The 72089-nt window shown below is 39.2% G+C and overlaps 1 protein-coding gene across 5 annotated transcripts; it reads left to right on the forward strand.

Moving 5' to 3' along the window:
* Positions 1–6921: 6921 nt before the first annotated feature.
* Positions 6922–20131, forward strand: NAT1 (N-acetyltransferase 1). 5 transcript variants are annotated; one of them, XM_054499651.2, is made up of 4 exons: positions 6922–7015; positions 9223–9605; positions 16233–16311; positions 18866–20131. In XM_054499651.2, exon 4 carries the CDS (start codon positions 18872–18874, stop codon positions 19742–19744), a length of 873 nt encoding a protein of 290 aa, XP_054355626.2. In that variant the 5' UTR covers positions 6922–7015; positions 9223–9605; positions 16233–16311; positions 18866–18871; the 3' UTR covers positions 19745–20131. The 5 variants fall into 5 exon arrangements, with proteins under 5 accessions (XP_054355626.2, XP_054355624.2, XP_063524600.1 ...); XM_063668530.1 differs by having other exon boundaries at positions 6928–7015; positions 9223–9358; positions 16231–16311; XM_054499648.2 differs by having other exon boundaries at positions 6944–7015; positions 9273–9605.
* The last annotated feature ends 51958 nt before the right edge of the window (positions 20132–72089 follow it).

The following is a 72089-nucleotide window of genomic DNA, read 5'->3' on the forward strand; positions in this document are numbered from 1 at the left end:
CCAAGTCCTCACTCTACCCAGGATGTCCAGCTGGCTCCAGCTCTCACTATAAGATCTGCTTCTGTTGTATGTCTGTATGTTTATATGCTTGTATGTATGTACATTTCACTACCCAAATATATGAAAGAGCTGTAATTAATTGGCTTAAAGAAAAAGTAAATGCTGAAATAAAATACGTCAGGAAAATAGAAAGGACCTCAGATGCCTTTTATGTCATGTGACTTTAGTAATTTTGGGCAAATAAAACTAGTTTTTACGTTGTTGGTAAAATAAAATAGAAATGTCTTCAGAATCATCAGAGTTAAATATAACTAAGGCATTTTCACCTAGATCTACTGGTAAGATGAGTTTAGGCTATCTCTCCTAGATTTTTAAGGCCACAAAATGTTGCTTCTGTGACATTTTTGATACTTCTTTGACTTTTCTGTGAGCTTATGTCTTGGAGCCATTAGATTTCAGGCTCTAAACAAATGGCCACAGTGAGGCCTGGGGACATATGTGGAGTTCTCGCTGGCCCAGTTGTGCCTCCTGGCTATGCTGGGAAGGGTCAGACATTATCCTCACATCTCTGTCCTCCATTGTGAGCTCTACAATTGGTGTGTACATTCAAGACCCAAATGGGCCCTACCCTTTATGGCCATCCTTGTGATATAGGAGTTAAGAAGAAATTACTTAGGCAGATAGTAAGGGTATGGGAGTCCTAGGTAAGGCTTTCCTTTTTAATGAAAAGCAGCCCCAAATCATATTCTAACAAAGAACAGCCTGCAGGCTGGGAGCTTGCACGGGTGAATGCTGGCAGGAAATATGGGCTAGACACATTCAAGATGGTGGCTCTATCTTCCCTTCTCTGCCAGCCACATGTACTGTAAAGGAGCAGACAAGACGGTGCCAATCAACTGGAAAGTCCATTTGCATAAGAAAATTAGGATGGGGCAACAAGCTTTCCCCATGTGCTATGTAGACGTCATACCTGATCTAACCAATTTGTGAGTCCTGTGTAAATCAGACACCACTTTCTCCTGCCTGCCTAAAAAATCGGCTGCAGTCCGCTGCCTCCCCGACTTTTTGGATGTCTTTCTCTCTCTCTCTCTCTCGCAAAGAGCTGCTCTCCATATCCATTCTTCTGTTTATTAAACTTTCCACTCCTTAACTCACCCACATGTATCTGTGTCCTGAATTCTTTCTCCACACATAACAACAAATGCCAGGGTATATACCCCAGAGAGTGTAGCCGCTTCACTTGGGTGCACATGGGTACCTGGGACCCAGGATGAGTAGGGAAGTCAGTAGGGAGTGTGTCATAGTTTCAAAATTCTTTTCAGTAACTTAAAATAATATTTTAAAATAATAAAAAATAACATAAAGTCATGTTATGTTAAACTAAGTAATAGGTAATCATCAAATATCTGAGCCATTTAAGTAACTTTAAAAACTGAAACATTACTTATTAAACATAAGTTTATATACTTTGGCATTTTATTTTTAATATGATATAGAAAACTAAATATATTTCAATCTGTTAATATACAAAAAATTGAGGAAACATCTTTCTAAAAATTTTGATTTTTATATACGAATACAGATATAAACAGTTCAAAATTACTTCCCATGTTTTTCACTGGAAATTAGTATTTCTAAGAGTTAAAATGGTAGTCAATATATGTAATTAAAACTATTAGGTATAAGAGAATCGATTCTACATACAAAGTGTATAAAAAAAGAAAGATGTATTTTTGGTGAAGAAGGTTATAAGAAAGACATGAGGATGTTGTTTTAACTCTTAGAAATCCTTTTATCCTATTTGATGACCATAAAGTTTTGATTGTGGTATAAAGTGCAATGAGGTGACTTACCTCATTTCTAGAAGATTTTAGTGGGCCAGTGCTCAGCTCCCAACTTCTGGACTGTATGCTGTAACTCTGGGTGACTTGTCTTGAGCCCTAACTTTGTCCTCTGGCTCCTTGAGGTTAGGTATCCACTGTGTTGGGGGCGGGTCCGAGGTACTCTGGACCAATGGTCACTACACTCCAATGGGTGGTGTGAGCCAAAGCATTTCATAGTGCGGTTACAGCAAGATCCATTCTTGCTCACACGTGCCAGCAGCAGTGGTAGTGGCAGCATGGTAGGTTGCGTGCTTGTCAGTTGAGGCAGAGTGCTAGCAAGTGCCAGAGTGCCTGCCTCCCTTCATCATAGTGGTGGAGGCAATGCAGATGTGGGGGTGGGAGCTTGGTGGAGAAGCCTGATTGCAATTGTGTGCATGGTTATACTGGTGGTGGTATTGGCTTGGGGTTAGGGTGCTGGCAGACAACACAGGTCTGTGTGCCTTCTCTGTGCCCTGTAAGCAGGAGTGGTTGTTCGGGGCAGGTGAGGATCCACTGTTCTCTGTGCCTAGTTTCACTCCCTCAGCAGTGTTAGCACAAGAGTGCGGCACTGGCAGGGGCAGGGCTGGCTGGCTCTGTGCCTGCCAAGGCTCCATCTGCAATGATGGTTGGTGGAGGGAGAAGTGGGGCAGACTGTACTCCCGCCACAGCAGTGACAGGGCAGGGTACACACATACTTGCCCACTGGCGGATCAAGGAAAGCAAAACCTTCTCACACATGCCAGCAAAGCAATGTGAGGAGTTGTACTGGGCCCTGGGGAAGCTGCAGTGTGGAGAGGGTGCATGCAGGCTGGTGCGTAGGCATGGGGGCCGCCATGCTGGAGCTCCTTGCAGGTTAGGTATAGTGTGCCAGTGCAGAAGCTACGATGCAGCCCCCAGGGCATCTGAGGCTGCCCTGCAAGCAGGTGTGGCCAGGCTGGGGCCCTGGGAGAGGCCAGCAGACCGAGGGGTGCTCAGGTTGGACTGGCCCTATTTGATGGGCAAGCCCACCCTGCAGAGTTCAGGACTGACACTTCTCCAAGGGCTAAAGGCTCCTATGGGAGCAAGTGGAGCCTAGGGTGATGGCCATCCCTGGCCATGCTCTGCTACAGATGCTCCTGGATGAAACCCTCTGGGCTCCACATCAGCTGGTTTGCTGCCCCCTACTTCTTCTCGAAGCAGCTCTCCCTGCCAACTTGTGTCTAAGGTGGCTGAAGGGTCTCCTTCTGCTGGAGTTCCAGAGACTGTGGTGAAAGTGAGTTGCTCCACACCAGTTCAACTCACCTGTTCGCCTGGAGCTGCTGGGGCACAGGGACAAGATCAGGTATGCGGTAGCCCCATGTAGGGTTCCCAGGTTTCCCCCTCTCAGTCCAGCTTCTGTGTGTTCCCTCTGTTCACTTTCAGTGCCTTCCCTCTGAAGATCTGCTAGGAGTATACCAGTCATCTTGGTCCCTTGGTGGCAGCTGTTTTACCTGGCTGCATCTAGCAGCCATCTTGCCCCCCCACCTCAAAAACTTATTAATGTTAATGTGGGAAAAACTAAATGCTATTCCTCTAAGATCTTTGCAAGGCAAAGATGCCCACTCGTGCCATTTCTATTGAATATAGGACTGGATATATGAGCAAGAGCAATTAGTCGAGAAAAAAAATAAAAAGTGCATAAGCCCTTTTCTCATATGTGTGTTGGCCACATAAATGTCTTCTTTTGAGAAGTGTCTGTTCATGTCCTTTGCCCACTTTTTAATGGGGTTGCTTGTTTTTTTCTGGTAAACTTGTTTAAGGTCCTTATAGATGCTGGATATTAGACTGATGGATAGATTGCAAAAATTTTGTCACATTCTGTAGGTTGTTTGTTCACTCTGATGATAGTTTCTTTTGCTTTAATTAGAAATTATAGAAATTATAAATTACTTTGGGCAGTATGGCCATTTTCACGATATTAGATAACTCTTTTGTTTAATTAGACCCCATTTGTCAATTTTCGCTTTTGTTGCAATTGCTTTTGATGTTTTCATCATGAAATCTTTGCCCATGTCTATTTCCTGAATACTGTTGCCTAGATTTTCTTCTAGGGTTTTTATAGTTTTGGGTTTTATATTTAAGTCTTTAATCCATCTTGACTTAATTTTTGTATAAGGCTTAAGGAAGGGGTCTAGTTTCAATTTTATGTGTATGGCTAGCCAGCTCTTCCAGCACCATTTATTAAATAGGGAATTATTATGCCTTTGCTTGTTTTTGTCAGGTTTGTTGAAGATTAGATGATTGTAGATGTGTGGTCTTAGTTTTGAGTTCTCTATTCTGTTCCATTGGTCTATGTGTCTGTTTTTGTATCAGGACCACGCTGTTTTGGTTATTGTAACTTTGTAGTATGATTTGAAGCTGGGTAGTGTGATGCCTCCAGCTTTGTTCTTTTTGCTTAGGATTGTCTTAGCTATCCAGGCTCTTGTTTTGGTTCCATATGAATTTTAAAATAGTTTTTTTCTAATTCTTTGAAGAATGTCAGCGGTAGCTTGATGAGAATAGCATAGAAATTATAAATTACTTTGGGCAGTATGGCCATTTTCACAATATTGATTCTTCCTATCCATGAGCTCACCATCACTGATCGTTAGAGAAATGCAAGTCAAAACCACAGTGAGATACCATCTCTTGCCAGTCAGAATGGTGACTATTAAAACATCAAGAAAAACAGACGCCAGTGAGGCTGCAGAGAGACAGGAATGCTTTTCCACTGTTGGTGGGAGCGTAAGTTAGTTCAATCATTGTGGAAGATGGTGTGGCAATTCCTCAAAGTCCTAGAATCAGAAATACCATTCGACCCAGCAATCCCATTCCTGCGTATATACCCAAAAGAATATAAATCATTCTATTATAAAGATACATACACGTATATGTTCACTGCAACACTATTCACATAGCAAAGACATGGAATCAACCCAAATGCCTGTCATTGACAGACTAAACAAAGAAACTGTGGTACATAGAGGCCATGGAATACTATGCAGCCATACTATGCAGCATGTTCTGACTCATAAGTGGCAGCTGAACAATGAGAACACGTGGACATAGGGCGGGGAGCAACACACACTGGGGCCTGTTGGGGTGAGGAGGGTGGAGGCGTGGGGAGGGAGAACATCAGGAAAAATAGCTAATGCATAATGGGCTTAATACTTAGATGATGGGTTGATAGGTGCAGCAAACCACCATGGCACACGTTTACCTATGTAACAAACCTGCACATCCTACACATGTACCCCAGGACTTAAAAAAACAAAAACAAACAAAAAAAAGGAAGTAAAAAATAAGCCTAAAAGGAAAAAGTAAAATTTTTTCTATTTACTGATGACATGATCCTACATACAGAAAACTCAAAACACTTCATAAAAATTGTTAGAATAAATCCAGTAAAGTAGCAGGATACAGAATCAACATACAAAAATCAGTTGCATTTCTTTACACCAATAATGATCTACCTGAAAAAGAAATCAGGAAAACACAATCCATCACAATAGCATGAAAAAGAATAAAATAGAGGGTGGAACAAGGTGGCCAAATAGAACCTTCCAGTACTCATTCCCCTGCAGGGACATCAAGTTCAACAAATATCCTCAGGAGCCCAGGCAGCACAGTGCGAAGACAGGATCTACCTCCTTAGGAAGTAAAAGGAATGTTAGTGTGGGATTTTGCATTGGAGCCTAGTGCTGACCCCACTGCAGTGGAACACAGCACTGGGCAGAGCCTCAAGGCCCTTGATTCTAGGCTGGAGGCCACAGAGGGAGCATTTAGACCCCCGCCCTGGGTCAGAGGGAAATCTGCTACCTCAGCAGGAGGAATCCAAGTTCCAGTCCACTTCACAACCACCTAACTAAAGTGGCCTTCGGCCAGACCCTAAAACAAGGATTTGCATTCAGGTAGATTATTTGGGAGATGATTTAAGGACGTACCAGTGCAGGAGTGGGACAGTGAGACCAGGGCAGTTTGAGAATCAATAAAGGGTGCATCATTGGCAAGTTACCTGTGAACAAAGGGAGCATAATTCCACTGGACAACACCAGGAGGCAGTGTTATATAAGCCTGAGAGTAATTCCACCTGACCAGGTACAGCACAAAGATATGTAGCCTCCAACTCCCATCATCCTGGGCTGAGTAGTGGTCCCAGACCCATAGTTTTCAAGTCTATCTAGCCTGCCTGAGGAAATGCCAAGAGAAAGCCTTCCCATAGAGTCCCGAGTTCATGTGGCAGGATGCCAGAGGCATGTTCTAGAACAGTAGGTGCCGAAGCACAAGGCAACACTCACTCGTGGAATGTTCTCAAAACAAAGAAATGATAAATGTTTGAAGTGATAGATGTGCTAATTATCATGATTTGATTATTACGCAATGTATACATGTATCAGAACATCACATTGTACCCTGTAAACATGTATATCAGGTGTCAATAAAGAAACAAAAATTATGTTGTATAGAGAAAAATGCATAAGAAACAGCAAGAGTTGTAGATCAACAACATGAATGTAAATAAAAAACACCAGCATAAACAAAGCCATATGACATATATCACCCTCATACCACACACATGGAACTCTTTCAGACACATTGCCCAGTGCCTTCACGTAGAGAGGCCAGTGGGAATGAGGATGATGGATGAAAGGAAGAAAAAATTTTTAAAGAGGTCTAATGGGAATTGATGAAGAAAGTATGCCATAAACTTGGAGTGTGATTAAAGCCTTCCATCTTCCTCTTTTGCCTCCTCTAGGTTACCAGGTCTGCTTTTCCTGGACCTGTTCCAAGCTCTCACGTTCCACATCACACATGGGACATCTAGTGTCAGGCTCCCAGAGAGCAGGAACCAGGTGAAATACAAGAGCACAGTCCTCCCAGCTGGTGACATGGGGATAATTGGACAATACAACCCTCCACCCTTTTTTATGGTAAGATATGAATAAGGGGTCCACAGGAGCAACCTGAGGCCCTGCAACTACATTTCCCAGGGCCCCCTGGGGTAACCTAAATGTGACTCTGGGGGCGGGGCCACTTAGACATCCAATGAGAGCACTTCCCCTGCAGACTGTGGAAGTGAGAGCACTTCCTCATAGACCTCGGATGTGGGAGGATTGCATTCAGTCTAGTTCCTGGTTGCCGGCTGAAATAACCTGGTAAGTGGAACTCTGTAAGGGACTTGCAGCATACTTTGAAATTGGGGTTTAATCCTATCTCAAGTGTGAGTACAGGAAAGTAGATTCTACACGATGTCTACATTTCAAGTATAAGGTTGTTCAGAAAGTGTGGCTGGCACATACTTGGAAGCTAATGCTGTCACTACTCCATAGCTTAGTGGTGACAGTTACAGGTCCTTGATTCAAACTGTTGTGTTTAGAGTCACAGCCACTTTATACCTGTGAGAACTTGGCCTAGTCACTTAGTTTCCCTAAAACTCAGTTTCTTTTTCAGTAAAATGGAGCTATGAATACTACTTACTTAAAGGAGTTGTTGTGAGGATTAAATACGTGTATTAAAAGATAGCTAATGTGTTTAAGGCAACTTTCTCAACAGGATTTCCCTCTTGGTTACTTGTAACAGTGATGCTCACTGTCCTCTGTCCCCAGTGGCGTGTGTCCCAAAGGACCCAGTTAGTCCTACAGGCAGCAAGCTTGTAATAATTCCTGCTCCTCTTGCACTAGCTGGTAAAAAGCCCCTAATGATCCTGGATGTCCAGGAAGATTGAATTCTGTTGTTTGCAATGCCTATGGGAATTCCAGAGGGAAGTTTTTGTTTTTTTGAGACAGAGCCTCGCCCAGTAGCCCAGGCTGGAGTGCAGTGGCGTGATCTCGGCTCACTGCAACCTCCTCTTCCTGAGTTCAAGTGATTCTCCTGCCTCAGCCTCCTGAGTAGCCGGGATTACAGGCACCTGCCCCCGTGTCTGGCTAATTTTTCTATTTGTAGTAGAGATGGGATTAATTTTTGTATTTTTAGTAGAGATGGGGTTTCACCATCTTGGCTAGGCTCATCTCGAACTCCTGACCTCAAGTGATCCATCTGCCTCGGCCTTCCAAAGTGCTGGGATTACAGGCGTGAGCCACTACACCAGAGACGAAGTTTTATTATGGCCGAAGGACGCTTAGTGGAGAGGGTCTCCAGGAGGCATGAATGACAAAAAAATCAACTCCTTTACTGTCAGACTGAGAGCATCACCCCCTGAACATGGACTTGCAAAATTCCACAGAAGAGAGGAGATTGGCCTAGACAGACAGCCCCAGGAGCTGAGGGCCCAATGGGCTTTCTACTCTGGATGCTGCTCCCATGCTCTGACACGATGCCTACTACAATGGTATACTTGTTTGCTCTTTTCTAATTAGAAAACAAACAAACAAAAAATCAGACATACTGTTTGGTCTTGAATGATTGAAACACAAAACAGGTGACACCACCTTCCTCCTCAAAAGGAACTTTTTAACTGTCAACTTTCTACCTGCACGCTGCCCAGAGACTTATTTCGTCTGGCCTTTGCCATCTTCAGCAGTGGCAGCTGTTTTTCTTTAGATTTGCATTCTTGGCCTGCTGCAAGTACCCCCCACCACCTGCCTGGCCCCAGTCGGCATTAAATGGGAGCAGTGAGTGGCCTTCTGGACAGGAACAACTGTTGAATGATGGTCTTTGGGTGTGGCTAGTCCAGCAACCCCTTTTCATCCAGAGGCTCAATGAGCTGGCTTAGGAGGGGGCTAGGTTGTAGTGTCAATTTAGTGAGGATTCCATGCCCTTCTTTCATGCTGGCAGAGACAAAAGCAAAGAGAAGGAATAGGAAAAGAAAGGAAAAGAAAAAACACAGAAAGAAAAGCCACTCATTGGCTCTCCTTGTAATTCTTCTAATCATTAATGCCAGAAATCTATGCAGCAGGTGTAGATGATTTTATCTCAGTCCACAATTGTACTTGTGCTGATTGTAGCCTTAAGGCCTAACAGCCCTATCTCATAGGCAGACTACCTCTGGGTTAATCTGCTTTTAATTCTTCTATGTTGGGCTCTTGTTTATAACTTTTTTAAGAGAAAGAATAAAGGTTTCTTTAGCAATAAGGAAAAAGAAAACCACTGCTGTATATTTAACATATATAGATTCTAGAGACCTGGAATTGAACAATGAGTTCTGCTTATCAACCTGCTCTCCAGGGGTACCAATCCAAGAATGTGATTATTGAAGTGCCAAGTGACATAGTGATAAATCACAATAGTTGGTCAACTGTTGGATATTGATCCTTCAACTAAACAACATTCATGAACTCTGCAGAAAAACACCAGCATTTTGCTCAACATTCAGGACCCACTAGAAGTTGCCTCATTCTGTATATCTTACCTTTCTTTTACACAGTTCTCCAAAATGTCCACAAAGGTGACTTAAGTCAGGTTCTCCCAAACCAGATACCAAGACAAGAATCCATGTTCGTGTGACTGAAGGAAGTGCTGGGAGAGCCCCAGCTGCAGCCTGGATGTGAACTGCAACTCTAAGATGTGTCCAGACTCAAAGCAAGGGCACTAGGCTTTCCACACCTCCTCCAAGTCGTTGATCCAGCACTGCCCTGCCAGGACATAAATCCCTGGCACCTCTTACTCTCTGCAAAGGAAGGCAAAGCAGCTTCAGGAGCCCTTGGGAGTCCTCCAAAGAGAGTCTAGGGTACAGGTCCGAATGTAGAAGAACACAGAAGGCAGGCCAGGGGCACTGCCAGATGGTAAAAGAGATCTGAAGGGATCCAGGTAAGTTATTGAAAGTATTCTTTCTGCGCTAACACCAGTCCTGAATCCTTGCCAGCCAGCCCCGTCTTCCTTCTTAGGTACCCTGAGCAGGCTCTATTTTATGCCCTTCTGTACCTATGGTGGAAACGAATAGGTTTTTATTTTTTTTCAGACAGAGTCTCACTCTATTGCTCAGGCTGGAGTGCAGTGGCACAATCTCAGCTCACTGCAACCTCCACCTCCCGGGTTCAAGTGATTCTCCTGCCTCAGCCTCTCAAATAGCTGGGACTATAGGCATGTGCCACCATACCTGGCTTTTTTTTTTTTTAATTTTTTATTAGAGATGGGGTTTCACCGTGTTGGCCAGGCTGGTCTCGAACTCCTGACCTCAAGTGATCCACTCGCCTCGGCTTCCCAAAGTGTTGGGATTATAGGCGTGAGCCATTGCGCCAAGACCCAATAGGTCTAAGGGGTCTCATCTGAGTCACTGTATATAAATATTTTTTTCAATGTTTTTTGTCTAAAAAACTTTAGACAGGGAATGCACTCTCCAATTACCTTCAAGCGCTACCCCTCCTTATTTTATTATACCTAGATACATCTTGCCTTTACATTTCAATAATTTAACCAGAATATGTTCTGTTAAAAATCTTTTCATTGGTGGGCCTTCAGACTGGGTGACTCCTGTGGTTTCATTTTCATTCATTTTACTGTTTACCAGTAAACTGTAGAAAACTAGACACTTCACTAATTAGAAACTGTCAACTAACTAGGGACTTTTCACTCTAACCAACCAAATAGCTTTTCTTTGTCTCACTCCTGTGAACATTTCATAAAAGTTTCTCTCCTGCCCTCCCCTTTCCTCAGCAGAGCATTGAGCCACCTGTGCTCTGGTGCTGCCTGGCTCATGAATTGCTGTCTGTTCTAATAAACTTTAAAAAATGTCATGCCTAAAAAATTATCTTTTAACAATTCCAGTGTTGACAGTACTGGACTGGACTCTCCTAGACTCTGAAGATCTTTCTTGATCTTCAGATCAAATTTTTAATGTCGTTTTTTTTTTTTTTTTTTTTTTTTTTTGAGACGGAGTCTCACTCTGTCGCCCAGGCTGGAGTGCAGTGGCGCTATCTCGGCTCACTGCAAGCTCCGCCTCCCGGGTTCACGCCATTCTCCTGCCTCAGCCTCCCGAGTAGCTGGGACTACAAGCGCCCGCCACCGCGCCCGGCTAATTTTTTGTATTTTTAGTAGAGACGGGGTTTCACCATGTTAGCCAGGATGGTCTCTATCTCCTGACCTCATGATCCGCCAGCCTCGGCCTCCCAAAGTGCTGGGATTACAGGCGTGAGCCACCGCGCCTGGCCATAACGTCGTATTTCTATCTCCATATAAACCAAAATGGCTCGTTCAAAAGCCATAACTCTTACAACTTTTCTACTCTTTGTTCTGCATTGAAAGGAGTCAGTGTTCACCAACACTCCTTTAGTGTGACCTCTCTACTTTTTGGTTTTCATATTCATCTACTTGTTCACCAGCCATGAAACCGAAACTATCAGGATAGCTCAGTTATTGCATTTCTCAAGCTCTTTTATGTTTGATATTACCTTTATATTCATGTTGCCTTTATGATCAAGTGAAATACTAGCCAGAATATTTGGAGCAAACCCTTTCCCTTCAATACTTTGAAGATATGCTTCTGTTACTTCACCAGTGGATATTTTTGTGTAACATTCTCTTGCTGCCCTGATGTTTTCTCTTTCATGAAATATTTTCTTTCTCTGCCAGATGCTTGAGTAGTTGTCTTTAATTTTGACTTTTAATAATTTAACAAAAATATATTCCAGTGGCAAACATGTTGTATCGAACTTTCCCAGAATTTTCTCTTTTGTATTTAGCTTCAATTTTTTCACCATTTCAGGAAAATAGTTATCTTTACATACATTTTTCTTAACTTTTAAATCCAGGGGTACATGTACAGGTTTGTTATATAGGTAAACTTGTGTCATGGGGGCTGTACAGATTTTATCACCCAGGTATTAAGCCTAGTACCCATTAGGAATTTTTCGTGATCCTCTCCCTCCTCCCACCCTCCAACCTGTGAAAGGCCCCAGTGTGTGCTGTTTGCTTCTTTGTATGAATTAATTCTCATCATTTAGCTCCCACTTATAAGTAGGAACATGCATTATTTCATTTCCCGCTCCTATGTTAGTTTGCTAAGGATAATAGCTTCCAGCTCTGTCCATGTTTCCATGAAAGACATGATCTTGTTCTTTTTAGTGGCTGCATAGTATTCCATAGCGTATAAGTACCACATTTTCTTTATCCAATCTGTCATTGATGGGCATTTAGGTTGATTCTGTGTCTTTGCTATTGTGAAGACATGATCTTGTTCTTTTTATGGCTGCATAGTATTCCATGGTGTATAAGTGCCACATTTTCTTTATCCAATCTGTCATTGATGGGCATTTAGGTTGATTCTGTCTTTGCTATTGTGAATAGTGCCATACATTTTTTTATTGCACTTTTTGCGTTCTCCACTTCAGAAGCACCAGTTGTCTTTGCATTGGCTTGTCCTTGACTGCTTTCTATTTTATTCTATCTTAATTGCTTTATCATTTCATTAGCCTTTAGTAGGAATATCAAGCTTTTCTGCACATAAGCAATGTGATATGATATTGTATCTATATAGTTCCTTTCTGTTCGTCATTATGCATTCTGTTGATTAATTAGTCCCATTTCTGTCCTTAATTAGTATTCTAAGGTATGAAATCTTTCTTTTCATAAAACTATTATTTTATCACTTTATTTTTAGCTGTTTTTTATTGAGTTTATTTTACATGGTCCATAGCCCCAGATACCTGTACAATTTTTTTTTTCAGTTTATTTTTCTTCTTGAATTGGTTGTGGTTTTTTTGTATGTAACTTTTGCATGTTATGTCTTTTCTTCTAATCCCAATCTCATAATATTTTGGTTTTGTTTGTTCTCATCATTTTCATGTATGTATAGCTTTGTTTCCACCTTTTATTTGTTGCTTGAATCTGGTGTGGCTGGTGAGATGTCCAGCTGCGGTTGGTGTAGATTTCTCAAATGAGGAAAGTGATGAGATGAGTCTCAATCATTTTAGGAGATTTATTTGCCAAAGTTAAGGATGTGGGCCTGGGAGACAGGTCTATGCCTTTCTCCGAAGATGATTTTGAGGACTGCAAATTTAAAGGGGAAAGGATGGGATATCGAGAAGCACAGTTTTCATGTAAGAGCTGGGTAGGGAAAACAGTCATTCACGGCCTTTGGCTCAGTGAATGTGCATTTTTTGCATAAGATGACATAAACAAAAGGGGCAGAGGAAAAATGCAAGGACTCTGCATTTTACATAACATACCTGGTGGCTCAGATGCTACTCTTTTAGCTGTGGTTTCAGCCAGTTGGTTACCCTGACTTTCTGTGGTGTCTAATTTTGAGTGACCTGGGATTTTTATAATTGCCAAACGTTTTGGTTTTAGAGTAGCTTCTAACAGCTCTGATACTTGCTGCCCATTTTCTATGGGTTCCCCTGAGGAGGTTAAATATCCTCTCTCTTTCCATAGCATCCCAAAGTTATGAGCAACCCCAAAAGTATAGGCTGTCAATGTAAATGTTTGCAGCCTTGTCTTTTGCCACTTGACAAGCTGGAGTCAGGGCAATGAAATTGGCTACTTGAGCCGATCTGGCATGGGGAAGAGGACCGGCTTCAGTTACCTCTAGTAAGGAAACCACAGCATATCCTGCTCTAAAATTTCCATTTTCTCATCTTAAATAAGACCCATCTGTATACCATTTTATCTCAGCATTATCCAGTGGCATCTCTTATAGGTCTGTCCTGGGGATAATTGGTCAGTCATCAGAACACAGTCATGAGGGGTCTTGTCGGAAGGGCCTGGCAAGAGAGTGGCTGGATTAAGATGATAGAGCAGGAAATAGTAATATTTGGAGACGATAAAAGCAAAATTTCATAAGAGGCTAACCAGTTGACAGACAGATAGTGGGTATGATGAGAATTTAGAAGGGTCTCAGTAGAATGTGGCACAAAAATGGTAAGGGGGAACCCATAATTATTTCTTCAACAGACTTGTACAGAAGGGCCATGGCTGTTATTACTCTTACACAAGGAGGCAGCCCTCGAGCCACAGGGTCCAGCTGTTGGCTATAATAGCCTACAGGTCTCTGATGATAACCATGTTTCTGGGTCAGTACCCTGGATGCAGTACCTCCAGTTTCACATATAAAAAGGGAGAAAGGCAACTTGTAGATTTGGTGCTGTGAGGCTGGGGAATTAGTGAGAATTTCCTTTATTTGTTATATAGCTGGTTTTCCCTCTGGAGTCCCCATGATGAGATCAGGTTGTTCATTTTTTAGGTATGCATATGGAGGGTGAGCCATAAAGGAGAAATTTGGTATCCAGTTTCTACAACAGCCTGCCAGTCCCCAAAATCTTCTAAGTTGTTTCTTGGTGATGGGCATTGGGAAAGCTAAAATTTCTCTCACTTTATCAGGGTTAACACTCAGTCCTTTGACCAAGATAATATGCCCCAAATACTTAACTTCGGTAAGCACAGCTGAAGTTTGTCTTCAGACACTTTGCATCCCTTGCTGGCTGAGTAAATGTAGACTATCTTCCTGGGAGGAAGATGCTGTGCCTGGATAAAGGAGAAGGTCATCCACATACTGAATGAGTGTTGAGCCCTGGGGAAAAATTAAATCTTCGAAATCACCTTTTAGTATTTGGGAAAAGTAAGTGGGACTTTCTGTATACGCTTGGGGCATGACAGCCTACATATATTGCCATTCTTTCCAAGTAAAAGCAAACAAATATGGCTGTCTGGATCTACAGGAATACTGAAAAAGGCACTGCAGAGATTCACAACTGAGAAATACTGGCTGGTAGTGAGTATAGCTGATAGAACGGTATGTGGGTTGGGGACTACTGGGTGCCTGGATGTTACAATACTGTTTATTGCCCTCAAGTCCTGCACAAATCTCCATTTTCTCCTCCTTTGTTTCTTTACAGGGAATATGGGGCTGTTGCAGGGGCTGTTGCAGGGGCTTTTGCAGGGAATAATGAGCCCCTTTTCAGACAGTCTTTTATAATAGGGGCAATTCCATTTGTGGCTTCCTGTCATAGAGTGTATTGTTTAAGGCTAGGCAGGGGTTTCTTTGGATTTATCTATACCTCTATTGGAGTGGCTGAGAATATTTTCCCTATATCTGTATTGACTGAGACCATAAGTGGGAGGGGACATCCTTGAGCAAGCGTTCCTCTTCTCCTGTTAACAGGAAGATTGGGGAAGCTAAAAGGAGTTTTACTGTTTCCTGCTCTTTATTCAGGTGTTTTCTCTTCTCCTCTATTATTTCCTTCTGTGTCTGCATTTCATTTTCCCAGCCACAAGATGATGTTTCAACATCACTAGCACTAAATTGTGGTACGTTATCAGGACATTTTGTAATTCGGTATTTTTGGTCTCCTGGCCCCAATTCTAAAAAAGGCTCACGTTTTGATGAAAAAAAGATATGGGCATTATGGATGTTGAGGAGATCACAGTTCAAAAGATTGACAGGGGCCCCAGGGCATATAAGAAACATATGGTACCTACGGAGCATGTCACACACAATTAGAGCCTGCGGCCGGGGAGATGAACCCGATGGAACGGTAAGGTATAGGTTTGCACTTAAAACATGGGATCATTTTATTAGACACAGCCACCATGTTAATTCTTTCATTACTCTGAGGAATGGGCTTTCTAAATCAGGTGGGATTTATCAGAGATGTAGTTGTGTCTGTGACGATTAAGGCAGTTGTAAGCTCATGATTTATTATTATATTGATGTCTCCCAATTTGTTTGTCATGGTGAAGTTTTAACAGCTCACTAGGAGTTTCCTTGTGGGCAAAATATGGGAGAGGCGTGTGGCTTTTCATCTTGTAGCCATCTTATGTAGGAGCCAAAAGGGGGAGACAGGTTTGCATGACCCACTTACCAGCTTGACTTTTCCTTTTGGCTGAAATGAGTTTGGGGGTCCCACAGTTTAATTTTCTTTCACAGACTCCTCAGTTTTCTTTAGTGGAGGTGAGGGGAGGTGACTACGACAAGAGATCCTCTGACGGCGGATCTTCTGTATATAGATGGTCCTTCTTTCTTTTGAGTAGCATCATACATTAAGGGCCTTACCTTGTTTATCTGCCTCAACATGCCCAATTATAGTTGTACCTAGAGGAAGACCAGGTGCTAGCACTACATCCTGGTCTTTGATGTGTTTGGTATATGTCATGGTAGTGATTGGGGGCATGGAACTTGGTTCACCCTTCCTTGCTGATCTCATGACAGTTCATCAGCTGCTGGGTTGCCTCTGGAGGCTGTGGAAGCCCCGCTCCTGGTGGCTTCCACAGCTTCCAGGTTTTTAAGCCAGAAGGCTCTACACCATCAGCGTTGCTCCCATCTCCATAGTTATAGTTTCCACACACTTTCTTATACAACTCAAATGTTCACTTTACTGTGCAGTCCATTCCCTGTTTTGTGATTTTTAGGAAATCTTCATAATTTACGGTCTACAAAACTATTATTTTGTTTTCAAGGAAGTCATGTTATATATTTCTAACGGTCTTTTCTCTTATTTCTAGAATTCAAGCCAGGAAGAAGCAGCATTCTGTCTTCTGGATTAAAACTGAAGATCAACCTACTTTCAACTTACTAAGAAAGGTATTAAGTGCCTTTCTGAGAGCTCTCAGTGTGCTTCCTAAACACGTTCAGTCTGCCTCCTTTAAGTCTTATATTTATGATCAAGATGAAAGGGAGGGATGTGTCACTGCACAGAGATTCTACAAGTGGATATATAAAGCTAATAATGTTTTCAGTGAGCTCTTCTCCTGGCAACTACTTTCCAAGTGCTTTCAGCATTCCACCTTGAAGCACAACGTTAATAATGCACAATTTCTTATGTTCAGCCACAGAATGTTCAAGTGTGATTTGGTTACAACATATTGCTCTATCCAGGCCTCTAACAAAACTGACTTCTTTCAAATGGACTTGCAGTTGCTAAATTCCAAATCAACACTTTATCTTAAAAAAAGAAAAGGTGGGGAAGGATGGAGGGAGGCGAACAGAGAGGGTATAAGAGACAAAAAAGAAAAAGAGGAAAACAAATGCTTGTAAACAAGTTATACCAAATAAAAGAGATATAAAGTAATTTCTTAAAAGAAGAAATGATATTCTAAGCAAGAATCAAATGTCTAGGTATGTATAAACTGCCTTCTTCCTTTTAGATCAGCTTCTCTCTCTTCTTTACATACTCAGTACAAATTCTAGGTTAGGGGGCAGAGAGGGTTTGGCATTGTCTGACTAAATACAACTTGTTCTCTCTCTGAGTGGTAGAACTTTAGAGGTTGACCAAATGTTACGAAAGGGTGCTGGTGGAAGTTAGGATGAGAAGAAATGCAATCTAATAGATTTAGGAGAAATGATGTTGTAGACATCAAGAACAGAGAAAGTTGGAAACTGGCAATATGGGGAGGATAGCTGGGTCAGAAAGGAAAAGTAGGAGAATATAGAAGAAATGTTATGAGAAAGGAAAATAAGAGATGCTCCACTTATCACCATTCATCTCGGGGCAGGTCCCTTTGTACAAGGTCATCCTCAGGCCATGCCACATTACAAAAGAGTTATACCTGAGGTCTGTACAGCACTGTTACAATCAAAGTCTCAAAAGGTTAAGACTCTATGATGGCAGCTTTAAAAAACCTTTTCTAAAATATTTAACAAAATAAGGGGCATTTATTTTTTTTTGGTTCACATTACCTGAAAGTTAAAAGATAGCTTTCGGCTTCATTGAGGTCTTTCCTCATTCTACGTTCTCTTGTTTTTCATTTCTTGGTAAACTTGGTGAACTCTTTGTTAGTGTTGTTCTTCAGTAGGTTCTCACCGATAGCTTTGAATGAATACCCCACCAGCTTCTACTCACCAATAGCTTTGAATGAATACTCCACCAGCTTCTACCTTGTAGCAGAATGTACACGCTTAGGTTTCAGCAAAAGTTCCTCAATAAAGTCTCAGATCTACTTAGGTCATATGTTATCCATGAGCCAAGCACTGGTCCTAGAGCATATGTGTTCAAATTGGTCCCACCTAGTTCATGTGACTGTCCATAAGGGGCAATATGGGCAGCCTATTCTCTATACAGTATCCAGAAACATCACTTTGATTGTGGCAAACATTGCTCAATTACAACCCTTCTCTCAGGCCTCTCTCATTTACATTTCTCATTTCACTTACAGTAAAAGCCAAAATGTCAGTCTTAGCTCCAAGGCTGCAGTTGCCTGTCAGATCTCATCTCAATCCACTCTCTTTCTCACTCATGTGCTCCAATTACCCTGGCTTCCTGAATGTTTTTTGAACGCTCAAGGCAGTTTCCAGCTTAAGGCCTTGTTATTTTCTATTCTCCTATTTGGAACAATCCTCCTCACGCATATCCTTAGGCCTTATTCTCTGGCATCCTTCAAATCTTAGTGAGTGTTTTTTTTTGTTGTTTTTTGGGTTTTTTTTTTTTTTTTTAACCAACTAATTTGAAATTGGAGCTCTCCCTGTGCACTTACTGAGTCGTTTCTTTAGTTTTCCCAGGGCACTTACTACAATCTAACAGATTGCATGTTTTATCCATGTATTCAGTTTCCTATATATGTCACTCCAACTCCCACTAAAATATAAGATTTTTGAGAGTAAGCAAGCACTAGATCAGTAGGAAACACATTATAGCTATTCAGTGAACTGTTTCTTGAGTTAATCAATCAATGGATGAGTGAATCAATACAGTTCTTTGAGCGGGAAACTTTGTATAAGGCTCAGCTAAAAGGGAAATTGAGTGGGTCAGGTACCACGGATACTATACACTTTATTGCATGATTCTCCTGCCTACATCAGAAGATGTTTATAAGCCTATTTTAAAGGATACCAATTGGAATCTCTCTTTCATTAATCACCAAGAGAACCATGAACAAGCTGTTTATCATGACTCATCATTTAATCTTGATTTCCAGCTTCTCACACTTGAAAGAAGACATAATACATTTCTCACAGGATTCTTGGACTATTAACTGAACTTATCTGTGTAAAAGGAATTCATACAATGAAAGCACTAGAAATAATTATTATACTTATAACCATTGTATTTTTACATGTTTAAAATATAGCCATAATTAGCCTACTCAAATCCAAGTGTAAAAGTAATATGATTTGCTTTCGTTTTGTTTTCCTTGCTTAGGGGATCATGGACATTGAAGCATATCTTGAAAGAATTGGCTATAAGAAGTCTAGGAACAAATTGGACTTGGAAACATTAACTGACATTCTTCAGCACCAGATCCGAGCTGTTCCATTTGAGAACCTTAACATCCATTGTGGGGAAGCCATGGACTTAGGCTTAGAGGCCATTTTTGATCAAGTTGTGAGAAGAAATCGGGGTGGATGGTGTCTCCAGGTCAATCATCTTCTGTACTGGGCTCTGACCTCTATTGGTTTTGAGACCACGATGTTGGGAGGGTATGTTTACAGCACTCCAGCCAAAAAATACAGCACTGGCATGATTCACCTTCTTCTGCAGGTCACCATTGACGGCAGGAACTACATTGTCGATGCTGGGTTTGGACGCTCATACCAAATGTGGCAGCCTCTGGAGTTAATTTCTGGGAAGGATCAGCCTCAGGTGCCTTGCGTCTTCCGCTTGACGGAAGAGAATGGATTCTGGTATCTAGACCAAATCAGAAGGGAACAGTACATTCCAAATGAAGAATTTCTTAATTGTGATCTCCTAGAAGACAGCAAATACCGAAAAATCTACTCCTTTACTCTTGAGCCTCGAACAATTGAAGATTTTGAGTCTATGAATACATACCTGCAGACATCTCCAGCATCTGTGTTTACCAGTAAATCATTTTGTTCCTTGCAGACCCCAGATGGGGTTCACTGTTTGGTGGGCTTCACCCTCACCTATAGGAGATTCAATTATAAGGACAATACAGATCTGATAGAGTTCAAGACTCTGAATGAGGAAGAAATAGAAAAAGTGCTGAAAAATATATTTAATATTTCCTTGGAGAGAAAGCTTGTGCCCAAACATGGTGATAGATTTTTTACTATTTAGAACAAGGAGTAAAACAATCTTGTCTATTTGTCACCCAGCTCACCAGTTATCAGCTAATGACCTATCATGTATCTTCTGTACCCTTACCTTATTTTGAAGAAAATCTTTGACATCAAATCATTTCACCTATAAAAATGTCAGCATATATAATTAAACAGCTTTTTAAAGAAACATAACCACAAACCTTTTCAAATAATAAATGTATTTTAAAGATGGCCTGTGGTTACCTTGGAAATTGGTGATTTATGCTAGAAAGCTTTTAATGTTGGTTTATTGTTGAGTTCCTAGAAAAGTTTTATTGGTAGATGAGTAAATAAAATCTTGTAAAAAAACTTATTGTCTATAAAGTATATTAAAACATTGTTGGCTAATATAATTTGAAAAAAAGTGGTTTTTTGGAAGACTTAGGGTATTATGGGGCTACATAATTTTTCCTCAATGCTCTCTTCCTCTGATCTTTCTTGTCTCTTAAATTACTTTACTTCCTTGCGCACTTTGTCATAGGAGAACGAACATGAGCTTTTCTTGTGTGGATCTGAGTTGAAATCCTGTGGACACTGAGTGAATTACTTTTTAGATCTGTAGCTCTGACTCCTCAGGCATAAAATGGGAATAATGCTTTCACAGTTCAGTGGCAGAACTAAACTCCCAACAAATATTTGTTATATGGATCAATTAATAATGTCAGTAATGTTTCTGGTACAAAGTCATTATTTAATAAAAGTTATTGTTCTATCTTGCTTGCCCCCCCACCCCTGTCATCTGCCTGCTTCTTTCTTGATTAAATATTGATAGGATATTAGACGCCCAAGATCTAAGAGTGTGTTCTGGGCTTCAGAATCTGAATCTTTGCTTATCTATAATTCAGATTTTCTGTTTGTGGATTCCAGTATCAGGACTATAGTTTAACTTGCAGACTTGATCTTACACTATTCTCTCTCTTCAATGTGTGATCATTGTAATAAGGTTAAGAGAAAGGCAGGGACTAGAATGAAGAAATTTTAGTTGAGACAAGATACATTGTAACATGGGTATTTTATGCAGCAATTTAAAAGTTGGGAGATGCTGGTGGGGGTGGATATCTTAGGAAGAGGTAGAAATGAGACATGGCCTCAGTGGGAAGGAAGAATGAAAGATATATTTTAGTATTTGATGGCTTGCCATCTTCCTTACTGTACTGGCCTTTTTCAGCTCTGCTGCTACCTGGCAGCAATGCCAGGTCGCTTCTTGTACTCTTGGGAAGAAATAAGTTTTTCACTTTCTGACCAGGACCATGCCTATGGAGCAGATGTTGACAAGAAACGCTGACCAGATCAAAATGTGTCTCAAGGAGAATGGCACAATTTTGTGCAAATGAATCAAGGAAGTCTTACTGCACAAGAGTATCCTGGAACCCAATGCAATTGATCTTTTAGAAAAATATATCACATAGGGAAAAAACCTGGAATATGTTGAAGGAGATGTATATAATATTTAGCATCCAGATTGATGACTTCTGCCCTAACTATGCAATGTTAACTTTTCTCAGATGAAATCTAAATGAGTGAAGGAGAATAATCTCGCCAATTCATTTGGTCAGAGATCTTAAGATGCCTCCTACTTACTTGTGTTTGTCCAAACTATTGTCTCTGTTTTTGGTGGCCCCTTGGAGATCAGAATGTGCCATGTCCTGTCAAGACCCCAAGACAAGTAAGGTAGAATACAAACACTTTATATGTAGCTGGAAATGTGGGGGTGTTGGATGTGTATTTCAGTTTCTTCTATCATTACGGTGAAGCTGAGTGTGAACCTTTATCTCCCATTCTCTCTGCACTAAGCCAGGGAGAGAATCTGTGACAAATGCCTGTACTGGTGTTTAGGTTGTACTCTGGGGGGAGATAGCTACTAGAAGTTGGCTCAATTGCATATTTGCCTATTTGTTTCCAGTGTCTAGGGCCACTCAGAAATGCATAGCCCCATTGACTCTCAGAACTAAAGAGACAGTCCCTTCTGTGAGAGGTCATTAAAGAGACAGTCCCTTCTATAAGAACTATACAAGTTGAGGCAGTTGGTGTGTGGACCAACTACCTCCAAAAAATATGGGTAGACTTGGAATAATCACTGGAGTGAGCTAGAGGAAAGGCTCAGGAGGTGACATCCTTCAGCTCAGGCTTTTGGAGGGTTACTGTTTGTCTACCCCATTAGCTCACCAATGCAAGTTCAACGGAAGCTGCCAAGTAGTCACTTAAAAAAATGTGCAATAGGCTGGGTATGGTGACTCACGCCTGTAATCCCAGCATTTTGGGAGGCCGAGGCGGGTGGATCACCTGAGGTCAGGAGTTCAGGACCAGCCTGGTCAACATGGTGAAACCCCGTCTCTACTAAAAATACAAAAAGTAGCCAGGTGTGGTGGTGCGTGCCTGTAATCCCAGCTACTTTGGAGGCTGAGGCAAGAAAATTGCTTGAACCCAGGATGGGGAGGTTGCTATGAGCCAAGATCGTACCATTGCACTCCAGCCTAAGCAGCAAGAGTAAGACTCTGTCAAAAACAAACAAACAAACAAAAAGTGCAATAAACCCCTTCTGGAGAAAAAAATGGGGGTTGTGCATTCCAGCCTTTTCTTCTGCACTACACCCAGAGAGTGTACTCTCTGGAAACCACATCTTTGTTCTGTGACCTAGAGAAACACATATGCCTAGTCTCCTCTACTGTTAGAGCCAGGAGGCTTAGGATGCTGTCCTTCATGTGGAAGGTGTAAAAGTTGGGGCATAAGGAAAATAACTGCCAATTGAAAATACTATACTTAGCAAATCTATTCTTCAAACATGAAGAGGAGATAAAACCCCAAGACAAACAAAAGCTAAAGTCATCACCACCAGACTTGTCTTACAACAAACGCTGAAGGGATTTCTTCATCTGAAAGGAAAGGACGCTAACATGCAACAAGAAAATATGTGAAGGTATAAAACTCACTGGTGAGAGTAAGTACACAGACAAATTTATAATACTCTAAGACTGTAATTGTGGTGTGTAAACCACAATATCTTTAGTATGAAGACTAAAAGATAAAGCCACCAAAAATAATGACAACAATTTGTTAGGAGATGGGCAATATAAAATGATGTAAATTGTGGCAACAAAAAGTCAAAATATGGGAAGCATGGAGTAAAAGTGCAGAGTTTTAAACTTTTTTTTATTGGCTTCCTTTCTTTGTGCTGAATGTTGTTTCCATCAGTTTAAAGTAACTTGTTATAGCTCTAAGATTTTTTGTAAGCCTCATAGTAACCACAAAATGAAAGGTTGTCATGGATATACTAAAAATAAAAAGAGAGTAATTAAAACATACTCCCAGAGAAAATCACTTAACCACAAAGGAAGATGGGAAGGAAGAAGAACAGAATTAAAAACAATCAAACCTGGGCATGATGGCATGTACTGACAGTCCCAGATACTCAGGAGGCTGAGGCAGGAGGATCACTTGAGCCCAGGAGTTAAAGGATTCAGTTAGCTATGATCACACCAATGCATTCCAAACTTGTTGACAGACAGAGACCTTGTCCAAAAACAAACAAACAAACAAAAATCTAGGTGTGGTGGCTCATGCCTGTAATCACAGCACTTTGGGAGGCCAAGGTGGGCAGATCACTTGAGCCCAGGAGTTTAAGACCAGTCTGGGCACCATGGCGAAACCCTATCTCTACTAAAAATACAAAAATTAGCCAGGCATGGTAGCACATTCCTGTAATCCCAGCTACTTGGGAGGCTTAGGCAGGAGAATCACCTGGGAGGCAGAGGTTGCAGTGAGCCGAGATTGTACCACTGCACTCTAGCCTGGGCAACAGAGCGAGACTCTGTTTCAAAAAATAAGTAAATAATTAAAACAGCCAAAAAACAAGTAACAAAATGGCACTAGTGTGTCTTTATCTAGCAATAATAACATTGCATGTAAATGGAAAAAATTAAAAGATGTAGAATAGCTGAACAGATTTTTAAAAAATACTCAATTATATACTGTCTACAAGAAACTCATGTAACCGATAAAGCACATGTAAACTGAAAGTAAAGAGATGGAAAAAGACGCACCATGCAAATGGAAACCAAAAATGAGCAGGAATAGCTGTATTTATATCAGATAAAAGAGACTTCTAGTCAAAATTGTACAATGAGGCAAAAAAGGTTATTACGTAATGATAAAGGGATCAATTCAGCAAGATGGCAAGATGATATAACAATAATAAATATATATGCACCCAACACTGGAGTACCCAAGTATATAAACATAAATAAATCTAAAGGTAGAAGTACACAGCAATAAACAATATTAGGGAACTTTAACAACCCACTTTCTACAATGGACAAGTCATCCAGACAAAAAATCAACAAACAAACAATGGAGTTAAACTGCATTCTAGACCAAAAGGACATAACTGACATTTGTAAAACACTTTATCCAACTGCTACAAAATACACAATCTTCTCATTAGTATATGGAACACTGTCCAGGATATACTATATGTTAGGCCATATAATTATGTCAACAAATTTTTGAAGTCAAATTCATATCGAGTATCTTTTCTAACCACCATGAAATAAAACTGGGAATCAATAACAAGAGGTATTTCGGAAAGCGTACGAATACATAAAAATTAAACAGCATGCTCCTAAACAACCAATAGGTCAACGAGTAAATTAAGAATGAAAATTAAACATTTTGTGAATCAAATGAAAATGGAAGCACATCATATCAAAACCTGTGGGATACAGCAAAAGCAGTACTAAGACAAAGTTTATAGTAATACATGCCTATCAAAAAGGTAGAAAGGTTTCCTATAAACAGCCTAATAATGTACTTTAAGAAACTAGGAAAACAAGAATAAACTAAACCCAAAATAGTAGAGGGAAAGGAATAATAAATATCAGAGCAGAAAAATTAAATTGAGACTAAAAAAACAGTACAAAAGATCAACTAAATGAAAAGTCGGATTTTTGAAAAGATAAAATCAACAAAACTTCATATGGATAAAAAAACATTACAATTGATGCCACAGAAATACAATGCATTATTGTAAAGTATTATGAACAAGTATACGCCAACAAATTTCAAAACCTGGAAGAAATGGATACATTTCTGGACACTTACAACCTATCAAATTGGACCATGAAGAAATAGAAGACCTCAACAGATTAATAATGAGTTATGAGATCAAGCAGTAATAAAAAAATTCCCATCAAAGAAAAGCCCAGGACTTGATGGCTTCACACTAAATCTACCAAACATTTAAAGAAGAACTAATATCAGTTTTAATCTAACTCTTCAGAAAAAAATGAAGAGAAGGAAATCTAAATTAATTCTATGAGGCCAGTATTACCCTGAAACCAAAACCAGAAAAGGACACAGAGAAAAAAGAAAACTACAGGCCAATATTCCTGAAGAACACAGATGAAAAAAATTTTCTACAAGATACTAGCAAACTGAATTCAACAACACATGTAAAACATCATCACCATAATCAAGTGGGATTCCTCCTAGAGATGCAAAGATGGGTTAATACATGCAAATCAATAAATGTGATACATCACATTAACAGAATCAAGAGAAATCATGTGATTATTTCAATAGATGCTGGGAAGGCATTGCATTGCATAAAATTCAACATCCCTTAGTGATAAAAACTCTCAGCAAATTGGGTATGGAAGGAACAAAGCTTAAAACAATAAAAAATATATATATGACAAATACACAGCTCACATCATACTGAACAGGGAAAAATTGAAACCCTTTCCTCTATGATTAGAAAAAAAGACAAGAATGCCCATTTTCAGCACTTTTATTCAATGTAATACTGGAAGTTTTAGTCAGAGCAATTAGACAACAGAAAGAAATAAAGAGCATCCAAACTGGAAAGAATTCAAATTATCCTTCTTTGCAAATGACGTGATATTATATTTAGAAAAAGCCAAACACTCTACGAAAAAATGGTTTGAACTGATAAATGAATTCACTAAAGTTGCAGGATACAAAATAAACGTACAAAAATTATTAGCATTTCTAGATGCAAATAGTGAACAACCTGAAAAAGAAATCAAGGAAGCTATTCCATTTATAATAATAACACAAAAACAAAAACCTAGTGACAAATTTAACTTAAAATGAAATATATGTCATTGAAAACTATAAAATATTGATGAAATACATTGAAGAGGACACAGGAAATAAAAAGATATTCCATGCTCATTGATTAGAAAAATTAATGTTGTTAAAATGTATATATTATCAAAAGTGATCTGCAGGTTAAATGCAATCCCTATCAAAATTCTAATGACATTCTTCACAGAAATAGAAACAGATTCTAAAATTTGTAGGGACCTATTAAAGACCCTGAACAGCCAAAGCAATTTTGAGCAAAAAGAACAAAGTTGAGGCATCACACTATCTCACTTCAAAATGTATTATAAAGCTTTAATAACCATAATAGCATGGTACTGGCATTAAAACAGACACATAGACCAATGGAATAGAATACAGAATCCAGAAATAACCCTAGGCATTTACAGCCAATTTATTTTTGACAAAGGCATTAAGAACACACATTGGGGAAAGAACAGTCTCTTCAATAAATGGTGCTGGGAAAATCTCTACATTTTTATGCTGAGAAAAGAACCCAGAGTAATTTAATTTTTTGATTTAATTATAATTATAATTATAAAATTAAATCAAAATGGATTAAAGACTTAAGTGTAAGAACTGATGCTATGAAGCTACTAGAAGAAACTATAGGAGAAATGCTTTAGCACACTGGTCTGTGCAAAGATTTTTTTGGGTAAATTCAAAAATACAGGCAACCAAAGCAAAAATAACAAATGGGATTATATCACACTAACTGGCTTCTGCAAATCAAGGGAAACAATCAACAAACTGAAGAGACAACCCACAGGATAGGAGAAAATATTTGCAAACTACATTTGACAAGAGATTAATAGCCAAAGTATATAAGGAGCTCAAACAACTCAATAGCAAAAAAACCTACAAATGATCTTATTTTAAAAATGAGCAAATGATCTGAACAGACATTTCTCGAAAGAAGACATACGAATGGCCCACAGGTATATAAGAAAATGCTTGACCAAACATGGTGGCTCCCTCCTGTAATCCCAATGCTTTTGAAGGCCAAGGTGAGAGGATCACTTGAGGCCAGGAGTTCAAGACTGGCCTGGGCAACCTAGTGAGATCTGCATCTCTACTAAAAAAAAAAAAAAAAAAAAAAAAAAAAATTAAAGAATTAGCCAGGTGTCTTGGCACATGCCTATAGTCCCAACTACTCAGGATGCTGAGGAGCCTAGGAGTTTGAGGTTGCAATGAGCTATGATCATGTCACTGCACTCCAGCCTGGGTAACAGAGTGAAACTCTATTAAAAAAAAAAAAAAGAAAAAGAAAAAGAAAAAAAAACAAAAACAGAAAGGAATAAAAGAAGAATACTGAACATTGTTAATCATCAAGGAAAAGCAAATCAAAACCACAATGAGTTATCTCACACCAGTTAAAATGACTATTATTAAAAATAAAAAAACAAAAAATAACAAATGCTGATAAGGATGTGGAGAAAGGGAAATGTTAATACGCTGTGGTGGGAATGTAGATTAGTAGATCCACTATGGAAAATAGTATGGAGGTTCCTTCAAAAACTGAGAATAGGACTACCACATGCTCCAGTAATCCTACTTCTGGGTATATATCTAGAAGAAATGAAATCAGTTACTGAAGCGGTATGTGTACTCTCATGTTTACTGCAACACTGTTCACAATAGCCAAGATATTGCTTCAACATAAGCATCCATCCATAGATGAATGGATAAATAAAAGGTGATATATATGCACAATGGAGTATTATACAACCATGAGAAAAAAATGAAATCCTCTTGTTTGGAGCAGCATGGATGGAACGGGAGGACATCATGTTGAGTAAAATAAGCCAGGTACAGAAAGACAAATATTACATGTTCTCAAATATGGTTACTAAAAAAGTGGACTTCATGGAGGTAGAGAGTGGAATGGTGGTTTACCAGGGCTGGGAGGGGCATGGAGGAGGTGGGGATGTAGAGAAGGTGACTAATGGGTACAAAAATACAGTTAGATAGATGAAATAATTTTTAGTATTCTATAGCACAGTAGGGTGACTATAGTAAACACTAATTTATTGTGTATTTCAAAATAGCTAGACAAGATGTAGAATGTTCCCAACACAAAGAAGTGCTAAATGTTTGAAGGGATGGATGTGCAAATTATCCTGACTTGATTAGCACACATTCTATGCAAGTAACAAAATATCACATGTACCCTAAACATATGTACAGTTGTTGCCTATCAATAGAAAAGAATAAAATAATAAATTTAACTAAAAAAAGAAAGCACTATACACTGAAAAGTATAAAACATTGATATATGAAATTACAGAAGACACAAATAAATGGAAATAGGTCCCATGTTTATGGAGAGGAATATATTTTAAATAGCCATACTACCCCAAAGCATATATTAATTCAATCCTTATCAAAATTCCAATTCTATTTTTCACAGAAATTTTAAAAAATTCAAAAATTCACTTGAAACCACAAAATGCCCCAAATAGCCGAAATAATCTCGAGAAAGTAGAACAAAGTTGTAGGCATCACACTTCCTGATTTCAAATTATATTACAAAATTATACTAATCAAAACTGTATGGTACTGGAATAAAAACAGACTCACACAGTAATGGAACAGAATAGAGAGCTCAGAAATAAACTCAAACATATATGGTCAGCTAATTTTTGACTTGCCTCTAAGGAGATACAATGAGAAAAGTATAGCTACTTAAACAAATATTGTTAGATAAATTGGATATCCACAGGCAAAAGAATGAAAGTGGACCCTTATCTCACATAGATACACCAAAATCAGCTCTCAGTGGATAAAAGATCACGCATAAAACCAGAAATTGTAAAACTTTAGAAGAAAACATAAGAGAAAACCTCCCTGATGTTGGCCTAGTAATGACTTTTTGGATATCACTCCAAAAGCTCAGGAAACAAAAGCGAGAATAAATAAATGGCATTACATCAAACTAAAAAGCACCTGCACAGCAAAGAAAACAATCAACAAAATGGAAAGGCAATGTGTAGACTGGAAGAGAATATTTGCAAACCATTCATTTGATAAGGGGTTAATATCCAAAGTAAAAGAGCAATTCATACAATTCAATAGCAAGAAAAAAAAAATGACCCGAATGGACATTTTCCCAAAGAACACACGCAAATGCCTAATAACCCTATGAACAAATGCTCCACATCATTAGTCATCAGGAATATAAATTAAAACCACAGTGAACTAACCACTCACACCTGTTAGAATGACTATTTTCAAAAAGGCAAGAGAGAACAAGTGTTCTTCATGATGTGGAGAAAAGGGAACTTTTATACCATGTTGGCAGGAATGTAAATTACTGCAGCCATTATAGGAAACAGTATGGAGGTTCGTCAGAGAAATAAAAATAGAAGTATCATATGATTCAACAATCTGTCTGTTGGTTACATACCCACAGGAAATGAATTTAGCCCCTTGCACTAATATCTGTGCTCTTGTGTTTATTGTAGCATTATTCACAATAGCCCTATCAAATGACAGATTAATGGACAAAGGAATAAGGAATTGTAATATATATATATTATATATATTATATATATAGTGTATATATATAATATATATATGTGTATATATATATACACATATATATATGTATAATGGAATATTAGCCTTAAAAAAGAAGCAGATACTGCCATTTGCAAACACATAGATGAAACTTGAGGTCATTATGCTAAATTAAATAAACTAGACACAGAAAAATACCACATGATTTCATAAGCAGAATCTAAAAAATATTCAAATACACAGGAACAGGTAAAATTTTGTTTAACAAGGGAAGGGAAGGGAAGGGAGAAAAATAGCAACATGTAGGTCAAAGGGTACAATCCTGCAGTTATTATACAATGAGATCTAATGTATACTATGATAATTACAGCCAGGTACGATGGCTCACACATGTAATCCCAGTCCTTTGGGAGGCTGAGGCAAGAGAATCACTTGAGGTCAGGAGTTCAAGACCAGCCTGGACAACAGAGTAAGACTCCATCTCTAAAACAAAAACTTTAAAAAAATTAGTTGGGTGTAGTGGTGTTCACCTGTGGTCCTAGCTGCTCAAAAGGGTGAGCCCATGAATTTGAGGCTTCAGTGAGCCATGATGGTGTCACTGCACTCCCGCCTGGGTGACAGAGTGGACCTTGTCACGAAAAAATAAACAAAAATTTAAAACCACATAATTATAGTTAATGTTGTATTGTACACTGAAAATTTCCTAAGAGAGATTTAAAGGACTAGTAATCATAAACATAGGAATCATTCACTATGTTTATGTTTATCAAAATATGTTGTATACCTTAAGTATTTTCAATACATTTAAAAGTAAAATTTAAATAAAAGAATTAGTGGGAAAGGGGAGCCATGCAACCTTCATGCACTGCTGGTGAAAACTGCGTAATCACTTTGGAAAACATCTTGGTAGGATCTACTAAGCTGAATATCTGTCTCCCACTCTATGCCACAGCATTTCTGTTCTTGGATATATGGCACGTGTCAACCAATAGACACATACAAGAATATTCGGCCTGACGTGGTGGCTCACACCCGTAATCCCAGCACTTTGGGAGGCTGAGGCGGGTGGATCACCTGAGGTTGGGAGTTTGAGACCAACGTGACCAACATGGAGAAACCCTGTTTCTACTAAAAATACAAAATTATTGGGGCGTGGTGGTGCATGCCTGTAATCCCAGCCACTTGGGAGGCTGAGGCAGGAGAATTGCTTGAACTTGGGAGGCGGAGGTTGTGGTGAGTCGAGATCGTGCCATTGCACTCCAGCCTGGGCAGCAAGAGCGAAACTCCATCTCAAAAAAAAACCCAAAAGAATATTCATAGCAGCACTATTTATAATTGATCCAAACTGGAAACAATCCACATGCACATTAATAGCAAGGGGATAATTAAAATGTGGCATATTTGTTCAACAGAATATTATATAGCAAAGAGAATGAACAAATTACAATTGTGCACAACACAATGTTGTGAAAAAGAAGCTAGACACCAAACTATATGTATCACTCAATTCCATTTATAGATAGGTGAAAACCATACAAATCATGATTATACTGAGGATGGTGGCTACTGACTGGAAAGAGGCACAGAAAAAGTTTCTGGGGTATTGGTGATGTACTCTCTTGATATCAGAGTTCTGATGACATGCTCATTTTCTTAAAATGTATCAAACTTTATACCTGTGACTTGAGTACTTTTGTGTATGTTATGCTTGAACAAGAGGTTCACTTAAAAAAATTAAGTACCAGGTTCCACCATTCCATGAGATAATGGGGAATGGGGTTATTGGAAGAAATAGGAGGAAAGGTGCCTACTGTAGGAAAAGGGAAAGAGAACAATGTAAAAATCAAATAAATCAATTCTGAATGTATTTATTGGTCAATAGGGAAAATTCCATTTACAAACGTTTATTTTACAATCAGAACCCAAATGTCCAAGTTGAAAATGCGGTCACTTTAACAATAATCAACATTTCTCAGCTCTTATCTCCACCCTCGAATATTCCTATGCCTGGAAAGAACTCTAACAAGTATTTATGAGAATCCCTAGGGGTATCTAATAATGTTACCAGGAATTTTCCCTGCTCTTCAGCAGTGCTGCCACTGGTTACCACTTCATTCCTCAGCAATCCTACAGTCCCAGGTAATCATGCATTTATCTAAACCCCTTGTTGCCACTAACTCTTCTGATTTTGTTGATGCAATGGAAATTTTTGAGGCCAAAGCTTCGTGGTATTTTGTGAGAAGAGTATGTTTTCCATCTTTTCTGTCATACTGGGATAGACAGGAACCAAGGCTACACTACCTTGCACCTGTAGAACTAAACAAAGACCAACCAAATGATAAAAGCAGAGGCAATTTGTTCTTAATTTGTTACAGCTAGACAGGTAAACACATTTCCCAAGTGATAAAGGTAGCAAAGAGATATTGCTGTGGCTTTTACTGAGGTAGAAGCAAAAATGAACAAACAAGAAGAAACATAATTTGAAGCAAACAGACATGAGCTTGATAGAAGAAAACTAAGACATGGAGTAATGGCTTTTGCAAGAACCTGATTAATATATTCGGTTGGTGCCAAAGTAACTGGCAAAACTGCAATTAACTTCGGCACCAACCTAATACAAAATTAAGTAGACCTACAATGTAATGAAAAAAGAACAGCACACCTGTTATGTGTTCTAGGATCAGCCGTTCAAACAAAATTTATAGAGAATCTCTTTGTACTAAGAGTTTCACTGGTAGACAAATATAAACCAGGTACAAAGCAAAGAGATGAAAACACCTAGGCTTTCCCAGAAACGTGGGTGATTTTTACCATTTCTGGGCGTTTTTTCCTCTGTAAAATGGAAATAATATATGTGGAAGCAAAGAAAGATCGCCAAAACTAGAAAGGGCAGAAGCTCTTTATTCCGAGCTTGGAAGGGAGTCAGCCACCATCACTTGCATTTTGTCAGAGGCCAAAGGCAGGCAGAGGAGTGGGAAAGCTTTACAGTAGGAAGAGGGAAGGCACCAGTATGCCTTGTATGAAGCCCATTGGTGTGGGAAAGCTGCAGGTGGGCTAAGGAGAAATGGGGCATCCTGTGCAATTTATTATGTTTGGCTTTCTCTGATTGGTCCAAAGTTGGAAGTGGGGACAAAAATTAGGGAGGTTGTCAGTTACAAATCAAGTCCTGGCCATTCTGAGCCAAATGTTATAGAATGTATTATTAGTTATTAGTTTGGCATCCTGCATTGTCACTAGAGATAGCAATTTGGTCTTCTGTAAGCCTGACTTAGAGCAGCCTGGCTTCCGGTTTTGTTTTGTTTTTTTTTTCCAACTTGTAAAATTAGCTTGTTTTTCTTTTTTAAAATTTTTAAGTTCTGGGTTACATGTACAGAACGTGCAGGTTTGTTACATGGATATATGTGTGCCATGGTGGTTTGCCGCTCCTATCTACCTGTCATCTAGGTTTTAAGCCCAGCACTTGTTAGTCATTTGTCCTGATGCTCTCCCTCCCCTTGCCCCCTACCCCTTGAGAGGCTCTGGTGTGTGATGTTCCCCTCCCTGTGTCCATGTGTTCTCATTGTTCAACTCCCATGTGTGAATGAGAACATGCAATATTTGGTTTTCCGTTTCTGTGTTAGTTTGCTGAGGATGATGGCTTCCAGCTTCATCCATGTCCCTGCAAAGGACATGATCTCATTCCTTTTTATGGCTGCATAATATTCCATGGTGTATATGTACCACATTTTCTTTATTCAGTCTATTCTTGATGGGCATTTGGGTTGGTTCCTTATTTTAATTGTCAATAGTAGTTGGTTACTAGGGCAGCTTGGTGTAGGTTGTGAGTCAAAATTCTATTTTTATATATGATCTGGACATTTTCTGTTTGTATATTCAGTTTCTCTCATACTCTAATGTTCAACAGAAACTTTCATTAAAATATTTGATATAGTCTAATTATCAATTTATTTATGGCTTGTAGTTTTTGAATCTTATTTTATATCTATCCACATATTTATACATCTATCCAATTTATTCTATCGTTTTCTTCTAGAAGTTTATGGGTTGGCTCTTATATTTAGGTCTATGAAATGTTTTGACTTAATTTTTCTGTATAGTTTGAGGATAGAGTATAAGAAAAAAGGTTGTTTGGTTGATGGGCTACTTATTTATTTATATTTAATTTTTTTTTGAGATGGAGTCTCACTCTGTTGCCCAGGCTGGAGCGCAGTAGTGTGATCTTGGCTCACTACAACCTCTGCCTCCCAGGTTCAAGCTATTCTCCTGCCTCAGCCTCCCAAGTAGCTGGGATTATAGGTGTCTGCCACCATGCCCAGCTAATTTTTTTGTATTTTTAGTAGAGATGGTGTTTCACCATGTTGGCCAGGCTGGTTTCAAACTCCTGACCTCAAGTGATCTGCCTGCCTCAGCCTCCCAAAGCACTAGGATTACAGGCATGAGCCACTGCACCCGGCCAGATAATTTTTCCAGCACCCTTTGTTGAGAAGGATGTCTGTTCTCTGTTGAATTACACTGACATTTTACAAAGAAAATTGTGGGCATATTTGTGGACATGTTTGTTCCTATTTGTTTCATTGATCTATGTGTATATACATATGCCAATACTACACTGTATTGATTCCTGTAGGTTTACAGTAACACTTGAAACATGGTAATGTGAAACCTCTAAATTTGTTATTTTCCTAAATTATTTTGGCTATTCTAGATTCTTTGTATTTTTGCATAAGTTTTAGAACATATTTCCAATTTTCTACACAAATAGTCCACTAGGTTTTGAGACTGTATTGCATCTAGAGGTAAATTTGAAGAAAATGATATCTTAACAATGTTGAGTATTCCAATCTTTGAACACAGTGTATCTCCCCATATCTTTAAGCTCTTCTTTCCTCCTAGCAATGGTTTGTAGTTTTTACTGTATGCTTTAATATATTTTGTTAATCTTCTAATGCTTTAAGTTGTATTATCTGTAGTTTCAATGTCCAATTGTTTGTTGCTAACGTATAGAAATAAAATTAATTTTTTATGTTGAACTTGTATCTTGCGACCTTCATAAATGCACTTATTAGATTACATATTCTTCAGAATTTTTTATAAAGATGACTAATTTATCTGTGAAGAGTTATTATTTCCTTTCCAGTATGTATGTCTCTTATTTCTTTTTCTTACCCTATTGCACTGTCTAGACACTCCACTGCAATGCTGCATATAAGTGGTCAAAGTGGACACCCTTCCCTCTTTTCTGATCTTAGGGGAAAAGAATTCAGGCTTTCACCATCGGGTGTGATGTTGGCTACAGATATTTCATAGGTGCCTTTTATCATGTTGAAAACATTCCTTTATATTCCAGGTTTCCTGAGTTTTTTTAAAAATCATGAATGGGTGTTAATTTTATCAAATGCTTTTTCTGTATCTGTTGACATGATCATAACCTTGACTTGTTATGTTTGTCTTGTTATTGTATTAATTTGTTTCAAGGAAGTATTTTAAAGCAGCGGTCCCCAACCTTTTTTGCAGTAGGGACCAGTTTCATGGAAGACAATTTTTCCATGGATGGGGTTAGGGGAGGTGGGGCGGAGGTGGGGGGATGGTTTTGGGATGAAACTGTTCCACATCAGATCATCAGGCATTAGATTGTCATAAACTAGATCCCTTGCACGTGCAGTTCACAGTAAGGTTCGTGCTCCTATGAGAATTCCTGGTGCTGATCTGACAGGAGGCGGAGCTCAGGGGGTCATGCTCACTCCCCCGAAGTTCACCTCCTACTGTGCAGCCCGTACCTAATAGGTTCCTAACAGGCCACAACCAGTAGGGGTCCAGGGGTTGGACTGCGGACCCCTGTTTTAAGGCATATGGGAAGAATCCATGTAAGTCAGAGATATTGGATTTATAAAAAATAAGTGATAATTCAAAAATTGAGGTGCCTAAAGAAAAAAATAAAAAACGTCTTTAATGGCTTGCATAGAGATGTTTTCCTGAATTACAGCAGCATTCTCCTCTGCCCCCAAAGCCTCACAAGGCTGATCTTTCTGCCTGGAAATCATCCCTGAGCTGATTGCTACCCTCCTCCCACTGCATTAGAAGCCTTTCTCATTACTCTCTGTACTTTTTCATGGCACTTTGCCCTCCTTGAATCATTTCATTAATTACTTGTGAAAGTTTGTTTAATATCCATGAACACAGTGACCTTATCAGTTCTATTCTCTACCATATCTTAATGTTTGACAAAGTAGTTAGCCACACCTACTCACACTGGCACTAATTTGAGTATGAATTGCTGCCAGTAGGATTATTTAGAACTAAATATATATGATATAATTTAATGGCCATGTCAGTCCCAGCCTGTGGCTATTTATATGTGGATACTTACATGTGGAGCCTAAAAAGGTTTAACTCTCAGAAACAAAGAGTAAAATGGTGATAACCAGAGACTTTAGGGAATGGGGAGATGTTGGTCAAAGAACAAAGAATTTCAGTTACACAGGAGGAATAAATTCAAGAGATTTATTGTGTATCAGGGTGACCACAGTTAATAATAATATAGTCGACACTTGAAAATTGCTAAGAAAGTAGATTTTAAGTGCTCTCACCACAAAAGTCTGGAATGTAAGGTAATGTATATGTTAAATAGCTTGATTTAGCCATTCCACAATGTATACACATAACAAAACATGTTGTACACCATAAATGCCATATATGCATTTTTTACTTGTCAATTTAAAAACAAGAATGACTCACATTGTCACTAAATTACAATGTCTCAGGTGGTACAAGTCTTTCATTTTCATAGGAAAAATTGGCCAGAGTGACTGATTTTACTCAAGTGAATAGGTAAAAAATATCGAATAAAGTTGAAAGCATGTAGGGCTCTTCTAACATAAATACAATTTTCTTGATTTTTCCTGGTTTAATCTGTTATGCGAGGGAAGAGGTCTTAATTTTCAGAATGTAATTTCCAAAAGTGACAGTTTTAATACATTTTGAATAGATATAAGACATATCACATGATTGCATGTGTATAAAGTATAGCCATAAAATAAAAAGTTTAAAAAATTGAAAAATACCACTGTGGTATGTTTCAACTTTCCATTTAGGATTGGAACTGCTGGGTTAAAGGGGTACACCTCTCTGGCACTACTACGTATTGTCAAATTATTTTCCAAAGTAGTTGTACACATTCACACTCTCCACCAACTCTGTACAAGGGTCCCTCTACTCCAAATTCTCAGATTTTTTTTCACCTTTTCATTTGTAGTAGTCATATTACCTTGAGTAAGGTGTGATAAGACCCAACGCATATCAAGAGAGACATGGGGAATGTTTTAGGGTTTTATTACATTTGTATTTTCCTGGAGAGAACACAGCACATAGCTTTATTGTGATCTCTTTGGAAAGGGTAGGATGAGGCAGGGCAAGTAGATTTAAGATTGACTATGTTGGAAAGTGGTCTGCCTGTGAAGTTGATGTTCACTATGACATATACAGCTTAAAGCCATCTAAGGGCTCCAAATGTGTGTGGGTAAGTCATAATTTGCTTAGAGGTATATAATAGGCTTTTAGATGGATGTCAAAACATTAATTTACAGAAGTAAAAAGTATGGCTATTAGTCTGGTGTCATTAATATGGTGTGTATTTTACTTGAATTTGCATTTTAATGAGTACTGAACTGATGGAATATCTTTCCATATACTTATGAACACTGCTATTTCATTTGTGAGATGCTGACTCAATTTCTTTGACTGTTTTTATTGGGTTAGATTTTTTTTATTTGTTGATTTAGACACATTCATATATGTTCCTTTTTTTTTTTTTTGAGATGGAGTCTCACTCTGTCGCCCAGGCTGGAGTGCAGTGGTGTGATCTCGGCTCATTGCAACCTCTGCCTCCCAGGTTCAAGTGATTCTCCTGCCTCAGCCTCCAGAGTAGCTGAGATTATAGCCCATTTTTAAATTGGGTTATTTGTTTTCTTGCTATTGAGCTTTTTGAGTACCTCAGATATTTTGGATATTAATTCCTTATCAAGTGTATGGTTTACAAACATTTTCTCTCATTCTATAAGCTGTCTCTTCACTTTGTTTCCTTTGCCTTGCAGAAGATTTTTAGTTTGATGCCATCTCATTTGTGTATTTTTGCTTTTGTTGCCTGTGTTTTTGAGGTTTATTTTAAAAACTTGTTGCCCAGACCAATATTTTAGAGCTTTCCCCACTATTTTCTTCCACTAGTTTTACAGTTTCAGGTCTTTTTTTTTTTTGAGACAGAGTCTTGCTCTGTCGCCCAGGCAGGAGTGCAGTGGTGCGATCTCGGTTCACTGCAACCTCTGCCTCCCGGTTCAAGCAATTATCTTGCCTCAGCCTCCCGAGTAGCTGGGATTATAGGCACCCACTTTGTATTTTCTTTTTTAGTAGAGACAGGGTTTTACCATGTTGGCCAGCTGGTCTCAAACTCCTCACCTCAGAGGATCCGCCCACCTCGGCCTCCCAAAATGGTGGGATTACAGGCGTGAGTTACCTCAGCCAGTTTCAGGTTTTATATTTAAGTCTTTAATCCATTTTTGTATACGGTGTGAGATAAGGATCAAAAAAAATTTTTTTGCATGTTTATATAACCAGTTTTCGCAGCATAATTTATTGAAGAGACTGTTCTTTCTCTAGCGTGTGTTCTTTGAACCTTTGCCAAAAATCAATTGACCACATATGCGTGAGGTGATTTCTAGGCTTTCTATCCTGTTCTGTTGGTAGACGTGTCTTGTGTCTATGCTAGGACCATGCTGCTTTGATCTCAATTGCTTTATATTTTGAAATTGAGGAGTATGCTTCCTGAAGCTTTGTTCTTTCTGTTCAAGATTGTTTTGGCTATTTGTGGACTTTTGTGTTTCCATAAGAATGTCTGATGTTTTCCCTACTTCTGCTAAAAATAATATTGAAATTGTAATGGGATTGCACCGAATCTGTAGATTGCTTTGGGAAGTATGGATGTTTTTACAAGGAAATTTTATTTCAGGAAGTTATAGATATGGCTCAACTTCTAGATTCAAGTGTTTCTGTGAAGATATCAGCTCTCAATCTAATTGTCTCTTGTTTTAAATTATTGTAAGTATACTTTTCAGATTTTACACTTTTGCCTCTGAAGTTCATTATGTCATGCCTTCTGCCTTAGCCTCCCAAATAGCTGGGACCACAGGTTGGCACCACCATAGTCAGCTACATTTTTTAGTTTTTTGTAGAGATAGGGTTTCACTATATTGCTCAGTCTGGTCTCAAACTCTTGGGTTCATGCAATCCTCTCTCCTCGGCTTCTCCCTTCTTGGCTCACTAGGATTCCAGGTGTGAGGCAATGTGCCCAGCCTCTCTGCACAATTAATTTCTTTTTCTCTGCCAAAGTAGAGGAAGGTAAGTCTCATTGCTGTACTCTTCTCAGGAGTGTATTTCTAATTTCCTTCTACATCAGAGATGTAACATTTGGAAACCCAGCCTTATGAGAGGGTTTTCTATTACTATCTGCACCTTGGATGTGCTCTAAGCTTATCTTCTGCTCTCCTCATTCCTCAGCCAGGACAATAACAGGAGCCCAAGGTTCCCAGAGTTTGGCTCAGGCCATCAGTGCTTACTGACTGTTCTTGACTCTTGCTTTCACTTTGTTTTCCACTGGTGTACATTTCCTATTTTCTTTTCTGCTCAGAAATTGCTTTTAAATTTATTTTTAAAGAATGTTTTAATCCAGCCCTTAAAATTCGTTTTGGTGGAATGGTTGTTAAAAAAGTCTGGTCTAGTGTCCTGCTGGAAATGGGAATCTGACCATGGCTTTCTTTTTTTTAACCTGGTGTTGAGACGGGAGCTGGTCTTTGACTTTACCCAAATTATGAGCAACCGTTTCTTACTGGAGAAGTCAAGTATAAGCATTAAAATAGACAGGTACTTGTTGTGAAAAACAGCATCATTGTTCCTTAGGTATAATTAAAACTTCATTTATAACTACCCCCTCCAAAAATATCTACTGATTATATCATCCACTCTCTCCCACTTTGAAGTGATTAAGATGAATTGAGATTAATGCGAGGAACAAAACAGGAGTGTGACTGGCCACGGGAGAAGCATGTTCTCAGTACAGTCTGTTCACTGTCCTTGTAATTGCCAGATGTAATGAAGTACTTGAATATTATTCATTTTTTTCTCCTGGCAAAACCAAGAAGATTATTTTCTTGCCAGTGTAAGAAACGTCTACTTCTAATTTTTTAGATTTGTTCTTTGCCGTTTTGCTCTTTCAGGGCTGCATGAGAAAGTCCTGCCACTGGTGATATTAGACTGGCTCCATTTTTTTAATGATAAATTAGACCTATGGTCCTATTGTTTGATGGACAGTTTACCTCTTTATTATTATTTACTTCTTCATGATGCCAAGGCTGTGTCTAATTTGCAAACTGGAACATTGGCTGCTGTTCTTTTGGTTCTTTCTGTTTAACCTACTGATTCTGGATGCCTGAACTTCTGGTCCTCCAATATCATAAAAGGGTCACATGTGTATACCTGTAATATCTGTTTCTTCTGTTTTTGTTTGTTCATTTGTTTTTTAATTTCTCTGTGAGTAGTAAGTACAGTCATGGGGACTAAATTACTGTGTACAATGGGAGGGCTCTTCAACTGAAAAGCTTCCAAGGCTGTCAGCACACGATGCAAATGCCCAGGCAGGCCATGTGTGAGGCAACAGGGCTATGTGGAGTCATGGGCAACAGGGCCTCGTCGCCTTTAAGGGCATTGAAATAAAACTTTTAAGAAGCACTCTGAAGGTTTTGGAATATGCTCTTGATGCCAGTGTATGACCCCTCAGTAATGGGGCCTTTAAACCCTGTTTTTTTTTTTCTTTCAGAAAGACACATGTGATTGTCCAAGTGTTCTCCATGCACACAAATAAGTCTGGGTGGGAATGTAACTGAAAGACTTTTTCATGTAGAGAGAACAACTTTTCCCCATCCCTTCAACTATCTAGCCTTGCATCAAAAGTCTCTCTGTGCTTCAAGAAGCATCTTCTCTACATTCAGGAAGTTAATCTTGTTCTGCAGTTAATTGGCTTCAGGCTCAGAGCTGCCGTTACAGATGAAATATGACTTTTTACACTTATTCTCGAGAATAACATGATTTACACAACTTTTTCTTCTTTTACATAATGAGGTTACAGGATGAGTTGGACCAATTCTAACCCTAATCATAAGACTCAGAAAAGGAAACTTTCCCTGCATACCAGTCCAGTCTTTGCCTAAAGCTCTTGGTCCTCATGATTAGATACGTAACCTGGTCTAAAAAGCAAACATGGCTGCTTGCACAAAACATAAATCTAGATTTAATAGTTTCTTAGTACATAGTCTACTATCACTGCAAAATAAATTATCCCCAAACTCGGGAGCTTAAAACAACCAATATTTATTACCTCATGGTTCCCATAGGTCAAGTATAGTTTACCTGAAGAGCTCTGGCTCAATGCCTCTCTTGAGGTTGTAATCAAGATGTTGGGTGGGTGCTACAGTTCATCTGAAAGCTCAATCTGGGGAGAATTTGCTTCCAAACTTCCTCATATGGCTGTTGGCCGGCTTCAGTTGCTCTCTAGCTGTTGGCTGGAGACCAGTTCCTTATACCCCCAAAATCAATGAAACAAAGTAATAAATTGTTCCTGTTTTAAGCCACCTGTTACTCAGCAGTAGGTAATTAACAGTGCACCCCAATCTCCTGATGTGTTGTTTTCAAGCTGGTGCCTTAGCTATACAAGTATCCTACCAGACTGGCAGAGTATGGCAAACCTCCACCTGACAAGTCATCCTAACAACCTCATGCTCGGTCTCTGCTACTCTCACAGTCAGATCTCAGGCCTGATTTTTAGCATAGTTTAAGTTTAAGCTTCAGAAGATTCATTAAGTACTGTTATGAAGATCTTCTGTTTCATGCTGCACAATAAATTTATTCTTGGCAGAACTGAGACCATTGCTCTCTTTCTTCACACTTAACCACCAGGAATTAAGTCCTTGTTGCCCCCTGGCCAGAATGTGATCCATGTGAGAACTGCTCTCAGTACCAACTGTCTCAGCCATTAAAAAGCTATAGTCAAACACCTATAGTATATCAACTACAAATAAAAATCAAGGAATTAAAACATACTACCAAAGAAAGTTGCTTAACCACAAAGGAAAATAGTAAGAAAGAAAGAAAAAAAGAGAGGAACTATGAGAAAAATAGAAAAAGAAAAAAAATGGCAGGAGTAAGTCCTTACCTTCAATAATTGTGTTAGATGTAAAAGAGTTAAGTTTTCCAACTAAAAGACATAGAGTGGGCTGGGTGTGGTGGCTCAGGCTTGTAATCTCAGCACTTTAGGAGGCCAAGGTGGGTGGATCACCTGAGGTCAGGAGTTCAAGACCAGCCTGGTCAACATGGTGAAACCTTGTCTCTACTAAAAACACAAAAATTAGCCAGGTGTGGTGGCACACGACTGTAGTCCCAGGTCCTAAGGAAGCTGAGGAAGGAGAAGCACTTGAATCCACGAGGCAGAGGTTGCAGTGAGCTGAGATTGTGCCGCTGCACTCCAGCCTGGGTGACAGAGGGAGACTCCATCTCAAAAAACAAAACAAAACAAAAAACACAGAGTGGTTGGATGGGTTTTTCAAAAAAACAACTTTATGCTGCCTATAAGAAACTGAATTTACCTATAAGGACATAAATAGACTGACAGGGAAGAAATGGAAAGGATATTCCATGAAAGGAAAATTAAAAAAGAGTAGGAGTGGCTATACTCATATCAGATAATAGACTTTAATACAAAAGAAGTACAAAGAGACAGAAGGATCATTATGTAATGATAAAGGAATCAATTTAGCAAGAGGATATAACATAGTAAATATATATGCTCCCACCAAAAGAGCACCCTAATATATAAAGCAAATATTAATACATCTAATGGGACAGATACACTGCAGTACAGTAATAGTAGGGGACTTCCAACACCCCACTTTCAGCAATGGAAAGATCATCCTGTAAGAAAGACAACAAAGAAACATTACAGTCAAACTATACCCTGGACCAAATTGACCTAAGTGACATTTGCAGAACATTTCATCAAACATCTGCAGAATACACATTCTTCTCATCAGCACATGGAACACTGTCCAGGATACATCATATATTAGGTGGCAAAACAAGTTTTAACAAATTTTAGAAAGTCAAAGATCACATCAAGTATCTTTGCTGATCACAATGAAATAAAACTAGAAATCAATAAGTAGAGGAACTTTGAAAACTATACAAGTACATAAAAATTAAACTACATGCCCCTAAACAACCAATGGATCAAAGAACAAGTTGAGAAGCAATTTTTAAAATTTCTTAAAAGAAACAAAAATGGAAATACAATATACAAAACCCTATGAGATACAGCAAAAACAGTATTAAGATGAAAGTTTATAGCAATAAATGCCTACATGAAAAAAATAGACTTCAAATAAACAACCTGAAAATGCACCTCAGGAACTAGAAAAGCATGAACAAACCAAATTCAAAATTAGTAGAAGGAAAGAAATAATACCAGAGCAGAAGTAAATGAAATTGAGACTAAAATAATAATACAAAGGATCAACAAAATAAAAGTTGGTTTTTGGAAAAAAAATGAAATTGACAAACTTTTACCTAGACTAACTACACAAAAACAGAAGACCCAAATAAACAAAATCATATTTGAAAAAGACATAACAACTGATATCACAGAAACACAAAGAATCATTAGAGACTATTTGAAACAACTATATACCAACAAATTGAGAAACCTGGAAGAAATGAATAAATTCCTGGACACATAAGACCTATCAAGATTGAAGCATGAGGACATAGAAAACCTAAACAGAACAATAATGAGGAATCAGGTCGAAGCTGTAATTAGAAATCTCCCATAAAAAACAAACAAACAAATGAACAAACAAACAAAAAACCAGCTCAGGACTCGACGGCTTCACTGCTGAATCCTACCTTACATTTAAATAAGAACTAACACTAATTCTTCTGAAACTATTCAAAAAAATTGAAGTGAATTTAAGTGAAGGGAATACTTCTAAACTCATTCTACAAGGCCAACATTACCCTGATACCAAAACTAGACAAGGACACAGCAACAAAAAAGAAAACATCAGGCCAATATCTATGATGAATGTAGATGAGAAAATCCTCAACCAAATACTAACAAACTGAATTCAACAACACATTAAAAAGATCATTCACGATGATTATGTGGGATTCACCCCAGGGATGCAAACATAGTTTAATGTACACACAAAAAGTGATACATTCCATCAACAGAATCAAAGAAAAAAAAACCACAATCACTTCAACAGATGTTGAAAAGCATTTAATAAAATTCATATCCCTTCATGATAAAAATACAACTAACTGGGTATAGGAGGAACATACTTCAAAACAATAAGGGCTCTATATGACAAGCTTACAGCTAACAATATACTGGATAGGAAAAATGGAAAGCCTTTCTATTAAGATATGAAACAAGGCAAAGATGCTCACTTTCCCCCTTTTTATTCAACATGGTACTTGTATTCTAGCCAGATAAATTAAGCTGGAGAAGGAAATCAAGGGCATCCACACTGGACAGGAAGATGTCAAATTATCCTAGTTTTCAGACAACATGATCTTATATTAAAAAAATATAAATACTGTACCAAAAAACTATTAGAACTGACAACATGATCTTATATTAAAAAAAAAAAGACTACCAAAAAACTATTAAAACTGATAAACAAATTCACTGAAGTGGGAGGATACCAAGTCAACATATAAAAATTGTAATTCTATATGACAATGGTAAACAATTTGAAAAAGAAATCAAGGAAGAAATTTCATTTAAAATAGTTACAAGAAAATAAAATACATAATAATAAATTTAACCAAAAAAGTGAAAGATTTCTGCAATGAAAACCATAAAAAAAACCAAGGAAATAAATCAAAGAAGATACAAAAATGGAATATCACATGCTCATGGATTGAAAAAATTATTGTTAAAATGTCTGTACTACACAGAGTGATCTGTGAATTCAATGCAATCAAAATTTCAATGACATTCTTCACAGAAGTAGAACAAGCAATATTAAAATTTATAAGGAACCACAAAAAATAGCCAATGCAATCCTGAGCAAAAAAGAACAAAGCTAGAAGCATCGTACTACCTGACTTCAAATTATACTACAAAGCTATAATAACCAAAACAACATGGTACTGGCATAAAAACAGACACAAGGACCAATGGAACAGAATTGATGACCTAGAATTAAATCCACACATTTATAGCCAACTTGATTTTCAACAAGGCACCAAAAATATACTTTGGAGAAAGGAAAGTCTCTTCAGTAAATGGTGCTAAGAAAGCTTGATAACCATATGTGGAAGAATGAAACTAGAGGTTTATCTGTCACCATATACAAAAATCAACTGAAAATGGATTAAACACCTAAGTTTAAGTCCTGAAACTATGCAATTACTAGGAGGAAACACTGGGGAAATGCTTCAGGGCATTGGTTTGGGCAAAAACTTTTTAGGGGAAAGACCTCAAAAACATAGGCAACCAAAGCAAAAACAGACAAATGGGATTGCATCAAGCTAAGAAGCTTCTACATGGCAAAGGAAACAATAAAGAAAGTGAAGAAACAAACTACAGAATGGTGGAAAATATTTGCAAGCTATAATGCTAATAATGGCTATTTTGAAGGCTTTTTCTGGCAAACTTGACATCTGGTCACTCTCACAGTCCATTTCTGTTACCTGCTTTTTTCCAGTGTATGGTTTATACTCTCCTATTTTTCTATATGGTGTGCATTTTTTTTGTTGAAAACTGGATAGAAAAAATAAGTCTGGTGCAAGAAAGAAGGATGGGCATGGTGGAAATGAGTTCATGCTGAGATGATTTAGTACACTTTTGCAACAGTCCAGGAGATAAGAGATGGGAGCCTGAACCAAGGTTGAGTTGGTGGGACTAGAGAAAAAGAAGAGGATTAGAGCAATATCTAAGAGGCAGGATCAGAAGAATTTGGTATTTAACCATATGTGGAGAAGGCCAGAGAGGGAGGCATTGAGGGACACTCTTGGGATTCAGACTTGGTGACTGAGTGGGTAAATGGTTGTATTGTTAAGCAGGAGAGAGAAGGTGAGGAGTCAGGCTAAATAGTGGGTTCAAGTTTAGAAAATGTTGAAGTGAAGCATACAGAAAAATCCAAGTTTAATATCTATTTGGCATTTGAATATATGGATCTGGAATGCAGGATAGAAAGTCCAGCTCAAGATAATGACTTTGACATCAGTATCATACATGGTATGATGTTAAAGACATCAGATTGGCGAAACTGTTGAGGGAGCTCATGTAGAGCTAATGTAGTGTAGTGAAGCTGCACCTGGAGTCACGCAGGATGCTTTAAAAAATAACAATGCCAGGGTCTTAATCCCCTAGATATTATGTTGTAATTCATGTTGGATGTTGCCTGAACACTACCATTCACAATTGCCCATTTCTTACCTTCTGCTTGGCCTTAACCAAACGTTACGGAGGCTTCTCTCTTCCCCAAAGGACACTGAACTTTACCTTACTCTCAATTCAAGTATGCACCCTTATCAGCTTATCTCAAGAATTGTCTAACCACAGCAAGACACTTCCAGCCAAACCAGGTCATGCATTCTGCTTACTATGCCTCATCTACTCAACCTACCTTTGCTGCTGACCTTCCCCACCACCATATAGAAGAAAAGCCATTTTTTTCTGTTTAATTTTGAGTTGTTTGCAGATTTCCGAGATGAGAGCATTCTCCCTATTGCAATAGTCTTTTTAAGTAGAGTTTCTTCTTATCTAACTCTGGATTTGTTTTTATTTGACAACTGGTATAAGGCAAGAAGGTCAGGGCACTACAAATCAGTTTTTATAAAGCAGAAAGAAGGGAAGAATCAGAAAAAGAGGCTGAGAATTGATGAGCAGAGGGGTTGGAGGAAGAGTACAAGAATGAGAAATGTGGATGGAATAAACTGGTATGGGAGTCCAAACTTTACAGTAAAGTTGTTTGGAATGTACATGTTGAAATTCTTGTTTGCATCTCAAATGGCTACCTGAGTGTGCACTGTCCTGATGAGGACATGACAAGAATGCAAGGAAAAGGTCTACGTTCTCATGGGCAGGGTCTACAGAAGAGAGACCCCATTATATGTCATCTTTAGCAGAACAAAGAATGACCTTGGAGTTCCACTGGAGGAAAACCCTGAGTTCTACTGATTACCCTCAAGTACCTGGAAGGCCTTCCACACTTCTGCTGGGTTAGGTTACCCAGTTAGAGCTTGCTTGGGATACTCATCATTTTATGCTTCCACCACAGTGCAATTCTAGACTGTTCCTAAAATAAGATCTAAAAAACGTTCAAAATATGCAGAGAATGCATGACCCTCATGGTGAGCAGCCAGCAACCAAGCAGCACAAAGTGGGGAGACTGTTTGGTGGAAAAGGTGCACAGTGTTGGGAGCTGCTGAGCACTTCATCTCTTGCATTCCATCCACCCCACAGTATATCAACTACAACTTCTCCAACAGTTTTTTCACCATAGAAAATTTCTACTAAGGTGGTATCCCAATGTGTGGAGAGGCTCAACTTCAGATTTTCATTATTTCTAACATATTCTAACAAGTACGTTAAAATAATAAACTTTGTTCCTCAATGTTTGTTTTCAGAAAGTTTCCTTTTAAGGAATTTCTAAAAATTTTAAGAATATTCTTAGCTCAGATGCTTGAATAAAGGTATCTCAACTGATGGCAGCACAATGGTGGAATGAGAGTTATCTGACTTTGCAGCCCACTCCACCCCATAGAAATCCATCCAGCAACTATCCAAAGGCAGGAATACCATCCTGAATATCCCAGAATTCAGTAGTGAGGTTCAGAATACCCCTTGGAGCACAGAACCAAGAAATGCCATGATCAAACATTAAGAGAAATGGTTCTCTTTGAGTGTGCTGCCCTCCTCCTCTCGCAAGCTGGAAGAGAGTCACCTATAGAGAATTCCCCTGAGACCACAGTTTCTACAAAGGTAAACGTGAGTTGGAGGTACACATGTAGCTTCCCCATCATTGTGGGACCCTTTGCAGGAGGCTCACTACTGTTCATGACATAAGACACATTGGGAGTACTGGTAAAGCTAGACCACCCGGAGTTAGTTAGAAACAAGAAATGAGGATGGGGCTCATAGGGACCAGCACAGGAATCTCGCTGCTTGTTCCACATTTTAGCCAGTGGAGGCGCCATACCAGAGAAACTACCCAATAGCATCATGCTGTAGTAAACACAGTTTATGAGTCTTCCAGACTCAAATCTCTACCCAGCTTTCCTCATACAGCCTGTGTGATTTCATTGCCTTCCCCAGGTTAAGAGGCAACTTTAGGTGAGTGATTACCCACAGAGGGAGCATCTGGCTCTATCCAACCCTAGTCATGAAGAAGTGATCCAACAAAGTTCTGGTGCTTGCATTAAATCTTCCCTGGGCTGAGAAGTAACTGGAGATCAGTGATTTGCAGAGGCAGCATCTGGTTTTTCCCAAACCTAGCAGTAGAGAGGTGATCTAACTAAGCCCTAGTGCTCTCCTTAAGTCTTCCTCAAGCCAGGAGGCAATGGTAGGTCAGCAATTACCCACAGAGGAAAGAATCTGGTCTCGCCCAAGCCCAGCTGCAGAGTGATGATTCCACCAAGTCTCAGTGCTCTGTTTTAATAAACCCTAGACCAGGAGGCAAGCCCAAGTCCACATATATCCATGGAGTATAGGCTCTGGCCCTTACCACCCTATATGGCTAAGCAACAACATTAGAGACCTCATCTAGCCTCAGAGTCCATCACACAGCCATGCCCAGCTACAAATTCCAGACAACAGCACTGCTTACCCAGGAAAGACAATGTACAAATATCCCCCATCAGGGACAATTGCAAAACCAAGCGAGCAATCCCACCTTGCATCAGAGTCCAGCCAGTGGTCTCACTGGACCATGGAGCTCAGCCAACAATACCACTTCACCTCAGAAAATAGGATGTGACCCAGCCCAACTACAAAACCTTACACCAAAATATGCCTGCCCAGTGTTGCTACCAGCCAGCTCATTCAGAATCTCAAGCTACACTAAATAGTAAATATCTATCTCCACCAAAGAGCAACTGCAAAGGCCAGAAGAAATGGCGGTCTCCCCAAATGTGCAGCCATCAGTGTAAAAACATAAGGATTATAAAATATTAGGGAAATATGATACCAACAAAAGAAATTAATAAAGCTCCAGTAATGAACTCAGAAGAAACGGAGATTTATGAAATGACTGACAAAGAATTCAGATTAATCCTCTTAGAGAAGTTCTGGGAACTACAAGAACACACAGATAGAAAATTAAATAAAATTTGAAAAATAATTCATGAACAAAATGAGAGGGTTTTTTTTTTACAAGGAAATAGAAACAATAAAAAGCAAAATGGAAATCCTAGACATAAAGAATAAGTGAACTAACAAATTTAATAGAAAATATCAATAGCAAATTGACCAAGCAGAAAAAAGAATTGGTGAGCTCAAAAACAAGACGTTTGACATTATCCTATCAGAGGAGCAAAAAGAATAAAAAAGAGTAAAGAGGGTCTCAAGGAATTATGGAATGCCATCAAGTGAACTAAACTTCACATAGTAAAAGTTCTTGAAGATAGAGTAAAAGGCTTGGGAAGCATATTTAAGCAAATAATGGCTTAAAATTTGCCAAATCTTGGGAAAGACGACAACATCCAGAAAGCTCAGAGGTTGCCAATCTAATTTAACCCAGAAAAAAGTTAACCAAGACACATCATAATCAAATTAGTAAAAAACAAAGACAAAAAAGACTACTGAAAGCAGCAGAGATAAGAAACATGTCACACTCAAAAGAGCCCTAATATGGTTTTCAGTGTATTTCTCAGCAGAAACCCTGTAGGCCAGGAGAGAATGGGATAATATAGTCAAAGTGCCAAAGTAAAAAAAGAAAACTTGCCAAACAAAAATACTTTACTCAGCAAAGCAGCCTTTAAAAAATAAAGGAGAAATAAAAACTTTTTCAGACAAACAAAGGTTGAGAGAGTTCACTACTAGGCATGCTTTACAGGGATTGCTAAAGGCCATTCTTAAGCTGAGAAAAAAGGCCACTAATTGAAGAGATAGTGTGTCACTCCCAAGGTTTAGGTTTTAAAAAGACGGTGGTTTCTATTTCTAACAGGGTGAACATTCTTAAAAAAACTAAAAATAGAGCTACTATAGGACCCAGTAGTTCTGCTTCTGGGTATATATTCAAAGGAACTAAATGTAATATGTTGAAGGGATATCTGCACTCTCATTTTCATTGCAGCACTATTCACAATAGCCAAGATATGGTGCTATTCACTTCAATCTAAGTGCCCATCAATGGATGAATAAAGAATACGTGGTATATACACACAATGGAATACTATCAGTCTTAAAAGGGGGTGGAAATCCTATCACTGAAATAGGATACATGAATCTGGAGGAGATAATGCTAAGTTAAATAAGCCATACACAGAAAGACAAATATTACAAAATCTGACTTACATGCAGAATCAAATAGAGTTGAACTCATAGAAGCAGAGAGTAGAATGATGGTTACCAGCCAGGGGGATGGGGGTGGGGATGGAAGGAATGAAGACTTGTTGATCAATGGGTAAAAAGTTTCAGATAGATAGAAGGAATAGGTTTTGAGATCTGTTGTATAGCAGGGTGACTACAGTAAATAATAATGTATTATATATTTCAAAATAAACAATAGATTAATTTTAAAATGTTTTACCATAAAAAAAGATAGGTAACTGAGGTAATGGATATGTTAACTTGATTTATTCATGCCACATTGTATACATATATCAAAACAGCACACTGTACCTCCTAAATGTATACAATTATGATTTGTCAATCAAAAATATTATGCTATTTAAAAATAATATTTTTGCATTACCTCAACACAATAAAAGCCATACATGAAATGCCTATAGCTAACATTATGCTCAATCATAAAAAGTAGAAAGCTTTTTCTTTAAGACTGAATACAATACAGAATGATTACTTTCACCACTTCTGTTCAACATAGCACTGGAAGTCCTGGTCAGAGCAATTAGGCAAGAAAAAGAAATAAAAGGCATCCAAATCAGAAAGGAAGAAGTTAAACTGATCCTATTTGCAAACTTATGATCCTATATATAGAATGCCCTGAAGACTCCACCAAAAAGGCGTTGGAACTAATAAATTAGTTAAGCAAAGTTTTAGGATACAAAATAAATGTGCAAAAATCAGTAGCACTTCTATACAATAATGCTAAACTACCCCCCCAACAAATTACAGAAACAATCTTACTTACAATAGCTATAAGAAATGAAATAGTTAGGAATCAATTTAACAAAGGGGGTAAATGACCTGAACCCTGAAAACTGTATAACATTAATGAAAGGAAATGCAAGAGACATAAATAAATTAAAAAGTATCTTCTGCTCATGGATTGGAAAAAACACTATTATTAAAATGTTCATACTAACCAAAGTAATCTACAGATTCAAAGAAATTTCCATCAAAATTTCAATGACATTTCTCACAGAAATAAAAAAAGTAACCCTAAAGTTCATAGGGAACCATAAAATAAAATCCCAATAGCCAAAACAATCTTGAGTGAAAAAAGTACAAATATTGAGCAAAAAGAACAGTAATCACAAGCCCTGATTTTAAAACATGTTATAATGTAATTGTAATCAAAACAGCATGGTACTGGCATAAAAACATACACATAGACCAATGGAACAGGAGAGAGAACAAAAAATCTTTGGAAAAGGTGCTCTCTTCAATAAATGCTGTTGAGACAACTGGTATCCACTTGTATCCATTTGTATCTGAAACTGTATATAAAAATTATCTCAAAAGGATTAGAGATTTAAATGTAAAACCTGAAAATGTAAAACTACTAGAAGAAAAGATAGGGAAAAAGCTCTATGACCCTGGTTTGGGCAATGATGTTTTGGAAATGACCCTAAAAGCACAGACACAAAAGCAAAAACAGACAAATGGGATGGCATCAAACTAAAAAGCTTCTATTCAGCCAAGGAAACAATCAATGGAGCTAAGAGACAATCTACCTTCAGAGAAAATATTTGCAAGCCATACATCTGATAAGGGATTAATCTCCAAAATATATAAGGAGCCCAAACAATTTAATAGTAAGAAAATAAACAGTTGTAAAATGGGCAAAGCATCTGAATAGACATTTCTCAACAGAAGGCACACAAATGGCCAATAGGTATATAGAGAAATGCTCAACATCACTAATCATCAAGAAAACACAAATAAATGAGACATTTGCATGATGAGATATCACCTCATACCTGTTAGAATGGCTATTATCAAAAAGATGAAAGATATGAAGTGTTGACAAGGATATGGAGAAAAAGGAACCCGTGTACCTTGCTGGTGGGAAATTTAATTAGTGTAGCCATTATGAAAAATAGTATGGAGACGCCTCAAAAAAACAAAAGTAGAACTATGATATAATCTAGCAATTCCACAACTAGGTATATTACAGTATTATTCACAATAGCCAAAATGTAGAATCAACCTGTGTCCATCAAAAGATAAATAGATAAATAGAATGTGGTATATATACACAATGGAATATGATTTGTCTCTTTAAAAGAAGGAAATTCTGTGATTTGTGATGACGTAGATGAATTTGGAAGACATTATGTTAAATGAAATAAGCTGGACACAGAAAGACAAAAATACTACATGATCTCAGTTACATGGAGAAACTACAAAAGTTGAATTCATAGAAGTAGAGGATAGAATGGTGTTTACCAGAGGCTTGGGGAAGCGAGTGGATAGGGAAAAAGAAATGTTGATCAAAGTGTACAAAGTTACATTTAGATATTATACATTATGTACTTAAAAATTGCTAAGAAGTAGGTTTTAAATGTTTTGCCACAAAATGATAAATATTTGAGTTGATAAATGTGTTCATTAGCTTGATATAATCATTCCACTATGTAAATGTGCATCAAAATGCCATATTTTTCCCATAAATATATACGATTATTTGTCAATTAAAAATAAAATTAGAAAAACATTTCCTTATGTTTTTAAATGTCTAAAATCATTTTTTTTCAGAATAGCTTAATCAGAAAACAAGTTATATGAATCTAAGGCAGGCAACATAGAGTACAGTATTTAATATTCTGAGTGTTTAATATACCTGACAAAAAATTGAATCTTGTAACATAAATCTGATGAATAAATTGGACTTTATTGGACATCTTTAACTCTAACAACCTTCTGTCACATATATTATTTTATTATTTGTTTTCCTTCCATCTTCTTGCCTGAAGTCTCACTACTCTTTGATTCTTACCAGTATTAAAGCATACAGAATTAGTTAATATCTAAAAAAAATTTAGTACTTTTTCCAATAATTTTGGCAAAAACAAAGAATAGAAGAGAGTGCCTTAAGAAGCACTAGCTTTCCCGCCAATCAACATGTTTCTGGAGGTGTTAGTCATTTGTGGAGGAAGTCCTGTGTATCCAGCACGACATTTGTTAGAGAACGTTCCCCAGCTTCTTTTGTCTCTTCCAAATCCAATCCTGAGAAAGTCTGTGAGGCTCGTTTCTCTATTTTAATGTTACAGAATTAAGGGAGTGAGTCAAACGAGATAGGATAGAAGAGGTGGGGTAAATGGAGAGAAGTTGCCCATGAGTGTTGCATAGTAAACAGCCGTGGGATGTGGGAATGGGCACAGACTAGAACAAAGGTCATTTAGGCCCAGAATTTGAGAATGTGATTTGGGTTCATGTGATGTGTGGGGAGACTCTGAAACAGTCAGAGAATGAGAACAAATCAGAAAACGGAAGATGTCAATTTTTAATTGCAGCTCTGAGTTATGAATTGGATCCCTCTGAGAGATGAATGCAGAAAATGAATTTCTTTTTAACAGCTGCATAATTATTTGAGTAAAATTCCCATTAGTTATTTCAAATGGCTATATCAGGTAAGAATGAAAAGAGAGGACTAATATTCCCTTGACTCTGAGTTTCTAGGGTTTCATATCTGTTATCTAAATATTTGTTATACACTATGACTTAAGGTTTGGAAAATGAAGAACCTCTTGTGAAAGGATAAATTCGATATGCTCTCTCAATTTTTTTCAGCACAGCGGCCACATCGGTCAACTTTACTGTCATTTCTCCCACTTAATGCCACAGGATAGAAGTTTTTCTTCATGCTTGGACTGATAAAACTGGTCCACTTTGTAATAATGTCTTTCTGGGCTACAGCCAAACACATGAAAGTATCAGTGTCCTTTGATGGTGGTCAATCTCTCTCCTTGCTAAGGTGCACTAACAGTGTGTCATTTCTAGTCTCTCCAGGCTGCAGTGACCGAGCTTTAGCCCCATATTCTCATTGCTCTGGACACTAAGCAAGCCCAGGAGTAAACGTAGAACCCAGTTTGCTGCCCAGCTTTCCAAAGACCCTAAAGTCACTGTTCTTCCCTCCACCCACCCTGGCTATTTAGTTTATTCATGACTGTGGAAATTAACCAGCATTTCCTTCTCAAAATTCTAAATATGAAGTATTTTATTAAACTCTTTCTTTACAAAATGGGCTATTTGTCTTATTCTCTTCTAAACTAGAATTCTTCAGTATTTTTTGGGATTATCAAACTAACTTTTTCTGAAGCAGAACAAAAAAAATGTCACAAATCAAATCTTTAGCTGAGCAATCGGTTACATGATATTCGTATTCTTTCTGTACCATTTTACTCATTCACTAATTTTCTTAAATTAATCTTTGAATTTCTATTTCTGCCTGAAATGTAGAAAGCTGGGAAGAGTGTCACTTCCACACCAAAACTGAGAAAAAGTCAGATGAAATACAAAATCGTAACCTTTATTGAGCCAATAAGAGAGCCGAATTTGTTGGTAAACCAAATAGATAAATGACCAGGAGGAAAAGGAATCTTAAGCAGAGATTATACCTGCAGACTGGTTCACCTGTGGCAGAACGTGGAAGGCAAGTGGGTAAGAGGAAATTAGTTACACATTTAACTAATTGTTGGAAGCCAGGTGTGGGCTGGCTTACCAATTTTTAACAGCTGGTGCCCTCATAAGCAGGGTAGTCCATCCTCACTGCATGCTCTTTTCCACAGGTTTTCAACAGGTGCTCATCAAAAAGATTATGATTAGGGTGGAAGACTGGAAACAGCCCTCCTCATTAGGGTAAATGCACAGGAGTGGATAGGTGGTTCCAACAGGAAATGCACAAATATGTAACTTCTGCCTAAGACCTTCTCTCCTAAGGAGAAAAAGTACTAAACCCTTGGAAGAAGGCAGAAAGCATTATCCTCAGAATAAAGTTAAAGGAAAATTTATTGCAGCTTGGGAAAGGGTGGAAGAGAAACTCATTAGTCCCCCAGAGAAGGAACAAGAAACCATACTGAATTTAGAATGCATTCAGATGGAAAGAGTGTTGCTCACACACTAAAATGAGAAGCAGCCATGTAAACTATAAAACCATTATTTTTTTACACCCTACCAATACCATTACAGGTCTGTTCCCATTTGGGGAAGGGCAGAAAAACTTCCACCCAAGGCCAACTGCAAATACAAGGCAGAGTTAATCTGTTATGGGGAGAAGCAGAAAACGGACAAAAATGCCAAGAAAGCCCCACCACACGGCCGGGCAAACAGGGCTTTCCTAAGACTGAGACTGGACTAGGACATCAGAGAATCTCCCTGCCTGGGTGTCTCTGTGTGTGTGTGTGTGTGTGTGTGTGTGTGTGTGTGTGTATTTGTGTTAAGAAGGTCTACTCTTCCTCATGGTCATTACCACATTCTTGTACAATTTCTTTAATTATCCTTTATAGAGATTTTGATGTTTAGATGTTTAATCCATCTAGATTCTATCTGGGAGAAGGATAGTGAGATGGGATATAATTTTTTTTCAGATGGATAGTTTTCTCAATTGTCTCAAATGATTTTATTAAATATCTTGTCCTACTTTCCTTACTAATTCAAGATGCTACCTTAACCATTTAATAAATTCCATTATGACTGACTTTTTATTATTCCTCAGAGACCATAGAGGAGTGGGGTGGCTGAGGAGTGGTGTGAAGATAGATAAAACATGCTGCACAGTCTTACCCTCCAGAGGCTTTTCCATGAATTTAGGGGATACAACCAATCTTTTCAACTTCCTATTTTCAATTTTACTTAGCTTGTTTATAGTAATGCCAATGCTATGTTCCGTATACTTTCTTAAATATTTTTCATGAATTCTCTTAATTAGTCTCACTACATCTTTATAAGGTAAGGATTACTATCAGCCCTTTTCCCAGATTAAATTTAGCAGGGTTGAATAACTTGCCAAGGTCACATAGATGGAAACTGGCAGAACCAATGAAACCAGATTTCTTTCACTCCAAAGCTCTTAATAATTCAGTAAAGCCTTGTTAGTCAGTGCAGTTATATCCTGTCTGATCTAATATTAGTTTTAAATAGAATATAGGTTTCAGATGCTTGAATTATTTCTTAGTGTCAGTAGAGAACATACATGACTCTGGATCTTGTTTGAAATATTTTCTCTCTTCAGACTCAAAGACTTATTCATTTTTATGTTTCTTATTTTTTATTTTCATCGTGTTGATGAAGATCTGGTTAGTTACTATCTGCAACTTATTGTAAGAAAAGCTTTGCTGAGGTTAAGTTTCTTACTTTTTAATCTTGCTTATTCTTTCTCCTCACAGTCAATGCAAAAAAAAAAAAATTATACTATCAGCCTAAACTCTGTAGCATGACTTCTATGATTAAATTTTCCCTTCCTTCTGTATGTCTCTGTTTCTTAGCATCTTGCACTTAGAAATTTGGCATTCTTAGACCAATAAACATTTACATAAAAAGATGCCTGAAATATATTCCATGAGATAAAAGTTACAGCATTGCGTGTATGCACACACATACACAAACACATTCACAGGATTATTTTGCTTATCTTTGAAATTTCCACAACTAAATTAATTGCTTTCATAAGTAAAAAGAAAACATGAACTACTTTCTATTTACTTTTTATTTATTCTATTATTTACATCAAGTAGTTGTGGTAAAAAGAAAATGTTTCTTGCTATTTATATTAGAGATGGTTCTAGTGGTCTTTCTACCCACTGTTAAGTATGCCTTTGATTTCCTTATAAGTACTATACCTACCCATCAACCTAATTTATTATACCTTAAAATACATATAAACAGAATGTAACTAATACAACTATTTTTTATTAATTTTACTTAAATCTATGTACATCTTACTGGGTGGGCTGTGAATGGCACTATGGATGCCTCCAGGAGCTCTGGATGGCTGTTCCAGTTAATTCTTCTCCAGCTTCTCAAATACAAAAATGCACTTCATCCATTGTAGCTCTTCTAATCATTTCCTTGAAAACATTAGCTCCCATTTCTAACTTTCCTATTTCTTAACAATAGCATTATTACTCTTTTAGACAGCCAGGCTTAAACTTTGGCATTTTCTATGAATGTTGGGGATAAAGCATAGGAATGTATCAAGTTTTCTTTTCACCTGTCTCATATCTTTTTTCTCTCCTTGTCCTCACTGTGTAGTTAAGCAGCTCTCCATATTCTTCCTTGACTTTCTGAACATTTTGGAGTTGTTTTGACTGTAATCTCTCCCTTTTCCAATCTTCCCCATAACTTTAACACCTTATTTCCTACCAAACACTATTTTTATTCTATGACTGCCAGACACAATTTTAATATCCTCTAATTTCTGAACTCACTCACCCTCTCCAACATTTTTTGCTCTCTCCCAAACTGCATCCTCAGCTCTAGAGAGGTGTGTTTACGGTGATTCTCACAAGGTCAGTTTGTTCCTTCTCAAGACAGTCCTAACTTCATGTTTCCTGTTGTGCTTCATTCTGGGAGATGGAGGATGGATACTCAGTATTCCCCTGTTGGGGCTCAGAAACTGATACCCCAAATATGGCGCTTCGCTATGCTGGACTGAAGAAGCCTCAAGGTCTCTCTGAATGCTCCCGCCCCCTGCCTCTCCATCTCTCTCTCAATCCCTTGTCTCTCTCCTAGAGCAGGATGAAATTGTTCTCAAAGTTCTTAATCTGCCTCAAGTCTGGACCCACCAAAGAAGAAAACAATTACTTCTGGTCCCTTACCTGAGTTTTCATTGACTGAACTCCTACCACAGGAAGACTGAAGTCTGTCCACACACTTGGATAGACTTTCCTCACAAACCATTGTCTGATCTGTGGGCCCCGACTTCTTCCCAGGCCATTGTATGTTCTCTAGGCCCATTGACTTCTCCAGAAAACATTTATTATCCTCCTAAAATTATGTACACCTCCCCTTTTTCCTTTCCCCTAAGAGGAAGAGTATAGAAGAATCTCTACTCCGTTGGTTTGAGGGTTAATCTCTCTGACATGTATGTCTCTTTTCCTATTAACCTGCCTTTTGTCAGTTAATTTTCAGCAAATCTTCAGAGGGTGAAGGAAAAGTTTTCCCTTTGCCCCTTCAGTTTTGATGCCGTGAGCAGGCTGCCAAAGCCTCTCTGCTCTTCCGGAAGCTGCAGTCAAGGGAGCCCAACGCCGGAAAGTCTGGCAAAATTTCTTACCAGGCAGGCTTCCGGTTTCTGTGGAATTCCATTGAGTAGACAGTAAAAACCTCAGCTTCTCACCTTTTCCTCTCCAAACTTGATTAATGGCAGGAAAACATTTATATGACTAGTCCTATGTGTAGTGACTCTCGTGTACTTTTGATATATTCATACTGTTCGATCCTTTTCCTTCCAAAAACAGTTCTTTCCTTTTTCTTTATATTCCTGTATTATTTTTTTTTCATAAGAGGGGTACTATTGAGAGGTGGCAGCGTGCTGGCAGTCCTCACAGCCCTCGCTCTCTCTCGGCGCCTCCTCTGCCTGGGCTCCCACTTTGGCGGCACTTGAGGAGCCCTTCAGCTCACCGCTGCACTGTGGGAGCCCCTTTCTGGGCTGGCCAAGGCCGGAGCCGGCTCCCTCAGCTTGCAGGGAGGTGTGGAGGGAGAGGCGCGAGCGGGAACCGGGGCTGTGCGCCGCACTTGCGGGCCAGCTGGAGTTCCGGGTGGGCGTGGGCTTGGCGGGCCCCAAACTCGGAGCAGCCGGCCGGCCCTGCCGGCCCCGGGCAATGAGGGGCTTAGCACCCGGGCCAGCGGCTGTGGAGGGTGTACTGGGTCCCCCAGCAGTGCCAGCCCACCGGCGCTGCGCTCGATTTCTCGCCCGGCCTTAGCTGCCTTCCCGCGGGGCAGGGCTGGGGACCTGCAGCCCGCCATGCCTGAGTCGCCCACTCCCTCCGTGGGCTCCTATGCTGCCAGAGCCTCCCTGACGAGCGCCGCCCCCTGCTCCCCAGCGCCCAGTCCCATCGACCACCCAAGGGCTCAGGAGTGCGGGCGCACGGCGCGGGACTGGCAGGCAGCTCCACCTGCAGCCCCGGTGAGGGATCCACTGGGTGAAGCCAGCTGGGCTCCTGAGTCTGGTGAGGATGTGGAGAACCTTTATGTCTAGCTCAGGGATTGTAAATACACCAATCGGCACTCTGTATCTAGCTCAAGGTTTGTAAACACACCAATCAGCACCCTGTGTCTAGCTCAGGGTGTGTTGAGTGCACCATTGGACACTCTGAATCTAGCTACTCTGGTGGGGACTTGGAGAACCTTTATGTCTAGCTCGGGGATTGTAAATACACCAATGGGCACTCTGTATCTAGCTCAAGGTTTGTAAACACACCAATCAGCACCCTGTGTCTAGCTCAGGGTTTGTGAATGCACCAATTGACACTCTGCATCTAGCTACTATGTGGGGACTTGGAGAACCTTTGTGTGGACACTCTGTATCTAGCTAATCTGGTGGGGAAGTGGAGAACCTTTGTGTCTAGCTCAGGGATTGTAAACGCACCAATCAGTGCCCTGTCAAAACAGACCACTGGGCTCTACCAATCAGCAGGATGTGGGTGGGGCCAAATAAGAGAATAAAAGCAGGCTGCCCGAGCCAGCAGTGGCAACCCGCCTGGGTGCCCTTCCACATTGTGGAAGGTTTGTTCTTTAGCTCTTTGCAATAAATCCCGTTGCTGCTCAATCTTCGGGTCTACACTGTGTGTAGCTGTAATACTCACCGTGAAGGTCTGCAGCTTCACTCCTGAAGCCAGCAAGACCACGAACCCACCGGGAGGAAAGAACAACTCCAGACGCACCGCCTTAAGAGCTGTAACACTCTCTGCGAAGGTCTGCAGCTTCACTCCTGAGCCAGTGAGACCACGAACCCACCAGAAGGAAGAAACTCCCAACACATTTGAACATCAGAAGGAACAAACTCCAGACGTGCCATCTTAAGAGCTGTAACACTCACTGCGAGGGTCCGCGGCTTCATTCTTGAAGTCAGTGAGACCGAGAACCCACCAATTCTGGACACACTATAGGGTAGAACATGGGTCTAAAACCCTGATAAACCCATTATTCAAACTAGCTCAGCAGACTGGTGAGTTTTGCAGTTTTGAGCAGACAATTGTCTATTTAGGAAAACTTTGCAATGGGTCACTGAAATAAGAAACTGAATGAGGTTTTCCTCTCGCCTTATGCCCTTGAGAGCTTAACTTATGATGAAGTAGGAGTAGCCTCTCGTTTACCACGCAAGGAAGCAGGGGAGAAAATGATCAGGTCACATCCAGTGGTCCACCTGAAAAAGGCCTGGGAACCCAAGACATGCCAATTTTAAGCAGCACACTCTGTTCTGAACATGGCAAGCTCTCAGGGGTGGTTGTCTTAATAAGTCCTATCCATAATGGGCTTTTACCATTTCAACTCTTTTTGCCTGGTTAGTCCTAGAAAAATCCAATCACAAGAGGGTCTTCCCAGTGTCACAGATTAACAGGTCTGATACTGGCAGCACTCTACAAATTTGTGGGATACTGGAGTATGCACAGACACCCATCCCTAACTGTCTGAGGCGGCAAGAGTCTTTTGCTTTCTTAGCCTATTCCTGGCAGGAAAATTTTTTTGGCGTCACTGGGACTGCCTCTTCTATGCCCTCTCCAAAAACACTTCTTGCTTGTATGGCAAAACTTACTCTAAACCTGGAAAATTACCTCCTGGGCTTTCCATGAAGAGGCTTATTGGATTGAGTCACTATTGGAACAAGGGCACCCTTGGAAATTCTAATTATCAGGGGCCAAGAGATGAATCCTTTAAATTAGAAAGATCTCTAAATTAAAAAATCAAAGATGTGTAGAGAGCTCTGTCAACAATTACCTCATTTGTATTTATGGAAGGAGCAAATTAAAAAGACACATGTTGATGTCATGGCTAGCCTTAGAAATTAGCCTACTGACTAAATTAAAGAACAAAAAGCTGACCTGAAGCAAAGTTAAAATCCTTTAAATGCTCAGATGCTGGCTTTGGATCCTCTGTGGGATTTACTACAAAGGCACTTGATCCTATAGCCTGGTGATTAGGATTCTTAGCTTTTACTACTATAACCTGGGTTCAAATCCAAGTCAGGGAATCAATCCCTTGGAGATGTAAATCCTTTAACTCAAAAGAAGAATTGCTTTGATATTTGTGTGGCTCTTGACTTTTTGGAGTACCCATTTGTTATTGATCCTTTCACCTTCCACGGACAGCTTTTGATTTCCTGTCTCACTGACTGTCTGTTTTAATCTTCTACGGCTAGGGCACACTAGAAGGTCAGCTTGTGTGTGCAGTCAGCTGGGAAGAATGTGGCCTGGAAAATATGGCCAGACAAAAATGTGGGTTGTGCCCACTGGTGGTGAATGAAACTTTCCTTTCTCTGAGCTGCCTTTGGGGTGGCTCTGGATCTTGAGGGAACTGCCTTGCATCTCTTTGGAGATATCTTACATGTTCTTGATTTAGTTGGTTCTGATTCATTCTGAAGGTTCAAAAGTCAGGGATACTGGCTGTTTGTCCTAGTGAAAGCCTGGTAATAAGAGATTTGAATAAAAACTTTTTTAAGAGCTCCACGATCAGAAATCAGATTAATTAAAAGCTGATATTCAGGCTATAATTTTTTTTTTTTTTTGTACAAAAGGTCTTTCTGCTTTTTCTCTTTTGGATCCTGTTAGTACTCTGGGAATTTTTTTCAGGTGAATGAAACCCTCTTTTAATTATACATTTGGTCCTTCTGTTCACGTCCTTTCCTGTTGGCATGATTTGTGCTGAGAAAAAAAAGGTAAGATTTCATTGGCCTTTTGGAAAACTTAAAATCTCTCCAAACTGGTTCCGCCTAAGACCTATTCTTCCATTTCTTTCCACTTCTCCTCCTTTCTTTTTGCCATCTTTGATATCACATGGAGGAATCGAAAAGGGACCTCTAGAGACTCCGATTCCTCTTGAGGAGCACAGTCAAGATACCACCGACCACTTTTTGGGTCTCGTGTTTTTCTCATGGACACCTAAGGGTCATGAATAGTTTCTCTCAGGTCTCAAACCTCTATTCTCTTTTGCACTGAGTTCCCTGATCTTTTGGGCTTTTGACGGTACCAGGAATTACTTTGTGCTGTGAGACAGCACTATCCTTTGGGTGTGCAATGGCTGATAAATCACTGGCGAGGGCTGCAGTTTTGGAGGCAGCTGACAGCGGTTACAGTGAATGGTTATTACTGCAGGGGGGCTACTAGTTTCTTTGTATGCCTAGATTTAAAAGATGCTGTTTGGATACTTGGAGGCTGTGGGAACACTTGGCATTAAGAGATTAGACTCCCATGGGGGATGGGTTGATCACAGAGTGGGCTGATTAAGGTTGCATTGACCCTGCAGCAAGGTACACTGTGGAAGTCCTCCATCGCCCCGCCCCATTACATTTCCCTCTTGGGCTTTTGCCTCAGCCCTGGACAAAGGAGTCAGTGTACATAGTCAGTGTACACTCCTCAGTCTGTACATAGGAGTCAGTGTAAAAATCGATCCTTAATTTCTGGAGATCTAGGTGCTCTGCCTTCCAGCTGCACCTGCTTTTCACATATGTAAGTATTAGTCCCAGAAAAATGCAAGTGCTTTGCTGGCCCTATTCCCTGATGAACTCCACCCTATGATTAGTGGTCCAGTTGAAAAATGCAGAGTAAAGTGGAAGCTACCTACGTAAATAAAATTAATCTCCTTATAGAATCTCATGGTGAATTACCATGATTTCATGTTACCTTAGCATCCACTTTTTAATCTTTCTCTAGCACACCAAAACCCCTTACGGATGATTCTAGGCAAGAGATTCTCAAGGGCAGGAACTAGTGCCCATCATTAATGCAGCACTTGGAGGCCAAGGGAAGCACTGCATTTGTACTTCCTCCAGGCAGGAACTTCAGATGTATTATACCAGTATTTACAAGCTCAGATGTACACACAAGTGAGCTACAGAACTTATTAAAATGCAGATTCTGATTCCTTAGATCTTAGATGAGGCCTGAAAGTCAATGCTTCTGGTCCACAGATGACACACTTAAACACAAGACATTAGGGCATATGTGGTGCAAGGCAAATTAAAACAGCAAATTAAAAGAATCAAAAGGGAACTGCTAAAGTCAGACATAACATAAAGACTACTAAAAATTCAAAATAAACACAAGAGAGGCCCAAGGGACCACCAACACATCTTTGCATCAATAGCTTTATTTCATGACAATTTTTATGTATTTGGGCATGATAATTTGGCTTTGCAAGATCACTGGAATACAACAGGAAAATGAGAGTCACCCCCATTCTTCTACGCGCACAAAAACAGCAGTAAAATGGAGAAGATGAGCTTATTGATTGTGCTCCAGAATAAGTCAGTTCCAAACAGCATCATCTAATACCATTCCCAGCTGCCCAAGACAACAATTTAAGAACACAGCACTTTAGCCATTGCTCCTGTCTAGTTCTGAATTAGATGCAGGGAGTGCTACAATGGTAAATACTCTGGTCACCCTACCACCTACAAGAGAACAAAAGGAAATGCTTTCTGTTCCGTAATTCATTAAGAACTGAAACTCCAGGTTGTGTTCCCTGGTTTTGGCTGAATTGGTCCTTTTTCTTTTTTTCAACATGCCACCCCCACTGTGCTTAGTCATATTTCCTTGTGCAAAATCAAGTAATTCTTATGTTCAAGATAAAATTGTTCTCCAAAAATCTTGCCTCTTTTTGACTTGTCACTTTTGCTTGCGCTATTCTCTGTATATGAAATACTCATTACCGCCACCACTATCTCACCTCACGTGTCCAAACAACCTAGCATTCCATGTCTGGGTTCAAGTGGAGTCTAGGAAGATACAATTCTTTAAAGCCACCATAAATCTCATCATAGAAACAACTCCTCCCACTTTCGAACACTTGTAACCTTTGTTATATATATTACTGATCGGGGGATTTTTATTTTCAGCCTTTTATTATTATATGCTCATGCCTTATCTTTCCAACTAGATGGACCATCCGTAAAGGCAAGAATCAGAGTTTGTATTTACTTCTCGGTATCCCCTGTGGTACCTGTTCATTGAAGAATCACTATCAATAAGTGCTATTTACTGTCTAATTGCATAGCACATGGACTGAGTGCCTTGTGAAACCTTTTCTCCAAAATTTAAGTCTTCTTCTCTGTCCCAGCTGGAAGTCCAGCTGCCTGTAATGTCACTCCATATTCTTCACTTAATTTTCACTCATTCTTCAAGCCTTGCTTCCATTCTCATCTCTCCAAAGCCTTCCCAGCCATCACTTTGTTTCCAATTCCTTACTCCATTTAAAGCTCACTGTCTGCATAATTTCTCTAGCATGTAAAACGCACTGCCTTACAGTTTGCCCAACTTTTCCTTCATCTTACATCTTACCAGCATCACCCAGTACTATCACAGTACCCACAGAATGATGGGTATTGTCCAGGGCTAACCCAAAAATGCAATACTGAAAAAGCAGAAACTCTGGCTAGGTAATTTTGATACTCCAGTAAGTAGCAAGAAGTAGTGTTTCTTTCATTTTCCAGCTAATCTTATACTGGTGGGTGCCTTAGTTCCTAAAATGAGGGCTAAAAATATAAAAGTTGGGGTTTTTCGGTCATCAAATGAAGGAAAGCTGTAAAGTGAGGCCGGAAATATTAGTCTTACTGTAGTCTTCTCTGGTCAACATTCTTAGTTTATGAATGTTAATTTCTCTGCTTGTAAGTAATATTACATAGTAACTTCTCAATTTATTCTAGGAAGATGAGGAATTTCTCTTTTAAAACAAACCTATCCAATTCTAAGGGAAAGGGGCCCAAATCAGGGCTTCTCCTCATAATAGGATTAGACTCCGGGGGGATTTAAGAATAAATTTTGCATTCGGGAGGGATGCTGAGCATTAGGCACCAGAGGCTGGACTGGAGTAAGCAGACTTTTAAAACGTCTTCCAGTGATCCCCACCTCCTGGTATCAATGCCCTTGTATAATCGCCTCCTCTTGAATGTGGGATGGACCTGGTGTACTTCTTGTAATGAATAGAATACTAGCAAAAGTGAAGTCAGTTCTAAGGTTAGATGATAGAAGACTGTGACTCTTCTGCTCTCTCACTTGCTCAGGTTGATGAAGTCAGCTGTCATGTTTTAAGTTTCCCTATGCAGAGGCCTACATGGCAAGGAACTGAGGGAAGCCTCCCACCAAAGGCTGGAAACTGATTCCCTCTGTCCAACAACCTGTGAGGAATTCAGTTCTGCCAATGACCACATATGTGAGACTGGGAGTGGACCCTTCCCCAGTTGAGCCATGAGATAACTAGAGCCCCAGCTGGCCCTTTGACTGCAACTTGTGAAAGACTATGATGCAGAAGCCCCAGCTAAGCCACACCTGAATTCCTGACCTACAGAAATTGCAAGGTAATAAATGTTATTTTAAGCCATTGAGTTTTGGAATAATTTGCTATGCTGCAGAATATATCCAATATACCCATGAAGGAACCTTTCTTTTCATGCACAGGAATTCAATAAGAAGCCTCTATTTTGCCATCACCTAATATTTTCACTTTAATCTTAAATAGTCTTACAAGTAAAATACATGATTTAGACACATTTTGAAAAAGGACCTTTTCCATAACCCCTTCTGAATTGCACCGCAGGAAGGACCACAGCTCCCTCCCTGAACTCCCCAATTAAATGGTGTAAGGAAAGTCCATTTGCAGGATGACCAACAGTGCCTATAGTTTGACTTGAAAAGATAATTTTGATTTATTATGTTTTTAGACTAGAAATTTGGGATTGGTAAACAGAAAAGAACAGGGTCAATTATCTGTAGAAACTAACATGAAGAGATCATGATGTGTGTATATGTCTATATATGTGGTGTAGCGTGTGTGAGAGAGAGAAAAGAGAGAGAGAGAGAGAGGCTGTCACACATCCACGTCCTTTCTAATGAGGAGACAATGAAATATAAATGTAAGCAAAAGAAACCAGCTGGTTTACATAGAGAGAAAAGAATGCAGCTGATAAGCAAAAACAAGCATATGGTCCAAGAGAGAGAAAGAGAGATGAAATAAACTGATAAACTCTCTTGGTTCCTGATGGCTATCTATAAGACTGGCTCTACAGTAGTTCCTGTCATTCATAATCTCACTTCTAAGCTTGCGTTAGTCAGTCTCTGTTGTTTGTGACTTGTAGAACCCTGATCAGTATAGATGGCTGCCCACATACAAACATTCTCCTACTTCTTTGTGTGTGTGTGTGTGTGTGTGATCATAATGTTTTATTTCTTTTGGGCAAATACATAGGAATGGAATTGCTGGGTCATGTGGTAGGTGTTTAACTTTATAAGAAATTGACAAGGTTTTTAAAAAGTGGTTGTAGCATTTTGCATTCTAGCACAGCACTTTTAAAAAATCCTAAAAAATTCAAAACACTGAAGTATTTAATTTAATTTTATCCTCCAAGCAGCTCTGTGAGATAGGGCAGGTAAATATTTCTATTCTTTTGCAATAGGTGGGAACTTGAGGGCTAAAGAGGAGAAATGGCTGGCCAAAGGTCAATGTGGCAGAGCTGTTACTGTTCCCAATATATTATCCTCTCCCCTTCTTCCTTTGAGCAAAGGGTCCCTTGATCCCCACTGAGTTTTGGCTAAGCACAGAGTACCCATACAGAATCTACATTTCCCTGCTTCCCTTGCATACAGGAGTGGGCCATGTGACTAGAATTTGGGATATGAGTAGGAGTGATACTCCAATTTGCTTCCTACAGGCTTTCTTTTTTGTTGTTTTTAATTTTTTTTAATTTTTGAGATAGAGTTTTGCTCTGTTGCCCAGGCTGGAGCGCAGTGGTGTGATCTCGGCTCACTACAACCTCTGCCTCCAGGGTTCAAGCGATTATCCTACCTCAGCCTTTTGAGTAGCTGGGGTTATAGGCATGTACCACCACGCCCTGCTAATTTTTTTTTTTTTTTTAGTAGAGACAGGGTTTTACTGTGTTAGCCAGGATGGTCTTGATCTCTTGACCTCGTGATCCATCCGCCTTGACCTCCCAAAGTGCTGGGATTACAGACGTGAGCCACTGCGCCTGGCCAATTTTGGTATTTTTTTTCAGTAGAGATGGGGTTTCGCCATGCTGACCAGGCTGGTCTCAAACTCCTGACCTCAAGTGATCTGCTGGCCTCAGCTTCCCAAAATGCTGGGATTGCATACGTGAGTCACTGTGCCTGGCCCATGCTGACTTTCTTTTTTTTTTTTCTTTCTGTATTTATTTATTTATTTATTATTATTATACTTTAGGTTTTAGGGTACATGTGCGCAATGTGCAGGTAAGTTACATATGTATACATGTGCCATGCTGGTGCGCTGCACCCACTAACTCGTCATCTAGCATTAGGTATATATCCCACTGCTATCCCTCCCCACTCCCCCCACCCCACAAGAGTCCCCAGAGTGTGATGTTCCCCTTCCTGTGTCCATGTGTTCTCATTGTTCAATTCCCACCTATGAGTGAGAATATGCGGTGTTTGGTTTTTTGTTCTTGCGATAGTTTACTGAGAATGATGATTTCCAATTTCATCCATGTCCCTACAAAGGACATGAACTCATCATTTTTTATGGCTGCATAGTATTCCATGGTGTATATGTGCCATATTTTCTTAATCCAGTCTATCATTGTTGGACATTTGGGTTGGTTCCAAGTCTTTGCTATTGTGAATAATGCCACAATAAACATACGTGTGCATGTGTCTTTATAGCAGCATGATTTATAGTCCTTTGGGTATATACCCAGTAATGGGATGGCTGGGTCAAATGGAATTTCTAGTTCTAGATCCCTGAGGAATCGCCACACTGACTTCCACAATGGTTGAACTAGTTTACAGTCCCACCAACAGTGTAAAAGTGTTCCTATTTCTCCACATCCTCTCCAGCACCTGTTGTTTCCTGACTTTTTAATGATTGCCATTCTAACTGGTGTGAGATGGTATCTCATTGTGGTTTTGATTTGCATTTCTCTGATGGCCAGTGATGGTGAGCATTTTTTCATGTGTTTTTTGGCTGCATAAATGTCTTCTTTTGAGAAGTGTCTGTTCATGTCCTCTGCCCACTTTTTGATGGGGTTGTTTGTTTTTTTCTTGTAAATTTGTTTGAGTTCATTGTAGATTCTGGATATTAGCCCTTTGTCAGATGAGTAGGTTGTGAAAATTTTCTCCCATTTTGTAGGTTGCCTGTTCACTCTAATGGTAGTTTCTTTTGCTGTGCAGAAGCTCTTTAGTTTAATTAGATCGCATTTGTCAATTTTGGCTTTTGTTGCCATTGCTTTTGGTGTTTTAGACATGAAGTCCTTGCCCATGCCTATGTCCTGAATGGTAATGCCTAGGTTTTCTTCTAGGGTTTTCATGGTTTTAGGTCTAACGTTTAAGTCTTTAATCCATCTTGAATTGATTTTTGTATGAGATGTAAGGAAGGGATCCAGTTTCAGCTTTCTACATATGGCTAGCCAGTTTTCCCAGCACCATTTATTAAATAGGGAATCCTTTCCCCATTGCTTGTTTTTCTCAGGTTTGTCAAAGATCAGATAGTTGTAGATATGCGGCTTTATTTCTGAGGGCTCTGTTCTGTTCCATTGATCTATATCTCTGTTTTGGTACCAGTACCATGCTGTTTTGGTTACTGTAGCCTTGTAGTATAGTTTGAAATCAGGTAGTGTGATGCCTCCAGCTTTGTTCTTTTGGCTTAGGATTGACTTGGTGATGTGGGCTCCTTTTTGGTTCCATATGAACTTTGAAGTAGTTTTTTCCAATTCCGTGAAGAAAGTCATTGGTAGCTTGATGGGGATGGCATTGAATCTGTAAATTACCTTGGGCAGTATGGCCATTTTCAGGATATTGATTCTTCCTACCCATGAGCATGGAATGTTCTTCCATTTGTTTGTATCCTATTTCCTTGAGCAGTGGTTTGTAGTTCTCCTTGAAGAGGTCCTTTACATCCCTTGTAAGTTGGATTCCTAGGTATTTTATTCTCTTTGAAGCAATTGTGAATGGGAGTTCACTCATGATTTGGCTCTCTGTTTGTCTGTTGCTGGTGTATAAGAATGCTTGTGATTTTTGTACATTGATTTTGTATCCTGAGACTTTGCTGAAGTTGCTTATCAGCTTAAGGAGATTTTGGGCTGAGACGATGGGGTTTTCTAGATATACAATCATGTCGTCTGCAAACAGGGACAATTTGACTTCCTCTTTTCCTAACTGAATACCCTTTATTTCCTTCTCCTGCCTAATTGCCCTGGCCAGAACTTCCAACACTGTGTTGAATAGGAGTGGTGAGAGAGGGCATCCCTGTCTTGTGCCAGTTTTCAAAGGGAATGCTTCCAGTTTTTGCCCATTCAGTATGATATTGGCTGTGGGTTTGTCATAGATAGTTCTCATTATTTTGAGATACGTCCCATCAATACCTAATTTATTGAGAGTTTTTAGCATGAAGGGTTGTTGAATTTTGTCAAAGGCCTTTTCTGCATCTATTGAGATAATCATGTGGTTTTTGTCTTTGGTTCTGTTTATATGCTGGATTACATTTATTGATTTGCCTATATTGAACCAGCCTTGCATCCCAGGGATGAAGCCTACTTGATCATGGTGGATAAGCTTTTTGATGTGCTGCTGGATTTGGTTTGCCAGTATTTTATTGAGGATTTTTGTATCAATGTTCATCAAGGATATTGGTCTAAAATTCTCTTTTTTGGTTGTGTCTCTGCCCGGCTTTGGTATCAGGATGATGCTGGCCTCATAAAATGAGTTAGGGAGGATTCCCTCTTTTTCTATTGATTGGAATAGTTTCAGAAGGAATGGTACCAGCTCCTCCTTGTACCTCTGGTAGAATTCGGCTGTGAATCCATCTGGTCCTGGACTTTTTTTGGTTGGTAAGCTATTGATTATTGCCACAATTTCAGCTCCTGTTATTGGTCTATTCAGAGATTCAACTTCTTCCTGGTTTAGTCTTGGAAGAGTGTATGTGTTGAGGAATTTATCCATTTCTTCTAGATTTTCTAGTTTATTTGCGTAGAGGTGTTTGTAGTATTCTCTGATAGTAGTTTGTATTTCTGTGGGATTGGTGGTGATATCCCCTTTATCATTTTTTATTGCATCTATTTGATTCTTCTCCCTTTTTTTCTTTATTAATCTTGCTAGTGGTCTCTCAATTTTGTTGATCCTTTCAAAAAACCAGCTCCTGGATTCATTAATTTTTTGAAGGGTTTTTTGTGTCTCTATTTCCTTCAGTTCTGCTCTGATTTTAGTTATTTCTTGCCTTCTGCTAGCTTTTGAATGTGTTTGCTCTTGCTTTTCTAGTTCTTTTAATTGTGATGTTAGGGTGTCCATTTTGGATCTTTCCTGCTTTCTCTTGTGGGCATTTAGTGCTATAAATTTCCCTCTACACACTGCTTTGAATGCATCCCAGAGATTCTGGTATGTTGTGTCTTGGTTCTGTTGTTTTCAAAGAACATCTTTATTTCTGCCTTCATTTTGTTATGTACCCAGTAGTCATTCAGGAGCAGGTTGTTCAGTTTCCATGTAGTTGAGCGGTTTTGAGTGAGATTCTTAATCCTGAGTTCTAGCTTGATTGCACTGTGATCTGAGAGATAGTTTGTTACAATTTCTGTTCTTTTACATTTACTGAGGAGAGCTTTACTTCCAAGTATGTGGTCAATTTTGGAATAGGTGTGGTGTGGTGCTGAAAAAAATGTATATTCTGTTGATTTGGGGTGGAGAGTTCTGTAGATGTCTATTAGGTCTGCTTGGTGTAGAGCTGAGTTCAATTCCTGGGTATCCTTGTTGACTTTCTGTCTCGTTGATCCGTCTAATGTTGACAGTGGGGTGTTAAAGTCTCCCATTATTAATGTGTGGGAGTCTGAGTCTCTTTGTAGGTTACTCAGGACTTGCTATATGAATCTGGGTGCTCCTGTATTGGGTGCATATATATTTATGATAGTTAGCTCTTCTTGTTGAATTGATCCCTTTACCATTATGTAATGGCCTTCTTTGTCTCTTTTGATCTTTGTTGGTTTAAAGTCTGTTTTATCAGAGACTAGGATTGCAACTCCTGCCTTTTTCTGCTTTCCATTTGCTGGGTAGATCTTCCACCATCCCTTTATTTTGAGCCTATGTGTGTCTCTGCACGTGATATAGGTCTCCTGAATACAGCACACTGATGCGTCTTGACTCTATCCAATTTGCCAGTCTTTTAATTGGAGCATTTGGTCCATTTACATTTAAAGTTAATATTGTTATGTGTGAATTTGATCCTGTCATTATGATGTTAGCTGGTTATTTTGCTCTTTAGTTGATGCAGTCTCTTCCTAGTCTCGATGGTCTTTACATTTTGGCATGATTTTGCAGCGGCTGGTACCAGTTGTGCCTTTCCATGTTTAGCGCTTCTTTCCGGAGCTCTTTTAGGGCAGGCCTGGCGGTGACAAAACCTCTCAGCATTTGCTTGTCTGTAAAGTATTTTATTTCTCCTTCACTTATGAAGCTTAGTTTGGCTGGATATGAAATTCTGGGTTGAAAATTCTTTTCTTTAAGAATCTTGAATATTGGCCCCCACTCTCTTCTGGCTTGTAGAGTTTCTGCTGAGAGATCTGCTGTTAGTCTGATGGGCTTCCCTTTGAGTGTAACCCGACCTTTCTCTCTGGCTGCCCTTAACATTTTTTCCTTCATTTCAGCTTTGGTGAATCTGACAATTATGTGTCTTGGAGTTGCTCTTCTCGAGGAGTATCTTTGTGGCGTTCTCTGTATTTCCTGAATCTGAATGTTGGCCTGCCTTGCTAGATTGGGGAAGTTCTCCTGGATAATATCCTGGAGAGTGTTTTCCAACTTGGTTCCATTCTCCCCATCACTTTCAGGTACACCAATCAGATGTAGATTTGGTCTTTTCACATAGTCCCATATTTCTTGGAGGCTTTGCTCGTTTCTTTTTATTCTTTTTTCTCTGAACTTCTCTTCTCGCTTCATTTCATTCATTTCATCTTCCATCGCTGATACCCTTTCTTCCAGTTGATCGCATCAGCTCCTGAGGCTTCTGCATTCTTCACGTAGTTCTCGAGCCTTGGTTTTCAGCTCCATCAGCTCCTTTAAGCACTTCTCTGTAT

This window comes from Pongo pygmaeus, chromosome 7 (assembly GCF_028885625.2).
Source record: "Pongo pygmaeus isolate AG05252 chromosome 7, NHGRI_mPonPyg2-v2.0_pri, whole genome shotgun sequence".
Lineage (NCBI taxonomy): Eukaryota > Metazoa > Chordata > Mammalia > Primates > Hominidae > Pongo > Pongo pygmaeus.

What these genes read in the sequence shown, in the direction of transcription:
- NAT1 (XM_054499651.2), top strand. Translation starts at nt 18,872, where the DNA reads ATGGACATTGAAGCATATCTTGAAAGAATTGGCTATAAGAAGTCTAGG.